This window comes from Mustela nivalis (genome assembly GCF_964662115.1).
Source record: "Mustela nivalis genome assembly, chromosome: 6".
Lineage (NCBI taxonomy): Eukaryota > Metazoa > Chordata > Mammalia > Carnivora > Mustelidae > Mustela > Mustela nivalis.
The window spans coordinates 155761239-155823105 of record NC_139025.1 but is presented as its reverse complement, the minus strand read 5'-3'; the positions used below and the strand labels follow the sequence as shown (position 1 = coordinate 155823105).

The window sequence follows — 61867 nt, the reverse complement described above, 5'->3', positions numbered from 1 at the left end:
CAACCTGGCCTCCTGGTCAGGTCAGCGTAGTTCTTCTCTGCTGGGCTCTCATCTCCAAGGAGCAGGGCTGTATTTTCAGGTCCTGGGGGTTTTCTTGTCTGGAAATCCCTTCAGGGTGTCAAAAGCAAATTTCATTCCCATTTCCCACAATCCAAATCTGACTCCTACTGGCCTCTTAAGGCCTTCAGTTTACTGTAGCCCGGAGGGCTCCTGACTTCACTCCAAGGTGGGTTTCTTTACTCCCTGCTCTTCTCCCACTGAGAGCGGTGGGGGGGGGGGGGGGATGTAGACTGAGCCTGGAAATGGTGAGATGAAGAGGCAGGGTTAGGAGGTCCATAGCCCCCTTTCCGCCCACAGTGCCTTCTTCACACAGACTGTTAGGTAACCTGCCCTTTCATTTTTAAGTAATCTCTCCCCCCGGCATGAAGCTGAAACTTAGAGGGGCTGGAGATGGGAGAGGCAGGAAAACAAGGAGGCACAGGTGAGGGGGCTACAGCCATGCACCCTGTCCCCATCCACAGCCGCCCCTCTGCTGGGGTCCCCATGGGAGAGTCCAAAGCAGGGGTGCATGGGTCAGGGGGCAGCAGCCCCAGCCACCGGCCCCAGCCACGGCCGCCCCTCCCCAGGGGAATACTGTGCTTCTAGGACTGAGCCAGCCTTTCATTTTCTATGCTCAACTCGGTCTTCAATAATATCCTCACAAATACATCTTTTGAGTTTTTCTAATTATGTCCTTAAGAGACACTGCTCAGTCACAGGACTGAGTCCAAGAGAATGAACTTTTCTAAGGCTTGTAGCACACGCTGAATTATGTTTCTCCTCAAAACACCAATACTGGAGATCCTAATGAAAAAAGCACCAATCTGGTAAGAAAGGTCATACCACGGTGGGATTAAGGGTTGTTTCCCGCCCCCACCTGGCCACCTGGGACACACCGCTGGCTCTCAGAGCTCAGTGATGCACCCCTGTAGGAAAAGGAGCCGGACCCCTTGCAGCTGAGCCGGTGAGCTCACCTGCGACACGGGACGGCCCATCTGCGCGCTCCTGCAACTCCTGCAGGCTGCTTAGAAGGCTCAAAACTCAGTGATGACGTCATTGTCCCCATACACGCAAATTCTGTAGGGACCAGACAGGTGTAAGAGCTGTTTCAATTTCGAAATCACACTAAACACAAGCTTTTTTAGTCTGGTGTTTTGGAAAATGGATCAGACAACTCACAGCAGATCAAAACAAATAGGCTGTGGCCCACCTCATTCATAACTAAAACCCCGAACTGGCCTCAAGTGAGAGCTGGAACCACACGTCAGGACGGAGGGTACTTCCTGGACGCCGGTGTTCTCCTAGCCCTGCCAGCACGAGCCTCTGGAACTCACACTTCACAGAACACGAAACTGCAATATTCAGACAATTCTTAATACTGTACCAGCCTTGGTTTATGAATAGCAGATTTTCTTCAAGTTGATTACCTAATCTCTACCCTGAATGCGGGATGTGAACTCACGACCCTGCGGTCCAGGCGCCTCCTATTCCAACTGAGCCAGCCAGGCGCCCCCATGATCACCATAATTTCGCAACTTTCACTGCTCGCTCGGGTTGCTGTTAAGAGTGGTACAAAGGGCAGCTCCTTCTCCATCACACAACACCGCTCCAGAATGGAGGACCCCGGCCCGACTGCCAGCTCTGGCTGACTAAAGAGCGGCCAGTAGAAGGAGGCGGCAGCTGATCCCAACGTTAAGAGACTCAGGAAAACAGCGTCTCCATCCTGCCTCCTCAAGAAAAAGCCACTTCCTCCTGTAACACACAGCTGACACACGAGGCCAGTTCAGTCCTAGACGCTGACTGGAACGTACATGGCCCGCACACGGAGACCGTGGAACGGACGTTACATGCAGCGCGGCTGTGGAAGGACCGGCTCCCTCACTAAACCGGAATGCAATGTGTGGGTGCACGAGGGTGCTTCGAGACTCACAAATGAGGGGGAACCACGACAAGGAGGTAACTGTAGAAGTGACATTTCACGACGTGAAGTCTATTTAACCATCCAAACGCAGCTAAGGACATAATGCCTGGCTCAGAAGACTGTCCCCATCTAAAGAATGTTCAGGTAAAGGCAGCCCAGCTGGCTAGTGTCTGGACCAGGGATCCTCCTTTGGGTGAGACGATAGTCTTTTCAACTGTAAAATGGGATTCCACGGACCTGAGAACCTGCTGGGACACACTGCTTACGTGGAGTTCGACTTTGCCCACCCTTCCACCGGGACTGCCCCACCTGGGACGAAGGGCCCACAATCACCCTGGTTTCCATTCCCACTGGCCCCAGACTAGCAAGGGGGACGGGGATGACCACAGCTCTTTCTGGCAGTCATGTTGGGAATGACTAACCTCTCAACACTTGTGTAAGTGTCCTTGAAGAGAAATTTCTGGATGCCGTCCTATCTCTTTTTAAGTTACGGTGTTTTATTTTCAATCCACCACAAAGTATTTTATAGCAAGAGATATGTGATAATACAATTTTCTTTATTAAAAATAATTTACAGCATCAATAACATATACACAATTGTCATCAACTGAACTTTGCCTCCAATAGATTTTTATACAATACTTAACATTATTGAACTTAAAACTGTTACACTGTTTTGTTGGCTTTAAATAATAGACAATGATTTATAGTTACTTGAGATACATGGTTTCGTAGTCATATATTATTTGTAAAATTGATAGAAACATCGGCACTATCACACTTCAGGGGAAAAAGCCCAAGTCCGCCGGCTCCCGCCTTTATTCCTCAAGTCAACATCCAGTATCTGAGCACCTCTCCTACACCTAAAGGCAAAGACCGGTGTCTTTTACTGCCGCCACATACAACGGTCAGTCCCATGGCGTCTCCACGTCCTACCGCCCACCACCAAGAAGGCGGACGCACTCCTCCTGTGGAACAACCGCGGCGACGGGGATGCCCTCATGGTCAGAAACTCACGACCACTGTCACCATGGACACTCCCAGCTGTAATGCTGCAACTCCACAGGGGGACGGAAGCCCCGGTCGTCTCCTTATGCAGGGACAATGATGCTGAAGGCAACAAACATGGCCACAATGGGCGGCATCATTTTCTTAAGATGAGAAGAATGCTACTGTTGGGGTCACCTCTGAAGTTGTACCCTAAATTACAAAACCCACTTGCTTCGCTCATGTGCCTGATATACTTCCTTTCCACAATACTGTGCATCTTTTTCAACACCCAATGACCCGGACAGAGTCAACGAAATGAAAGCCAGAGACGTTCCGTCTCTGCACACAGAGCGCTTGGCCCGAGGTGGGAGTGGACGGCACCCACTAGGGTGCACAGCCTGACTCCTTCTCTGACGCCGGCCGTGGCTGAGTGCTCTGCTCCACTGTCTCTGTTGTGCAGGAGCCAGAGGCCGGCATGTCCTGGTGCTGGACCAGGGACAGGGACCGCACGGGCCCAGCCTCCTGGCCTGGCTATTTGGAGCCGACGCCCACAGCCACGGATGACACAGACGTGTCCCCAGGGACACGGTGTGGAGCCACCACCTCTGCCAAGCATGCAACAGGGATGTTACCATTCAACTCGCGACTCTCCTAATTCATGTTTTCATGTGAATTAAACATACGCAGGACAGATACACGGGCGTAACACCACATCAAAAACACAGCGTGAAAGTACCACAGAAAAGAGTCCAAAAAATTTGAAAGAAGAAGAGAAATCATGTTCTCAGACTCCAGTCCACGTGATTGTCTGAACACAGATTTGCAGACAACTTCCAGAAGACAGAGCCCAGGTGCGCGCTTCTGGGCGAAGCTCTCAGCGATCCTACACCCCCGGCGCCCGCGACTCCGGCTGCGATCCAGCAGCACAGTCCTCCCCCTCCTGTGCCACGTGGGCTGGCCAAGCCGCCGCAGACCGGCTGGGTCAGAGGAAGCTATCCACATGGACGGAAATCTCGATAACTAACCTTCTGGCTGCTAAGTTTAATTTCTTAATTTAGAAAAAAAGGCATGGGACATTCTGGAATTAATTTCCCAACCTTCTTCTTAACATTTGCCAAACATCTTGTTGACAGAACACTTGCTGCGGTGAACGGACATGTGTGTGGAGAAAGTAGGGTTTCCAGACAGCGACAATCTCAGTGTTTTATCCTGACAGTCAGCTTTGGTTAAAACAAAAACATAATTAATAGAATCATGCATCCCAGGTAAAATAAGGATTCAAAATGACAGAAAACCAATTTTAAATAATTAAGAAATAACTAACATTTAAAAAATGCTTTGAGTTGAGCAGCAACCACATAATTTAGGATGGATTTAAAAGTCTAGAGTAAATCATTTTAGCATTTAATGATTCAGTTCTCTTTAGCAACTTGAAAAGAGTGGAATTTTGGTTAATGATACCTAAAATAATAGGTTATAGGAAGCAACAGTGTCACATCAAGTGAGCAAAATGATCAAATCCACAGCCAGGACACCATCTGAGGCTGACGGGAGCAAATTACTGCACACGATGGGACACGTGTGTTCACACACCCAAGCCCCGTGTCCACGTGTGGAGGGACCTGGGCCCAACGGGACACGAGGACTGTTAGACGGCCACTAGGATCACCCCAGCTTCTATTATGATCTGTGAACGTCGACCATGTCCAGCTCAGGTCTGAAAGTCCATTTGTAAATCAGATTCCAACTTCCACAATTTTAGAGTCTAATCTGGCTTCTCGATTCCAACCTGCTAGTCTTAAACCAACAAACAGTAGTACACAGTTTACAGGTGCGAAACTAAACAACTTCAGGAAGGTTATTCATGTAAGAATCTTCAACACAAGTTCAAATTCTGCCTTTATTTACAAAATGGTCTGATAAAATGCCCCCGTACTTAGGGGCCTCTCCCACAGCACACCTCACACGTTGATTTGAGCATTGTTAATAGCACCATTCGTATATTATTTAAAATCAGAAAGATTTCATTTCAGTCCCTACATTGATTCATAACCATTTACACCCGTGGTGGGATCAGTGAGCACACGGGACCGTCTGCAGCGGCAGGCGGGGAGCCCCGGGTCCAGCACGAAAGGCTTTACTCGCAGTTACCAGTTCTGAAAGGGTGTCCGTGTGGAGTAGAGACTATGAGAATTTTCGTGCCACAAAGTTTAACAGTCCTCCGTGTTTGTACAACGCCACCTCCACGTCATTGTCAAACGAAGCAATCACGCTGAATACTTTCCCAGTGCTCGTCTTGAAACAAACAGAAACATCTCACGTGAGCGGGAGCATCTCCTCAGTGTACCCCGTGTTCGGAGCCTCTCTCCAAGCCCCACGCCGCCCCCTGCAGACTCTGCGAGGCCCTCCTCCCACCAGATCTAAGCACCGCCACCTCTCGTCCAGCCTCCACCTCCAGCGCAGAGCCCAATGCAGGGCTCGAGCTCACAACCCTGAGATCACGACCCGAGTGGAGATCAAGAGCCGGACGCCCCTCCCTCCCCCTTTCTAAATGATAAGTCCCGGATCACCTACGACACTCAGCCAAGTGCAGCCGACTCTGACCAGGTAGGGGAGTTCCACCCAGTGCTCTTGTCCACTGTGTACCAACTGGTCAGTATGTGGACATCGGCTACCCTTCCCTGCGCTCCTCCCAGGCCTCCCCTGCAAACGTGTGCGGGCTGCATTCAAATCCCATCAGCCTGGAAGCAGCGGGCAGCCAGGGAAAGGCCGCGGCCGCACGAGTGGGGAGCCCGCGTGTTGTCTCGCTCCCAGGACCGAGTTTCGCGCGCTCTGCGTCTCCTCAGGCTCCCAGCAGCATTAACACGGCTTCACGGGAATCAGACCACAACACACGTGCACTAACTCGTGCAGGGGTGCCGCGGACGAGGACCCTTTCTCCTCGGTTTACACCTAGCTGAGCACATGGGACACACCCACAGACAAGAATCCAAGAGATACCTTCATGGTTAACGTGACTCCAGGAGACAGCTCTTTGGGAAATGCTAGAGAATACGTTTCTCTGCCGGTGAGGCCCAAGGAATCTGCATTCTCTCCCGGAAGGAACTGCAGTGGAGCTATGCCAATTCCAATCAAATGATCTTTGTGAATTTTTTCGTAACTTTCAGCCAAAACAGCTTTCACACCCTGTAACAAATGTGTATTTTATTTCTTCCAGTCAGCTCTTCAAAGTTGCTTTATCAGACCATTTTCAAGGGAAAAAATTCTACTTGTGGCCCCTTCTATAAAACTCTTAACCTAAGGAAGAGCTTATGGCCCGTGCTGTATCAGAGTACTACGAACGATTTCCCTGTTTTCAGGCAGCTCCCCAGCTGCTTCTACCTGCCCCTGCGCTCTGCAGGGCTGAGGCCAGCAACACCTGGCTCCAACAGGGCTCGGGAGTGTCTGGGATGCTGGCAGACCCACACACACGTTCAGCAGCCCTCTCCCTTGCCCTTCCACACGCACACAGAGAAGTGCGTCCCACGGCAGTGGGAGGAAGTAGGAGACGTGGGTTCTACACAGATTGAGAAGCTAAGCAACCCTGAGCAGACATCCAACAACAGAAACCATTGGGTGAATGTAGAGTGACACCAGAGCAACAGCAAATCCTTGTTCTCTGGAGAAAATAAGCCAGAGAGGCTCCAGACCCACGTTTCTCGACTGTCCCTACGGTCCTCCTACGGCAGCCCCTGCTGCCCGCCCTGCCGTTTTCACGCCACATAGACCGTGCACCTGCTCAAGTACCCCATGTGCATCTGTACTCTGCATGGAAAGAGAGGGACGCGCTGTAGGCACCCAGCAATCAGTCCTCAGCCCTGTGAGTGCCACAGCCCGTCGTGAATGGAGAGAATGGATGCCCTGGACCGAGGAGGTGCCCGGCACAGGGGAGGCGGCAGGGGAGGACATCATCGGGAACCAGCATGAAGTGCAGGTCTGCATCGCGCGAAGTTCGTGCAGACACAGACCCGTGGGGCGCTCCCAGACAGACAGGAGGGCTCCCGTCCACGCGACCACATAAGGCCCATCGATGGACAAAACGCAGCCGACACCCCCAGCCTGCAACAGTGCTTCAGTGTCTAACTAGACAGACGACTTAGGACCAAAGCCTCATACTTGTCTGTTTTAGACAAAATTCAAGAAAAAAGGGAAGCTGTACCTGTAATTAATATTCCGGAGATAATTACTATCTCAGAAGACGAGAGAATCTGGCTTGTTCCTGCAGCTCCTCTGAGCACTCAGTTCTAGGGGGTGACCAGAGACTCAAGGAGCGCGGAGTGTGCACGATCACCACAGCCAGGAGGGGTGCTGGCCGCCCGCTCCGAGCACTCCTGAGCGAGCGCAGGCAGAGGGCACACAGCGAGAGTCCTGACGACCCTCCCCAGTAGCACCTGCCCCCACGACAGCAAGGACGCGGGTGCGAGATGTGCCTTCCCAGCAGGTGGCCAGGAACCATTACCTCCATCCCTCGGCCCACCTCTGAGTTCATGAACCCCCAAGAGAGAAAGTGAAGGGCGGAGGCGGGGCAAGTAAAACTCTCAGTGGGCAGCGAATCAGCATTCCAGAGGGTCGTTTAAGACTGCGGCCTCCTTTCCCTCCACTGTACGGATTTCCTCAAGTGGGACCGACAGAAATCAAATCTAACCCAGAGTACTAGAACGCAACTAGATCAGTACAAAACATTATACGTGATCCCCTAAAAAAAAAGACCCACCAATATGAGTTCCAATTCAGCATAAAAAATCCGAACAAGCAACATAAACTCTGACAGAATGTTACCGACAAAAGGAAACACTTAAACATCCATTTTAAGAAGATAAAATTGAAGCATCAGTACCAGCAGATACGGCCCTTTGGCAGCCCAGTCTCTGGAATTTCCGGAACCGTATTTCTTCCCTGCCAGGATGATCAGCGGGACACCTTCCTTCTGGTACAGCTCGGCCGCCTCGAACACGTCAAGCTGTGGAGCGGAAGCAAACAGGAGCGTCTTCAGCACAAACCCGAGTCCAGGCAGCGACTGCCCAAACGCTCTGTGCACAGCCTTACCGTCTGTCCCGACGGGAAATGAATTGTTTTGGGAGCAGGTTTCCCGAGGAACTTATTAAACAGCTTGATATTTGCGAACGTGCCTCTTGTCATCACAGCGTCGTTGCCTCTGCGGGCCCCATAGGAGTTGAACTCGCGAGGAGTAAGGCTGCGACCAAGTCATGAAGTTGGTTTCATTTCAGATAGAAAACCTCCACGTGGTTCTGGACCCTAAAACTCACTCAAAAATACTCTCTTTATAACGGGAAATTCCACACACATACAAACGTGGGGAAAACAGGGAATGCCCAGCTGCCTGTTTTCTTCTGGAATTATCCCCAGGAGACAATTCTGAAACAAACTCAGGTAACATATTTTAACGTATTTCTCTAAAACTTACGAACTCAAAAAATACTACCTAGATAGGGAAAAAAAAAATCACAGTTTCTTCCCATCAGACAGCCAGTCAATAACGGAATCAATCATTCCTCCAAGAAGCACTGGTTGTCTGTACAGGCTTCCCTGACGCCTGAGGACAGAGCGCCCCTAGGCAACCTTTCCTCAGTCGAAACAGCATAAAGGGAAGAGTTTCCACTCCTTTCCAGAAATTCACATTGGGCCCCTTGGCTTTTACCAAAACCCTATGCAACACCAGGACCCTCCTTCGATTTCTTTCAGTCAGCGCGACCATGAAAGCGCAGCGCGAGGTGACTTGGCCCCCAGGAGTCCCCGTGCCAGGAACGGCGGCTGACACCGTAAGCTGGACGGGAGGGTGCTCGTCACCACCAGCCTGGTCACAACACACGCGACCTCTGAGGGCCCAACAAGCGAGCACAAGCGACAACCAGGAACCAACGCCGACCAGTCTCTCCTGTGGTCTTTTCCGCAAAGGCAGTAAGTGCTCTAAACCTGTGTGTTTAAGCGGCTTGAGGACAAGCCTGAAGAGGGGTTCTAAGGACCCAAAACACATCCTGACTGATGAGAACTAAGAGATCCGTCCTCACACCTCAGAACCCGTAGGGCAATTCCTGTTTGAGAAGCGCAGGGACTGTTTCTGGTGGGTGCTAGGTCACGGTTAGGTGACCTAGCACCCTAACCACCACGGTTAGGTTACGACCACGATGAAAACCATGACCAGAAAGACTTTCTCACCACTACAAATAAAAGCCTTGTGTGTGTGACAGATTTATGCTCATCAAGTTATGAGACAAGGAACTGCTATTAGCAACTTCTACCAAAAAGGGTTTTAAATTCATACCAGACTACAGTTAACCAGAGAAAAAAATTCAAACACGAATTCCACAATAGCACTGACGCGATGGTGAGCAGAGCCTGGCGGCACTGTCACATGTGCGACCAGGCCGCTGGGCTCTGAGTGATCTCGGTGGGAAGGCATCACTTGGAAAACGCCCCAAGTCCGTCTCTGCTGTCCACGCAGCTCTGTAACAGAGCAACTGCACACTACCAATCATGCAGGAACAAGGTCAGAGCTTTCTAGGTTTTGGAGTTCTAACTCCCACATCAATCATGTTTACATCATGTTCTAAGTTTTAGGCTCAACAGGCGGAAATTATCATCTTCTGATGGACACAGACCAAGCTTGGTGTCACGCACGTGCGCTGTAGTCCACAAAACACACATTTAAATTCTGCCCTCTGACGACAGCAGGAACCATCAGGCTTCACCTGGTAGGTCAAACAAAGCTGACTTTTCAATAAAGTTGCATTGAAAAAGAAAAGAAAAATCTTGTTTCCAATCTACGAAGGGCTCAATTTAAAACAGCAATTTCCATTTCTAAAGTTATAGGCAAAAGCAGGGACTACAAGTACCCTAGTCACCGCCTACGGCAGATTCAGCCGTGACCAGACCTCCCGTGACAGCAGCCCATACAGCCGAACCCCAACCGACACAGGGTACGGGTGGCCAACCCGGCACACCGTTGGCAATCTGGGTGGAACTTCGGACTCCGCAGAAGTGAATGCCCTTGTGCTTACCCAGTCAACGAACACCTGTTCTGTGTCCTACACGTGACCTCCTCTATTCTGACAAGTCAGCCAGAGAAAAGAAAATGCTGAGAATGTCACAAGAAGAAAAAATACACTTACAGCCCTAGCCCATGTTTATCAGAACGAATCTAAGCGTAGGTGGGTCCAAGCCGATCACATTCATGCTGCTCAAGGGTCAAACAGTTCACCGGGCAGGGAGCGTGACCAGGGGCCCCGTGCACCTACCCTCTGTTCGTCAAGTACTTGGCGGCGGCGCTGCTCCTGGCGATGCTCCCCGCGGGCGATATGTGGTCTGTGGTGACCGCGTCCCCCAGAAAGAGGAGGACGTGTGCGTTTTCAATGGGCTGCAGGGCACCTGGCTCTTTGGTCTACAAGGTAGAAACCGTGAAAGGCTTTCACCCTCCCTGAAGTTTTTTTTAGTTCCTAACAACCTCGAAAAGATCAAAGAGGGAAACCACACTTACAAGCTTATCAAAAAATGAAGGACATCGGATGTACGTGGACTTCAAGTCCCAAGGAAACAGCACTGAGTCCGGCGCTTCCAGGGAATTCCAACGCTTGTTTCCCATCTGCGAACGGGGGTTTGGTTGATGAACAGAAGAAAAAGATAAAATGGAGTCAGAAAAAAGAGGCTTGTGAAAACGTTCAAGGGAATTAAAAAGTCCTCACATTAGAAGGACCCCAAAACAGACCTTCTTCATTGGGAAAGGAAGACAGCGCATTCTAGAACACTAGGACATTGTTGGGACAAAATAAATCAAGATTTGCTCATCCAACTCCAGCACACTAGATTTTCATGAATATACTGAGATTAAGTTTTAATATAAACCGAACATAAAAGACTTAAAAATCCAATGAAAGGGTCAAGGGCTTAGAAGAGCAATCCAGGGACGCCTGGGTGGCTCAGTTGGTTAAGCAGCTGCCTTCGGCTCAGGTCATGATCCCAGCGTCCTGGGATCGAGTCCCACATCGGGCTCCTTGCTCTGCAGGGAGCCTGCTTCTCCCTCTGACTCTGCCTGCCACTCTGTCTGCCTGTGCTCGCTCTCACTCGCTCTCTCTGACAAATAAATAAAATCTTTAAAAAAAAAAAAAAAAAAAAAAGAAGAGCAATCCACGTGGCTACAAAGAGGTCGTGCTGTGGGCCGCACTGCTCACTTTCAGGAGCGCGGCTGAGAGAAAACCCTCTGCTGAGGTCAGTGTGTGCGTCCCTACACGGTCCTCCCTCACACTCCACGCTGAGTCTCACCCTGGTTCCACACCGCCACCAAGACCCGAAGTCCACGCCACCACCACCTCGCACACAGAACGGCTCAAACCAACTGGCCCGACTCTGTGTGTCCTCCTTTTATTTGAATTTAATTTTTCAAATTTTATTTTATTTTTTAATTTATTTTATTTATTTATTTTTTTAAGATCTCATTCATCTACGTGACAGAGAGAGATCATAAGCAGGCAGAGAGGCAGGCAGAGAGAGAGGAGGAAGCAGGCTCCCTGCCAAGCAGAGAGCCCGATGCGGGACTCGATCCCAGGACCCTGAGATCACAACCCGAGCCGAAGGCAGTGGCTTAACCCACTGAGCCACCCAGGCACCCTCAAATTTTATTTTAAATAAATTCCACGCTCAGCGTGGGAGTGAAACTCACGACCCTGAGACGAAGACTCCCACACACAACCGACCCCGCGGGCCGGGCGCCCCTGCTTCCGTCCTTCCCGCCCAGGCTCCCCCCACTCCCCACGTGGAGACAGAGCCTAGCACACCTCTGTGTGCGGCCTCGAGGAGGCTCCTTGTCTCTTCCTTCAGGACTCTATGTACTCACGGCCTAAACCTCCTCTGTGACGTCAATCCCCACGTCTCCCCAACACTGGCTCCCGGCACGGCCCCCACTCCCCGTGCGCCAGCCACCCCGGTGCCCTCATCAAGGGTCCCTGCGTGAGGTCTTCATACGTTCGCTCTGCCCGGAAAGCCCTGCTCTTGGTCTAGATGTACGGAAACTTCTTTACCTCCTGCAAAACCGAGCTCGCCACACATCCTGCTTCCGACAGCCTCTGTAAATCTCCTCCTCAGACTGTGCTCATCGGCTCTCTCGACCCGCTCTGTAGTTCTCCACAGCACCTACCACTTCTCAGCGTGTCGTGTAATTTACGTCACAACTCTGTCTACAGTTCACTGCCTGCCTCTCCCCATCAGGGTTTGGTTTTTGTTCACGGATATATCCCAAAACATCGAGCAGAGCGCCCCGCACGTAGCAGGCGCCCGACAAACACTTGCTCAGTGAGTGCCTCTGCTACCCTCATACTATGTTCTCAGTTTTGTTTCAGGAACTGCAAATAAATGCATTTGCTCCTAGGTGCACAGAACCTCTCTGGAAAGATGCGTAAGCAAGGGATGTGCCCGACGGCCTCTGGGGACGTAAGGTAGGGAGACGGGGGCAGGAGGGTCACGCCACGCTCTCTCTTACTTCTGGACTTTCACCATCTCAGTGGGAATAACAAACAAAGGCTGTTTCTATGAATTCTGCCCGCATTCCGGATGCTCGCTACATATTTCTAATAAGTCATCAAGATCATTTTTTTTTCCCTAAAGATTTTATCTGAGCGAAGGAGCGAGCGAGAGAGCACAAGCAGGGGGAGGGGCAGAGGGAGAAGCAGATTCCCGCTGAGTAGAGAGCCTGATGCGGGACTCGATCCCAGGACCCCGAGGATCATGACCTGGGCTGAAGGTAGACGCTTTACCAGCTGAGCCACCCAGGTGCTCCTAAGATTGGTTTTAAATACTCTAAGCTATTCTCCTAGATCATTACAAATTCCAAATACAACATGATTATCATTTATTATACACTGTATCAAAATAATGTGATTTTAATTTTTATTAAGTTCACAGAAAGACATAGGAGATCAACAGTGCCCTTTATTTAAGTACCTCAGATACAAGTGAGCCTCTTACCTCCATTTTCTCTTTCAGTGCTTTAAACATGGACGGTGTGACGCGCTCTTCCTCCATCTGCTGGACCTCCTCTCTGGTGGGCCAGATGTCCTGCAGGTAAATACTCTTGCCAGTAGCGTCAGTGCCTGGAGAGAACATTGTGACATCAAAGTTAGTATAAAAAGTAATTCCTTCCAGGGTCCCCTGGGTGGCTCAGGGTGTTGATCATGGAGTCCTGGGATCGAACCCTGCATTGGCCTCCCCGCTCGGTGGGGAGTCTGCTTGTCCCCCTGCCTCTGCCCCTGCTGGTGCTCTCTCTCAGATAAATAAAATCTTTAAAAAAAAAAAAAAAAGTAATTCCCTCATGGTATTCACATCTTTTGAAAAACCTGTCCCAAAAACCAAGGAAACCAACACCAGACTGCGGCAGGCATAAGCAGCTAAAAAAACAAAGCCCTTGTACATCTATATTCTTCACATGAATACAGAGATGAATAACTAAAGGATAAGGTTTCTTGAAATAATTCAAAGAATAGACGGTCTAAGAAGCATTTCAGAAATACAACAAGTTCTGGAGTGCAGAGCGTGTGTGGGTTTGCCTGTGTAATGACAGAAAGATACCTAGAGGCTCCGTCTGGAAGTCTATGTTCACCGTGCCCGCTATGGCGTAAGCCACCACCAAGGGTGGGGAGGCAAGGTAATTGGCACGAACACAATCACAGAGACGACCTTCAAAATTCTTGTTACCGGATAAAACTCCGCAAGTAACCAAATCACCCTGAAAAAAAAAAAAATACACAAATACGCATTCAAGAAATGGTACAAATTTGGATAATCATATACACGCAGCCTCAGATATTCCACACCTGAGGGCAAGACAACTGAAAAGCAGACCACCAGTTATTAGACACAGAACCACCAAATCCTGTGAACAAATCAGTTCACTACCTTATTCAGGGGTTATTTCAAGGATCTAAAAATGATTCTTCCAATCGTTTTAAGATTCACTCTTCCCAAGAGGGGCAAGGACTACAGAAATATGGATGTGCCCACATTTAGCAACAGAATACACGGTTAAGGAAATCTGTTTAGACGTCCTGCTGGTGCGCACGTCTTTACCTGTTTGACAGCACTGAGAACTGCTTCCGACAACGGCGCCGTGTTCCCCACACACGTTGAGCATCCGTAGCCAACGACTTCGAATCTGCATTTGGAAAAACACATGTGATTGAGCAGAACGTCGTAATGCTTGTCAAGGAAGGGCCGGCCTGGTCTTTGGCTGCCATCCCTGGGACGAGCTGCCGGAGCGCACATGGGACGCGCGGGTTAACCCTCACTGGTCTGTCTGGCTGGACGTCAGGCGTGTCGTCAGGACTCAACACGAGAACTCTGACAGGGCATCCCTGAGGGGGATAGGGTTGCCTAAACCGGACACACAAAACCTGCAGGTGGCACAGGACATCTCCCCAAACACAGCCGAGACGACCTTTACGGACACGGAGCTTCCCCCAGGGTTTAACACAACAGTGACAGTGACGCCAAGGCCTCAGAAGGGGCCCTGCAGCTGGGGTTGCCAATGCGAGCAGAGCTCTCCGTTCCCAACCAACCAAAACCCCAGAGGAAGCCCCTGACAGAAGCCCCAGACAGCAGATCTAAGAAATTACAGGCATGACTCTCAAAATTACTTGCTGCCACTCTTCTAAAAGCAAAAAGTTTTTTGTAATATATCAGTCTTGCAAAGGAACTGAGGTTAACAGGTTCCAGCATACGCAGCCACCAACGGCTACTTCTTCTGAGTCCGTGAGAAATGGGAAAGTCAGTTTCTGCAAAATTTGGGGACAAATGAACCCGTGTTTGACAAACCCGGTAACCTCACAAAGTGTTGATTAAGACACTTTAATCTGTTAATGACACAGCCTGTCACATTTTGATCCTTCTGACAAGTGACCTCCACAACGAAATCACCACTGCCCGGAGCCACGCCTTCTGTGCATCTGTCCTCACATCTGTCTGTATATCTGTACACGAGAGGCCACACCTCGACCTCCCAGGGGCCAAGATGCTGCCCTGCTCCTTGGATCTGCCCAGCCAACGGCTGCAGCGGGGGAGGGCTGAGGCCTCAGGCCGTGTGGCTGTGGAGAGGTGACAAGTACAACAAAGCCAACCTTCCCGCCTTCTCTTGGCACAGGAGAGCCTCCGACAGGAGCTTCCATCACTGCTGAACCCCAGCGCGCACAGCACAGCAGCGCCCCTCACTTACCCGAGCTTACTGAGGTACGGTAACACGCCACTGGAGCTGAGGTAATGTGTGACCATCCCGCTGCCTGGAGACAGGCTCGTCCTTATATACGGTTTAACCTGCAGGCCGGCGTCCACGGCTTTCTTAGCCAGGAGACCTGCGTGGTCAACAGGAATGCATTAGGGCGGCGCTTGGAGCTCAGTCTCCAACTTGTGCAAGGGTTAAAGTCCAAACGTGTCACTTCACACTCACTATTTTGTCCATTTTACTCTGCGGATGTGTTTCATTTAAAACACACACAGGATCACACTGACACACTAGCCTTTACACTGAGAAGTCGGTGCAGCCTCGTCACGGTCTCACGCCGTGTTGCTAGTTTGCACACGCACAGTACGTCTCACTACCCTTCCCAGCGCCTTCCTAACAGCAATTCCACACAGCAGACGGGACCTGGTACGATGGACAGTGTCACGTCTGTACAACACAACAGCCCTGTCACAACCCTTCTGTCCTTGTATTCTCGGTGGGCTCTAGCGCACTGCTGGGCTCAGCCATCAAGAGGGCTGCTCAGGAACTACTTCTCGATTTACGGAAACAGGTAACCTAAAACGGATGCGTACACTGTAGTATTTACCTTCTGTGGAATGAAAACAAGTAACCTCAATCAAACTTGGGCTCCTTGAGACCCCATTAAACCCTCAGAATGTCTCTCAATATCAAACACAGACCCCAGTCTCCACGCACGATCCAAGAAATAAGAGAAGTGTGGCAGGAGCGTACACGTCACCCAGGACGGGAAGGAAAGGCCGTGAGGGACAGCCTACCTGCGGCGAGCATGACGGACGGGTTACAGTTGTTGGTGCAGCTGGTGACCGCGGCCATAACCACAGAGCCGTGAGACAGGGTGTACTCACTTCCTTCATAACGAATAGAGACGTTATCCTTCTGCTTCTCCGCTGCAATCTGGAAGCCTTTGAATCCCACCTATACAAACATGCACACAAATACGAACATTCTGGGTATGTGCAGAGAAACAGATTTGGAGTTCTGCCTACGTGTGAGCAGTGCTGAAGGTCGCGACATGCGGTCATCCTAAGTCGGCTAGCGCAGGTATGTGCACAGTAACGACACAAGCCTGCTGGTGTTCTGAACTCCCCAGGACCCGGATCTTACGGACTCTGTGGCTGTCTGTTCGATCCTACGGACCGGGACTCTCAACAGAGGACACAATCCTGGCCCTGCTCCGGGGACAGGGAGTGGACTGGGGTGCGGAAGGCAGGGGGCAGGGAGCGAGCCGGGAGCACCGTGCTCATCACACTGCTTTCCTCCTGCACAGCAGGACGGCAGCAGCAACAGCAAATAAATTCCAGAGAGAGGCTCTGGAAAGAGCGCAGACCCCAGTTCTCAAGAGGGCAAGTGTTCCGATTTGAGCCATGATTCTCGGAAAACACAGACCCTGAAAGTCGAAGAGGCTGCGCGTTGTTTAGGTACATGCAGCAACCAGGGTGTGAGGGCAGAGCGGTCTCTTCATCGGGGCGGCCGGGGGTGGGGGGTCAGACGTTGACCACAGTGCAGCCTAGCAGACCCCTCCGCGACCAAGCGCCTGAAACCGGGCGACTGCGACTCCAGGCATGACACACATCTGACCCTCCCAGTGGCCTGGGGACAGCACCAAACGACTGCCGGCTTCAGATAGGAAGGGGTGCAGGGGCCAGTGGGGTGTGCCCCACATGCGAGAACACAGCAGCAGCCTGAGTCTAGGCCCATGCTGGCCTCCGCCACTCAGCACAAGAAGTACTTGCCCCTCTATCACTCAGCATAAGAAGTACTCGCCCTCTATCACTCATCACGAGAAGTACTCGCCCTCTATCACTCAGCACGAGAAGTACTCGCCCTCTGCCCCCCAGCACAAGAAGTACTCGCCCACTATCACTCCACACAATAATTACTGACAAAGGTGATGGTGCTTAGGTAACCTGCCTTTTCATTCAAGCAAGCTTGGAAATCACGTTTCATGTCCGTCACAGCAACTCTATCCTGAGGTCTCTTTGGACCACTGACAGATGCAACTATTGAATTCAGATGAATCCGGATCACCTAGGAAATGAGAAGGCAGAGGAAGGCAAAGAACGAGAATTTGTTAGGTACAGACTGTAATTTAGCACTACTTCCTGAAGCAAAATAAATACATCCACATTTGTTGTAATGGTGATCTACACCCTGGAAACAATCCCAATTAATCTGTGAAACAAAACATACAAACATTCGCTAATCTGAGAGCAGCAGATCAGCATGCAAACTGCCTCAACACCAGCCATCCAGTCCACAGAGCATTTTGTTCCCCTGATTTCTCTTCTCCGATGTCACAGATGCTGCTGATAAAGCAGATGCCTGTGTGGGCCGTCAGTCTACTGCCCCTGTGCTCCAAAGTCACCCGTGCCTCCTCTGTGGCAACTGAGGTGGGCTCAGGAAACCCTGCTCCTTCTTCCACGTGTGTGGCACTAAGTCTGGCTACACAGGGTGCTGGAGGGACACAGCAGAAGGACCCTGCTCTTCCTGGTTCCAACGTATCTAGCTGGCCAGCCTCCAGCAAGGCCTGGGCTTTTTATTCCTTAGTTTTTAAAAAACCATCTTAAAATCCAACCTCCCAGCTAGGTTTCTGTGCGTTTCTTCTGGCACTGCCACCATTTTCCTCTGTCCATTTTATGTGGGTATAAACAGGTCAGATGAAGTTTCTCTCCGCTACGGGCTTCCCGATACTTCAGTCCTGTCGACTCTGACTCTGACTGCAGATGCCCACCAGGCTGCCGCTTCACTTTATGGATCCGTCAACCCCCATCATTACATCTTAATGAGTGTGTCTTGGAATCAACGTCCTGGTAGATTGCAGTTTTATTTCTTTAATCTGGTCAGGCCTTCAATAAGCAAATTTATTCCTTATTATACAATGTGAGAGTTTTCAATTTTCTTCTTCTTTCCCCATCTTTACAAAGTGGACAAAGCACTAAACTAAAGAGCTGGAAGGGACCAGAAAACGAGGAGTCAAGTCAGAGATGCGCCCGAAGGCTACACGGACTCTGGTCCTGTGGGCGCTACACTGGTCTGCACTACACCCGTGCGGCCTCGCTTGCCTGCCCATCCTGTGTGCCGCGGGCCGGGCACAGCTCCAGGGGCCAGAGCTACAGACCACAACCAGCTCCTCCCCCGGGAGCCTCCTTGCCTTCTTGGAGGGAGGACAGGCAAGCGAGCACAGAAATACAGTTCCGGCAGGGATGCACACTGTGAGGACAGACAGCTGGGGCAGAGAATGACTCCCCAAGAAAACAGCTAACAGTTAACCAGACCTTTGACAATACCCAGTGGCTGAAGATACTTGACACACTCCTAGAAAAGGAAGATCATAAAAATTCAAACTTCCCTGAAAATACAAATTTCCAACAGGTAAATACTGGCCTAGATCACAGAGTATCTTACATAACCGTAAATTCCTCTCATGACACATCTCTGCGACACGCAGACACTAACCAGCTGCCGGCTCCCCCAGGACAGAAAGGCACGTCCTGGTGCTCTTATCACAACGCAGGAAAAGGTCAGGGAGAGAAAGAGTCAACTTTGTGTTCTGAATATTAAAAACTGAGACTTAATAAAATGTTGTAAAATTCACTAACGGAAATCACGAGAACTGAATTAATAAAACCTCAGCAGAGTCACACGTAATACTGACTGGTTAGATGATAATGACATTCACAGAGCACTTTCTGCGTGCCCAGAGCCACTCTAACACCTTGTGCTTAACGTATGTCTGCCCTTCAGAACAGCCTCCCCCTCCAGAGCTGAGCCAACGGGGGAGGAGTCGGGGGCGGGGGGCGGGGGGGTCGGCGGAGGTGCAGGCCCGGAGCTGGTGTCCACACCCAGGCGGCCGGGCCACGGGGGAGCTCTTCCACACACACCTGGGAGTACGCGGGTTCTCCTGAACTATCCTGGTCGTGTCGAAACAGTTTCACAGCTTTAAGGTATGTTTCCATTGACTCGAGTTTGGCCTTGTCAAAACCTAGAAAGAATTAACAAGGACAAGAATACAGTAAGAAATTTTGAACTCTGTGAGGGTAAGGGTGCTGAATTCCAATGCGTAAGAAACAGACCCGACGCACTAAGTATTCAGAGTATGTTCTTTACAAATTACTGATATTACTCTCCAGAGTAGTAAAAATTCTGTCCGTCATGAAAACTTGTACCCCCCTTTAAAAGTTAATCAGAGACAAGTTGAGAAATACTAAGTCAGTTCTATAAAACTCAAAAAACCTATTACGTTTGCAGAACATAAATCACTAACATTGAATATAATTTTCACCCACCACGAAGGACACTCATTACTTTCCAATATGAATATAAAGGTCAAAATGAGAACATGAATGAAGCTTAAGAAGTCTCATGAGCAGAAAACCAGAGGCCTAACGAGACCTTCCAGGAGAGTAAAGAATCTAGATGTTAGCAACGGGCAGCTCTCTGCAAGCCTCACGGGAACACACAGTGGTGGCAGATGGTATTCTCCAGCAAATGACCTGACAGTACACACCCGAGCTGTATGTGCTTACAGCGTGACAAGACATCCCTCCATCAAGGGGCAGAATCGACCCCATGGACTCAGCTATCGGACCCCTGGCTGTCTGGCTGGCGCTCGCTCTCCCCGGTCACTCCGCCCTGGAGAAGCCACTGAGTAAGAAAGGACACATGCAGACATGGCGGACAGTCCCAGCTAAGCATCCACTGACGGGTGAGCGACCTACAGGGCCCTGGGGCCTAGCGCAAGGTCTCACGGTTGAGGCCACGGACATCACGGAGCAGAGACGAGCTATGCAATGGTGCCGCCTACATCATCGCCACGGATACCATGCAGCCACAGCTGATTATTGCTGTTTTAAGCCATGAAGTTTCAGGAAAGTCTGTTACACGAAGAGATCACTAATACACAAGCCAGAGTGACATGCAAGGGAGGAGGCACCTCTGCCATCTCTCCCTCAATGCTCTAACAACCAAATCCCCTTGAAAGGAAGCTCCGCACTTGATGAGAACCGTTCCTACCAACATTCCCAATGACCAACGGTCCATTTTGCCAAATGACCCTTTAACTTACAAAATCTGGCCCCCAAATAAAGACTACTGGACTACATCCCCCAAATGCACTTACGATCAGAGACTAGCAGCTTGGCCCAGCTTGGCTCTGAGACTAGTCGCTCGCCAAAGGGCAGTGGGCAGTGCCAGGGGTACCGGAGCGCGTCTGAGGCTTGCAGCTACTTTCTACACTGAGCCGTCGCTATAGGAAGGTCCACCCTCCTGCCAATCAGGCTACAGAAAAGATATGGAACCTGGAACCCTATGCCGCTTTTCACAAAACTGTGTTCCTCTTCAGACAGAGCACGGTCCCCAGACACTTCTGTCTGGTGGCTCCTCTGCTCCTGTTACAGGAACACCGTGAGCCGTGAGGATGCACACGTCCGCCTCCCGCCAACCCGCGGTTCCGACCGCCGCAAAGGCTGTGACAGCTGTCCTCCCTGCAGAATGAGGCCCTGACAGGTGGCGGGAGTCCTCCCTCTCATCACTGTAAATGGGTCACACGGGAGGGACGGGGTTTTGAGAGCACAACACTCTTTAAAGACATTTGAGGCAGTTTATTTGAAAGCCACTATTTCAAGATAAGGTAATTTCCTGAATATTAAATACCAAGCATGGGTAGCTATTCATTAGGAAAAATTTCAGACAGACACACTGGACGTACAAACACATTGACCCTACTGATCTTTCATCTTCTTACCTGTGTGTTCTAAATGTCTTAATGTCACATTGTCAACAGGGAAAAAGCTGAGGACAGCACCATATTCCGGACACATGTTTGCTATTGTGGTCCGATCCACTATAGATAACTGCGAAACTCCACTTCCAAAAAACTCAACAAACTTTCCAGCCACTCCTACTTGCCTGAGGTGCTAAATAAAGGGAAACACAGAAACGCACACAAAGTTAGTAAGACCGGCGTGGATTCTCGGAAAAGCACAAGACCTAGTTTTTAACCCCTACCAGTGACACTGCATGAAAGAGGGTCTCTTGTTCTTATCAAACGTCAACTCCCTCTGGGTTTGCAGGTATTTTAAGATAAAGGATCCACAGAAGACTGACCCATTGTCACCACTGGACAGGGGAGAAAGCGCCTAAGGGCTGGAAATGGCTAGATCCACACACGAATGTCTCTGAAATTGAGGAGACGTCAGACACAACGTGTGTGTCAGCGGGCAGCCCTTCTTCTTTCTGGGCGTGAAACAGCACTAACCGCTGATGGCACCTTAGAGTAAAGAACACTAACAAGCTGATGAAACTGCATTTAAATAAAATACATACTGGCTACAAAAATTCTTCGAATACCAACCCTGATCCAAGTGTTTACAGCATCATTTGTTCTGGGTAAACGTCATGTTGACAGGATCTCACATGTCCTCATAAAGTCACGTTTCTGAGTTATTACTAAGTAACCCCATCAGCGGCTCACCTAATGACACCGCACCGCGGCTCAGTCTGGGGCAGGAGAGGCCTAGCGAGGTAACCTGGAGCAAAGCCACGTTCAACCCAAGAGTCCCATTTAGCCCTGACAGTGCAGAGGGGCGAGGGGCCATTGAAGCCATGCTTGTATAAAAGGCTAAGACGTTTCTCTGTGTTCATGATTGTCGCTCTGAGGACCAGAGCAGCACACGTGAGACACACTCGGCTAAGACTGTTTCAACAAATTCAGGAGGTGCCACAATACACATTCAGAAAAATAATATGGGATTAATCCAAAAGGATCATGAATAGAACAGAATCTCAAGAGAGAAAATAATAAATGTGAACATACGTGACAGACATAAGTTCTATATTAACACGCCAAAATTTAAAAATAGACATGTAGGGGAACCTGGGTGGCTCACTGGGTTAAGCCTCTGCCTTGGGCTGTCATGATCCCAGGGTCTTGGGATTGAGCCCTGCATCGGGCTGTCTGCTTGGGAGGGAGCCTGCTTCCCACCCCACCCCCTGCCTGTCTCTCTGCCTACCTGTGATCTCTGTCAAATAAACAAATAAAATCTTTAAAAAAAAAACTTGACATGTAATCTTGTTACAAAAAAACATAGCCAGAGAAGTCTAAAAAGTGACATTACTTCTCAGGTTACCCTAAGGAAAGTACAGATTTCTCCAAAAGCGTTCTGAGATACTCATTTTCCTTTAGGAATAATCCTGCAATTATCAACTTATCTTTCGGTCCCATACGCTGCACCCATGACTTCTGCATGGTGCCACCACGTTCTCAGGGCAGAAGGCTCTGTGCGAAATGTCTGCAGGGCAGCTGGACCCTTTCTTTCCCTGCGGAGAATCCTGAAAGCCTTCAGACCAATAACCTAACCAGAAAAGTGCAGACTCCAGGACGCAAGCTGGCACTGTATGTAGGACAGCTCCTACACTCGTTTATTTAATAAAATGGACTTAATCATTAAAGCAACTGAAAATCAGAAATTTAGGACGGAGACTTACAAATGACTGTTCACTAGGAAACTCCAAAGTACATGTGTTAAATAGCATGTACCAATATTTTAAAAGTCCAGGTTACGTTTTTCTATAATCCTTTACAAGTGTTAGAACAGCCGACAGGCAATCTTTTTTTTTTTTTTTTTAAAGATTTTATTTATTTATTTGAAAGACGGAGATCACAAGTAGGCAGAGAGGCAGGCAGAGAGAGAGAGAGAGAGGGAAGCAGGCTTCCTGCGGAGCAGGGAGCCCGATGCGGGGCTCGATCCCAGGACCCTGAGATCATGACCCGAGCCAAAGGCAGCAGCCCAAACCACTGAGCCACCCAGGCGCCCCAGCCGACAGGCAATCTTGATAGCGGCCCACTTCTACAGTCCGTGTTCTCCAGGGGAGAAATAGTTTCTAACGGGCAAATGATTCAGTTAGGTATTAAAGAGATGCGATTATTTCTCCTCAACAGGATTCTCTAACCCACGTGGCCAACAAGCCTGACGGCTGGGAGCCCGGACGTGTCCTGTTCCAGCAGTCACGGCTCAGCCCGGTGACCCTCTGCCAAGTCATTCAACCTGAGGGCGTCTCTGTTTTCTCAGAACTGAAATGGGGACGGACACTAGCACCCTTCCAGGCTCGTGGTGAGGAATGAAAGAGGCAACAGGTCAAGTGAACAATGGCACAGCCAGCATTTCTGTACTTAGCAGCGCCAAGGAAGGGTTCTGTGTTTGCGGCTACTCCTGTGACGGTCACTATGAGGCAAGGACCAAGACGGCCAGAGCACGGAGGAGGCAGTGCAGAGCCCAACCCTGCCCTCACAGGGCCCCACACGTAATGTCCCCCACATCACGCGGTTGGCGCAATTACCTTTGTGATGCCAAGCACGACATCTATGGACGTGACGAAAGGGTTTGATGAGCCGATCAACTCGCACCCGACCACCTCCGGCAGAGTAAGAGAAACAGGCAGACCCAGCATGACTGCTTCGGTCTCAATGCCTCCGACCCCTGGAGCAATACAGAAGACGGTGAGCACAGCACGCGAAGAGCGCGGGTGTTCTTGGTGTAACGTCTGCTCTTGGACGCCCTGGGCGCCTGTCTGCCTCACCCTTCAGAGCCGCCAGGACTCTGGACTGTGGTCGGTACTCAGTCTCCCCAAAAGAAGGACTCCAGTCACAGGGCTGAAGCAAACTGGTGTCAACTTTCTATTAAAGGCAGGGAACATGTGGCATCTGTGATGCTGGTCCCTGGAACACCATCTGACGTCTGGACTCTGCTCCACACTCAAAACAGAACCCAGCACCTGAGAACCTCAGGAAGCAGCTCCGTCTGACAGCGGAGACCAAAGAAGTCAGCAGACCTGACACCGTGTAAGAGACCAGGCACATTCCGCCGGAGGTAACAGCCCGGGCCGGGCCAGGAGGCAGGAACGCACATCCCACTCGGGGGAGTCAACGACTCGTCTTCAGACGCGTGCGTGGGAGCAGCCAGAGGCAGCAGGTTGTAAGAATCCGGAGTCCTCAGGAAGGCCAGGAGAAGGCCAGGAGAAGCCCCGCGGGACTCGGACCAGGGAGTAACCACAACGTCCGCCACGGCCACTCCGCGACAGCAGTGCTGCGCGGGGCACACTGTCCACCCATCCTTGGGTCCAGAGTCGTTCTGCCACCACTACTGCAGATGAGGAAACGGCCTCAAAGAGCCTGTAAAGACCGGCTACCTACACTCCTGCATACTGTTCCTGACACCGTCTCCCCCGAGAATTAAACGTAGTGAGTGGATTACTTACCCCAGCCCAGAATCCCCAAGCCGTTCACCATGGTTATATGAGAATCTGTGCCCACCACGCTGTCTGGGAAGAGGAGGTCGTCTTCCTCAAACACCACTCTCGACAAATACTCTAAGTTGACTTGATGGGCCATTCCAGTTCCAGGAGGGATCACAGCCACGTTCTTAAAAACTCTTGAACTCCACTATATCATGTTTAAATTTAAAAAATCCAAGTGTCAGTGTATCAGTTTGTGCTGACAGTCAAAATATGAGTTAGTACTGACACTAAGAACACTTTACCAATGTTCAACATGGTCCAAGATCACAGGAGACACATGAACACAAATGCAGACACTGACCCTATATACACTCGTCGTGCAGATTAAAGCTAAATTAAGTCAAAGGGAAATGTTCGACTAGTCCAGATAAATGGTGGTTTTGAGCTGTGCCCCAAGAACTCTCGGAGTGGGGGACAAGCACAAAGCCTCCCCACACCTCAAATTACAGCCACCTGCTTTCATTCTGTTTTATATACTGGGGTTTCTGAGATTTTATCTGAAGGAAGAAAAGGTCCTACTGCCCCAAAGCATTTAAAATCTACTCATTTAGGGGTGCCTGGGTGGCTTAGTCGTTAAGTATCTGCTTTCAGCTCCGGTCACGATCCCAAGCTCCTGGGATCGAGCCCCACAACAGGTTCCCTACTCAGTGGGGAGTCTGCTTCTCCTCTCTCTCTCCCTGCTTTTGCTCGCTCTGTCAAATAAATCAAATAAAATCTTTTAAAAAAAACCCATTACCTTAAAGGACATAAATATCACACATCAATATTCTGTGAATTTCAATATAAAATACAAAAAATATAAAAATTCCCCCCAAATCATGTGTACCTTGAAAAATTGAAGTCTCTCCCGATTTCTGCCAAATTCTACTTCTTGGTTTTTTAACACTGTTTCAGGTCTAAAAGGAAGAAGATCCAGCATTAAATGTATGGATCACAGAAAAGACTTGCCTTGTTTCTAAGTATTTGTTCTTAAGCACACAAACACGTTTTAAAAATTCTTAGAACAGCAATTTACTAGACTTCTCGGCATCGGTGGTTTCCTTTCAACAAGGAAGCTCTGTTCTTAGGAGCACCCAGGGCAGCTACTTCCAGGGCTCTGCCTTCCCCAGCCGCCAAACCGTACTGTCCTGCGTTGCTGTGCGAGCTGACTGCAACCATCAGTAACACAGCAGCCGCCCTCGGGGCCCCCTCTGCAAGGAGGAGGAGGAGGAGGCGGGCAGCAGCGAGTGTGTCAGCGAGCACACACCTGGTGTGTGGCGTTACAGCCATACTGCGCACGTGCAGAAAGCTCCGAGCAAAAATGCATTCATCTCACCCAAGGTGGGAAGTTCTATTTGTTGTGTAAGTGGCAGTTTACTTTGCATGGATCATAAACATATTTTACATGCATTATTTAAACTAAGAGATAAAAACAATCCACTACCAAGCAGTAAACTATGCCACTTTAGGGACGCTACTTTTATCTAACGGACATTTAAAAAATGATCTCTAGGGATGCCTGGGGGGCTAAGTGGGTTCAGCCTCTGCCTTCGGCTCAGGTCATGATCTCAGGGTCCTGGGACTGAGCCCCACATGGGGCTCTGCTCAGCAGGGAGGCTGCTTCTCCCTCTGCCCCTCCCCCTGCTGTTCTCTCTCTCAAAGAAATAAGATCTTTAAAAATAAACAAAAATGAAAATAAAGAATGATTTAGCAGTTTTAAGCTGTTTCCTTCCAGCTGGTAATCAAGTGTTGACTAGGATATCAATACAACTTAAATTGTACCTGTCCTCTAGGGTCCAGACCATTACAGATGTTCACTCGTCAACTTTTTTTTAAAAACGCAAAGATTATGTGACCGATTCACAGCTCAGTGATTCCAAGGCCCCATCACATCTTGACTGAGATTTTCCCGAGGACTCTGGGAGCTGCTCTGATGACTGTACATCCCACAGCCTGTACCGCTACGTAGTGTCCCTCGTTCATAAGCTCAGAACCCGACTTTCAACTCGGCAATGATTTCCGGTGCCCACTTCCTCCCCATCCATTCCTCGTCTGGGTCTGTACCCGATGCTGCACCAAGGCCCTGTGGCACCACAGAGACCCACTGTCTCCCTACAGAGACCACAGGCCAACCCATCCAAATTCTTTGTAATCTGGAGTCAAAACTAAGGGAAAATGTTATACCAGATTGTATTTTTAATTAAAAATACACCATCTTCGCATTTCACACCCTGCCGGTCATGAGAAGGCAACCAAAAAATCCCTCAAGGGTGTTTGAATCAGTAAGACCTTTCCAGGAAGTTAGTTTCTGCGTAAGAAGGGATGCTCATCTCAAACATCCACACGCACCTAACAACAGGACAGCTAGGCACAGGAACAAGGGCTGCTTACATAAAACTGTCCTCATCTGATGCCGAGGAACCCACACATTATACTGAGTTCCCAGAAAGGAAGAGCGTGTGAGGTCACTACAACCGGAGGCCTCCCAGAAACACCGAGCCCCCAACTGTACAACCACAGAGAATCTGAAAGAACCAGTTTACAGACACATGAATTAATGTATCATGGGCTCTCAGGATAAGATATGCATGGGTATTATTCTTAGCTATCCTAAATTTCACATGTGTTACATTTTTTTAATTTGAAGAAGTAGGTCATTTTCTTACTTAATTTAAAAAACTTTTGCCAGTCTACAGATAGCGGGGTAAACAACATAATTCTTAAAAATAACAGAATCTGGAAACTTTATAGCATACAAAAATTCAAGTATAGAATTTTTTTTTTTTTTAAACTACTTATTGGCAAATTTTACCAACTCCCAAGAAGAAAATTCTTTCCTGGGCAGGTTCACTGCTTCCCATAGCACCATACAGGCAATGGTAAGCGGCTTTTTACCATTATAATATTCTTAACATCAAGCTCTCCACGCAACTGGAAAAAAACAAGAATTCTAGTAGGAGAAAAAAGCTAAAACTATAAATAGTTTTATAGGGAATTCATAAAAGCAATATGAATGAATAAAGAACATGTGAATGGTACAGATTCACTAAAACAAAAACTTCAGAGTTTAAGATGAGATCCCATTTTTCTGCCTACATTAGTCATAAAAATGAAATATATCACAGAGAAATCTTAAGAAATTTCTTCCTATGGAACAGAAATCGGTGTGGGATTCAGACACTACCATCTCAACCAGCCTCATTGGGGATGGGAGAAGCCTACATCAGAGCAACCAGGAGGGGAAGGGAAAAAAGGTGGGGCTTCTGTAATTGAAAAATAACCCAGCACTAGTCAGTTATTTTTTAAAAATCCCATACTCAGGCACTGGTTGCAAATGAAAAGGACAGAGAATGGGTGTGTTCTCAATCTGCGAAGAAAATCTTCCTGAGTTTCGGCCCGGCTCTCCAGACTCGCACGGTCCCCGGCAGGTGGTCTGGCCTCTACAGGGAAGCTTCTTGGGTTGCGCTCGGAGTGGAGACAGCTTTCCTGCTTTCTGTAGGTCGCCACCTCCAGGATTCGGAGCATTCTGTATTGCACTAGCATTCCAGAAAAGGAAACAGAATACGACCATTTAAAAGTGACACAATGTTAGCTTCTCAAAAAACACACACATGGCAATGTTATCTGGAACTAAGTAAATGTTGTTCAAACATTAATATAGCATTTAACTCAGGTTTCAAAAGCGAGTCCCAGATTACAAAAAAAAAAACCAAAACAGAAATAGGTGACTTAAATTTGCGGAGAAGAAAACACAATTCTACATGCCTAAGAAAATAATTTTCATGTACTTCCAGGACAATTTAAATGACGCTTAGCAAGCACCCAAGTGGGTTTTTCCCCATATAACAACTTAAAAGCAGCACAGAGCCACAGGGCTAACTAATCTGGAGGGCAAAAGCACGCAGGCTGGGACAATCGTCGTGGTCTGTGCCAAAGATCATAGGAGAATTAGGTCTTCTCTAGTCTGAACTTGGTCACAGGGACCTTTTAAATAGAAGATGTGGAAAAACAGTTTTAGTAAGCACTGTGATTTTTACCACCGAATAAAGACATTCATGGCTCCCTCCTATCTTCAGATTCTCTCTTGACGACACGTAGGTTAAAAAACAAAAGATAATGAACAAGAATTCACTCCACAAAGCAGGTTCTAGGCTCACTCATTTTTACCAAAAATGCAGCAGAAATCTACAAACATGAATACCATTCTAAATTGAGGCTCCATTAAACTCATAAGTACATAAACTTCACCGGCTCTTTTTCTAGATCAGTGTGCACTGACTGAAACAGCCTTCACTCAGGCACAAACTGGCTCTAAGCCCTTTCCCCTAACCAGGGGGCTGGCTGCTGGCTACCCCGCACAGCTGACTCCACAAAGATCTGTGCTCACTCACCATTTACTGAAGTCGATCTGTAAAGAATGGTCAACTGTGAGATCCGTCGGACGGGCAGGGTGAACTTTTCTCGGGTCACCTCCAAGAATTTTTACTGCCTCCCTCATAGCAGCAAAATCCACCATTGCTGGTATTCCACTAATAAATAAAAAATGATGAAAATTATGGTCTAAATGGTACTTTCATAGGCTCAAATAATTAACATACACTGATCCATTTTTATATCTAAATGTATCCCTTTCTAGTTCGAACTTGTGTTAGATTACGCACTTGTTATCCAAAGTTCACATATCCTGGTTTCATGAGAATCAGCATCAATGTTTCTGAGAACTTGAGTACCACAAATAACACAAGAGAGGACTTTTAGAGGCAAAAGAAAACTTCCAGAGACCTGTCTTTGGAATTCTTTCCCTGTCTTAAACTTCATGAGATCCCCGCTCCCTCCCAGAGCCTTCTCAGGACCCGGGGCTCCTGACTAGATGTACCCGCCTCCAGACACCTGTGGCCCCACCGGACACACAGGAGTGAGCAGGCAAGCTGCAGCCCTGAATGCTATCTTAAGCGCTCTCACAGTACACACACGGGGTGTAAAGAGAGTGGCATACAAACCAGATTTGAGGGGTTGAGGGGAGGCTCTTATTTATCTAGCTAACTCTGGGTTTTATTCTAAGTGTGATGGACGTCCACTGGCGTACGGGGAAATGACAGGACCCTGGTTAACATTTTTAATTAAGTCACATGATCTACTGTGAAAAGACAACCACAGACAGTAAGAGTGCAAGCAGGGGAACTGGCTGGAGCCACTAACAGTTGAGCGACAGTCCCGGGAGGGCACCGGGGCCAGCACTGGGACAGAGGCAGAAAACTCTAAGAGGCCTGTGGGCTCAGCACACATCGCAGAGGTAGAGTCCACAGAGCTTGCGGACAGAATGGATTAGGAAGGAGGGATAGAGAGGAGTCGGGCATCTCCTGTGATGGGGGAGACGAGAGGGACAGTACAGCAGCTGCGCAGTAAGGGTCTGCCTAAGTCTGAGAAACCCACTCACTCACTGGAGACAACAAGGAGGGAGAGTTCGCAAAAGCAGGTTTTCAATAAAGAGTGCAAGAAACAAGCACCTCACTTGTACTGAATTGCTTTAGTTTAGAAAGAGCTGTTGTTGTTACATTCTATCAGTAAGCGTACAGCACATCACTGGTTTCTGATGCAGTGTTCCAAGATTCACTGTCCGCATATTATACCCAATGCTCCAAGCAATCCGTGCCCTCCTTAAACCCAACACCCGCCTCACCCAGCCCCCACCCCCCACCTCTAAAACCCTCAGTTTGTTTCTCAGGACAATTCTTTAAATTTATAGACTAATCTTCAGGATTACAAATGGAGCCAACCACCAGGGACTCTGAATTTTATGAAGGAAACACTCTACCACTCACGTAAAATCTTGAAGAAGAACACGGGCAGGAAAAAAGGGCACTTCGACATTGCTTTGTTTGGTTTTCCAGTCTAAAATGTTCATGACATCTTCCTTTTTCATTAAAAAACCATCACAGTTCCGCACAGCAGCTTCCAACAGGACCCGTATTGAGTAAGGCAGAACATCTGAGTCAGAGAGAGTATTACTATTAATAGGGGAATAGTCTTAACTGCATACTATAAAAATCTTAACAGCAAACACTTAGATAAATACAGGGATGCTCCGTTTACTCATTTGCAGTAAACACAGAGGAAAACACCGTTTATGTTAATACCGGGCTCACTTTAAATCTGAATTTCCCATATATCAGTCAAGGTGCTAAAAAAGCAGATTAAACATTTGTGAAAGAGCTGCACATTTCTGAAATAGGCACGTGAGACTGACCAATACTCAATATTCAGGGAAGACACAGAAAATCCGAATTAAATATAAAAATGAAAACATTCCTGAACTGTACAGAAGTCTGTAATAAATTTTAATAAATTTTAAAGATTGCCATCGAAAGTGGTTAGTTTAAATCAGGGTGCTTATTGGAGTCAAAATCACTTCATGCTAATTGTCACTCACCCTGGAGTTCTCGTTTAAGTATATCAGAGACACTGACTCCAAGGCCCTCAAGCTTTCAATCACACCCAAGTCTCACACCAGATTTGAGACTGACTGAGTCAGTGTGGGCCCGGCTGCATGAGCCCTTGCGGTCCACACAGCCGACCTGGCGCTGCTGTCTAAAGGGACAAAGATGTCTGCATGTCGGTTAGGAATGATCTCCAGAACATACCATTCTGAGAAAACACAGTGCAAAACAATGTTCACAGCGCCCTACCATTTCAGTAAGAAAAGGCATTTTAAAAAGTGTAAAAACACACATATGGTATAACAATTATAAAGTTTTAAATTATATTACTAAATACATATTTTAATTTTACTATCTTTTAAAATATTACTTGAAAATACTACCAGAAGCTTTTAAAAATATTAGAAATATATTAAATGAAAAATAACATATGTCTTGTCTCCAGAAAGAACAATGAAAGGACAAACTGAAGTCAGTATCTACTCCCACAACATTTTGGCTGATATCTCCCGAGCAAGACATGTAAAAAGGACAAAAAGTACCACAAAGAAAACTACGTTCAGGTATCAGCACAGAGAGTGCAGCCTGAAGTTGCCCACACGAGGGAAGGCAGGCAAAAAGCACTTGTGTTACTATGGCTAGAAACCAGGATTTTTTTTTTTTTAAGATTTTATTTATTTGACAGAGAGAGATCACAAGCAGGCAGAGAGGCAGGCAGAGAGAGGAAGGGAAGCAGGCTCCCTGCTGAGCAGAGAGCCCGATGTGGGGCTCGATCCCAGGACCCTGGGATCATGACCTGAGCCGAAGGCAGAGCTTTAACCCACTGAGCCACCCAGGCGCCCCGGAAACACCCAGGGCTTTTAAGGGTAATGATAAAGAAGTGTAAAATCAGAGCAGCTAACTTAAAAACAACCAAAAAAACCCTCCATTTCAATTGGAATCATAGGTACAAACTCGTGATTTATTTTCTCCTTTTAAATAACGTGTTTCCAGCTCTGTTCAGTGAAAAGGCCCCGAAGATGACAATCGCCAGTAAGGCCGGCCGGCCTCTCCAGCTGCTGTGACACTAACTACTGTTTTCCCACGGGGAGGAAAACGCCTGAGTTCTTCCCACAGTTCCTCCCTCATCTGGGACATCCCGTGTCAGAACCCCACGGGCACGCTGAGGGGTCCGCGTGAACATCGGAGTCACTGACGCATCAAACACAGCAACAGCCCTTAGTTCGTGAGGACGCTGGAAAAAAACCCTTCAGTGAGGCCATGCAAGTTGCTCCAGCAAGTCCGGCCCCTGAAAACTCACGCAGGGGAAACACATCAATCCTTAACTTCGTCCTTCCTCATTTCAAGGACCCAAAGGGCGAAGAGCAAGTTCTCCCTCAGAGAGGAGCGGAAGCCGGCAACAGAAGAGGGAGGGTGTCACTCGCGTCTCCCACATGCAGGACATGACGAAAAGGGCCTTGGACGGCGCTGGAACATTCGGTGAGACGTGATCACGCCGACTCAGAGCGCACGGAGCCCGCGGACGCCCGCCACACAGCCAGCGCCGCCGGACGCGGGACGGGAGAGACGTCATCTGCTCTGAGGAACGTGAAGAGCCAAGCCCGCCACCAGGGTCCTCGCAGACACACGCACCTCCGGACGCTGAGGCAGCCGGCCGCCCCCGCCGCCCCCCAAACCCCCCACCAGGGCAGCGCGGCCGGAAGAGGACCCCGCCAAGGAGCAACCCGAGCGATGCGCGTGGCTGCGTGGACACCAGAGCGGCACCGAGAAAGCGGCGAGGGGGCGCGCGCCGGCCGCCAGGGACGCGGAGCTGGAGTCGCCACCGGCCTGTGCGAGCCCGTTCGAGGCGACAGGAAGTGTGACCACGGACCACGTTCCACATCACAGGAGGGAGTCGCCGTTCATTGTCGCAGCGGCGATAAAGGCGCCGCGATACTTTCCAGTCCCGTCACACACCAGCCACGTGTGCCGAAGCGCGTCTCCAGGTTCCGGAACCGGTGGAAGTGTTTCCAGCGAAGGTCGGCAACGCCGACACCCGCCGACGAACACAAAGCGGGTCGTGACTCCGTCCCTACGGCCGGGACTGACGTTTACCTCACAGAAGTTAAGGATGAACGAAGTTCCAGGTGAGGAGACAAAAGACCACGCGGCCAGACACACGCCTGTACCCGCCACGCACCACAGGCGCCACCCGAGAGCGGCCTCCCGCCGAGTCGTGCTCCGGCCCGCAACAGGAGCCGCAGGCGCCGACCCGGCCGCGAGTCTCCAGGACCGTAAGAGCCGCGCACAGGCGCGAGCTCTCGGCCTCCCTCGGTCAGCACCGCGGCCCCGGCCGCAGACGCAGCGATCCGCGGGCGGACACGTTTGCGTGAAACACCCCGCAACACTGAGGAGGGAACCACTGTCCCAGACGCGCACACACGGGCCGGTTTTCTAGTAGCTAACCGCTCTGGAAAAACGACGGCAGGAATGGTTTTTGTTTAAAGATCCTCCCAAAAAGCATTTACTTAAATTTCTAATAAAACACGGCAAACTGGGCAATTATGTCCGCTCGCTCCTGAAATCCACGGAGAAGAGTAAAGAACTAAAGTCATGAACCCACAAGAACGAGAGAGACCAACACAACGCAAGAGGCTCTGGCCGACAGCACAGGCCCGACCGCGCCCACGGGGAGGAGCGGCGACCGGCGGCGCAGACCGGGACGCGGGCCAGCCCGGCCTGCTGGCGGGCGGCGCGGAGCCAAGCGGCCACGGAGCGAAGCCTTCCGAGCTCCAGGCGAAACCGTTTCCAGCCGAGAGAGCTCTGGCCACGGGCAACCCGAGTCGCTGAGGCAAGGCCTCCGACACCGCGCTCCCAGCGCGGGCGCCACGGGAGGGAGGCGGGAGGAGACACGCGTGTGGGATGCGGGACGGAAGAAGCACCGCAGCACCCGATTCTGCCGGGCCTTGCGGCCTTCTTCGGGGCTGGGGCTACTGCGTCCGTCATCACCTTAGTGGTCTCGCCGGCTTTTAGCTCCGTCACCCGGAAGTTCAGTACCGCAGCAAGAGCACGAGCAAACACGCACGCTCCGAGCCGTCAGTCCCCGAGACGCGCCCGGCCGCACGTGTGGCTCGCTCAGCCATAACCACCCGCGGCCAAATGCGAGGAGCGAGGCCGACGTGCCGGCCTCCACACCGTCCCTCCGCCCCTCACACCACCCGTCCGCCCGCCCCTCACACCGTACCCCGTTTCGCGCATGCGCTCATTCTCTCGCTCGCTCGCTCGCGGGTCTGGACGCCAGGCCCTGGGCTCACGACAGGACACGAGGCGGAGGCAGACACTTCACCGAGGAGCCAACCCCGCGGCGGTCCCCCTCCAGGACGCTAAGGATAGCAAGGGACCTGCGAGGGGGCAGCGATCTGGGCGCTCTGCCCGCACCGCGGCCCGTCCCCCGGGGGGCATTCAGAGCGTGGGCTCGCAGCGCTCCGCGTCCGCCTCCACCGCTGGCAGCCGCCTGCGGTCTCCGGCTGGGGGGCCCGGGGGCGTCCGGCTACCCTCCCCGAGCGCGCTCCCGAGCGCGTCCACGGCGCGGCGAGGGCCCGCGCTCAGGCCCTGTTCCTGAGGGAGAGCAGTGCAGCGCACACCCCCACCCTGCCCACCCTCCCCCCGCGGAGGCCGGGGGGCCGCACCGCGGGCATCACTCCTCCGGAGTCTGTGCACGAGTGTTGGGCGGCTGCTCCGACGGACCCCCCGGGTCACACGGCGAGCTCCCGGGCAGCGTCTGAGCCAAGCGCGCGCCCACCTTCCCCAGCGGCCGCCCCACTCGGCTCCCCACGGCGGCGCGGGAGGCTCTCAGTCGGCTGCCGGCCCGCGGCTGTGACAGTCACTGCGGTTTCCCCGGCGCTGACCCGTGGAGGAGGAGGGAGGAAAAGGAACCCACGACCCCGAGACACCGGGGCCGCCTCAGCAGGGCCTCTCTCTGCCTTCCCCCGCGCTCCTCACACCGCAGCGCCTCCCTCCCGGGACCCCCGCCCGACCTCCTGCTCCCCCGCCGGCGCCCAGGAGCCCAGCCGCCGGGGAGCCTCTCCTTCCCCATCTGAGAAGGCAGCGGTGGCCCTAGCGAGTGCCCACCTCGGGAGACACTCCGCGTCCCCCCCGCTGCTGGCACCTGGCAGGACGCGGAGTCGCCCGCCAGCCTCTCTCTCGCCCGCCACAGCCCTCCGCCCCGCTCCCCCCAGGCGGCGGCCTCCAGCCCCAGTGAGGGGCGCAGGGCCGCGACTTCTGAAGCTCTGGACAAGGTTTTCCGAGAATCACCCTGTTCTCCAAGTCCGTTTCTCCAGACTTCCACTCACTGTTCTGTCCACACTCACCTGATCTCTAGCCTTAAAACACCACTGACACCCCCCTCAGCACGGGCCAAGAGAGCCAGCCATTCCCGCCCTGGTCAGGCTCTCCTCCCAGCTCCCTCACCGCCCCCCACTTCAGATGGGCTGTGGGAAGACCATGTTCCCTGTCCCCCACCTCACAGTTCAGCATGACTTGCAAGCACAGTAACTGCCTTTGTTCCAGAATATTCTTCAAAGTTAATACAGTGAATGGCCTTGAAGATACGGACAGCATCTCCTTCTCGAGAAAAGGCAAGCATACCTACTGTCCATTATGAAAGATTTGGGTCCCATTAATCTGAGCTCCTTTCCTGTAACACAACCACTGTGCGTGTGACACGCATTATCTGGCCCTCTTCAAACTCACCAGGAGAAACGGGGGCCTGGGAAACCGGCAGAAATGTCAGTACTGCTTTGCTGTGGGTAATAAACCATCCACTGTCTCTGATCGAGTCTCCCGGCTACTGCCCACACCTATGAAACTAAGTCAGGCTACTTTGTTAACTTGCAAGGAGAGGAAAATTCAAGATCCTTTACGCCCGTCTGCCTCCAGTTTGCTGGAGTCCTTAATATTTTCTGGCAGCCCTGTTTTGGCTTCCTAGCCAGCCTCTACTCCTTTGCCTATCTTGATTTTTGTGATTTTTAAAGTAAGCTCTATGCCCCACATGGAGCTTGAACTCACAACCCTGAGATCAAGAGTCACATGCTCTACCGACTGAGCCAGCCAGGCCTCCTCCCCGCAGTACTCTGCCCGCTCCTCGATCTTCAGAGTTCCTGAGACTTCACAGCTAGCTCACTTCTTTTCTCACCATACTGCCCCCCTCAAGAGTGTTCATCATTCCTGTAGCCTCAAAAGACTACACCAATGATCTCAAAACCGTCCTCTACAGTCTGGGTCTTCTGGGCTCCAGAACCACAGTCTTTGAATACAGCTGTGTTCCCAAACTCACCAGTACCTAAACAGATACCTGTGACATCCCCCACCTACCCCACATACCGCCTGCTCTGGTGTCCCCTAGCTCAGTGAACAGCAGCAGCGCCCCCACAAGGCACACGCCATCACAACTAGGCAGCGTCCTTGACACCACTCACACATCTTTTGAATCTGTCCACTTCTATCGCTACCCCCAAATCTTGCCCATCCACCACAGCATTTCTCACCCAGATCCTCTTGCTTGCCTTCCGCCTCCATGCTTACCCCATGCCAGTGGTCCCCGGACTCCAGAAGGCCCCTAAAATTCTTTTCGGAACCTGCAAAGTCAACTTAGACATTACGTGCTTTGTCACTACTTTGACACACGCACTGATGGCACCAGAACAACAGTGGGCACACAGCGGGTGTCCCAGCAGAGCTCAAGGCAGTGGGACTGACCTGTCCTCATGCTCATCGCCTGCTCGTTTTCGCACAAAATACCTGCTTCACTTAAGAACGTCTGTGATGAAGCAGAAAAGATGTTCATTTTAATTAAGTCTCAACTACTGAGATCAAACCTTCATTTTCTGTGTGACGACAAGATGGACAGTATGTGCAACAGCCCATCTCTCAAAACCAGAGTATGAATGCCTAGGGAAAACACTTGTGTGATGGTTTGGACTGGAAGCTAAATTAGCCACTCTCCCAAAGAACACCATTTCCACTGGAAAGAAATGACAGACCACATTTACTCAACCAGAGGTACTTGGCAGATATTTGCTAAAAAACAAAATAGGCCTGTCTATTCGTGACCTCATCCCACCATCATCTGCTCATTACATTCACTGAAGGTCGTTGAAGAATAAAGGTTCGCTGAGTTACTCAGATCTTCCGATGTAGACACACTTTATGATGCAACACATAAAAAGTACGCACACACGTTAGTGTCACAACAGCCCACCCAACCTGAGAACCAGCCTCCATGCAATGAGCCGCACACTCAGAAGGACTTCCACCTATGCTTGTACATGGACCAAGACACTCCTGCGCAGAATGCCGTGTCCTGCCAGCTTCTGGACTTCCTCTGCAAGCCTCCATGTGGCCTGGGCATCCTGAAGGGTGACTGCCCGGCCAGCTCAATCTCAGTGCTGGCTGCTGCTTCCCTAAGTCCCTTGCCTGCACTCCAGGGGGGGGCCTCCTGCCTGCCCCAGCAACCCCCAGGCCCACTCCAGCACGGCCACACAGCAAACTTCTGGGTATCCTGGGGGCTGAACCACCTGCCCTTCTCCAATGAGGTCTGCACCCCTTTTAAGCTGGTCCCTCCTTGGGTGCTCTCCATCAGCCCTATAGTACCATATGCAAGTGCTCTTCTATCACAGTTCATAATGATGTACATTAAAGTCCCCCATCTCGTCTCCTGATTGGCCCAGACTGCTGTGTCGTAACAAAGCGCTGTACTTGCGTAGTCGCCACCATGTCCGCACTACTACGCTGTGTGCTTTCTCGAGCACAGAGCTGCTCTCATGAGTACCCAGTATGTGTCAGCTGAACAAATTAAACAGTGTTGTTGAGAGACCTGTGCACCAAATAGAGAAGCAGACTAGGTAATTCTGCCTCTTCTAACCAGAAGTTCCTAGAATTCCATCCTCAAAGGACAGGTAACGAACAACACATGGGAACCAAGACAAATGGGTAATTTAGACTAGCAAAAGTAGGTAATTTGTGTTATCACACTTCTGAAATGAGATAACAAATGATATCCTTGTGATCGATTAGGGGAAGATCCCACAGGTGGCTCAGACTCAGAAAAGAGGCTGAGGTCTACTATGTGACACAGCACAACCAGGCCCCAGGGACCGCAGAGCCGCCCATTCAAGGCTAACCGGCTGCTGCTGCAATCAGGTGGTACAGCTCACCTCCTAGTGTGGGGATCACACTGCTGGTCTGCAGACAGACTATGCTTGTCCCCTAGCGTTTTAACATTTTAATTTCCAACATGGAAAAACCATAACTTTTTCATATAAAAATCCAAATTTCTGGCTTCTTAAAATAAGTTTGAAAAAATTTTTACAACACCAGCCTCCCACTTCTGCCCCTTCATACATGCCACCATCCCCACCAGGATGGCCCACTTGTCGCGGTGGCGCTGTCCATGGTCCCTGCAAGCATGGGCACACAGCCTCCACCAACGGTCCACAAGCACCCCCTTAAGGATCAGTGGGACGTTTGAAATCCTCCTCCACCACGGAGACGGTTAAGGTACAGGTAGCGGGACCTTGTTCAAGCAGACAGTGACAGAACTCGTTACAGCACAGACACAGTCAGTACTCCACGCCAGCACCTCTCTGACTCCCGCTCTCAAGCTGGGAAACAATGGTGTGGAGTAGGGAAATCCAGCACTGGTCTGCAAGCAGAAGACAGAGGGGTCTAAGACCAAATTTCATTTACAGTAATGTGATGCTGGGCTAGTTACTTAATTGTTAGACTCATTTTTCCCATGTGTAAAAAGGGGAGATAAAACCATCTTTTCTGCCCACCACAAAGCAATATTATGAAGATGAGCAGACCATGTAAAAGGGTTTTGTTCATTTTGCACACGTGAAAATTCCAGGTTTAAACAGGTGCAGAAATTACCCAAAGGAGACAGCAACATGAACTGGCTGAGAGCTGGGCCCGGAGACACTAAGTGGGATGGAAGACACACCAGGGTAAGGAAGGGGTAAAAGTCACGAACACTCAAGGCTTGCCTAAAGCCCCAAGGAGGGTAGCTCTGGAGTCCAGACTGAGAGGGCAGGACCGTGGGCAAGCACCTGCTGGAGGAGCTACAGAGTGAACCTAGAAACCCTGGTCAAGGCCAGGGGCCTGAAGAAAAGATTAACAAAGTGTTCCAGAAGGTCTCGTAACCCCCTCAGATCTGGCCACAGGATTAACTCACGCCCACATCAGATCAGAGTCCAGGTTTCGTTTCTGTCTCTAAATTTCTGTCTCTTAACTAGTACCAAGCCAGATAGAATAGATTTCCAATAAAGAACTGACCTGTTTTAAAAAAAAAAAAAAATACTGCCACAAATAGAATGTAAAAAGGCAGAAAAAAAGAAAACCAATTCCTGCTTCTTTCAGATTTTTTCCCCCACTGACAAAGGCAGAGAAGATAAGAACCGTACCGTTACTGATGAGAGTGCAGAAACACCCACTCTCCCCACTCTCTCCCAGTGGGCTTGTCATATGGCAGCAGCTGCTAACCAGGAGACGCACCTCTGTGAAGCCTGTGCAAACAGCCACCCATGGAACGGACAGTCCTCTGTGTCCCATTACCTCCCTGGCTACAGCACAGAAGCCAGAGCCAATCCTGGGCAGGTCGGTGACCAACAGCCTCACGAGGGAAAATACAGGAGGACAATTACATTCCTCTCCCAGGAATTTGCAATCAGTAAGTATGCAGACTTAACCAGCAAGGTGTTCAGAGCTAAGCCAGGGGCTGAGGCTGCCATCAGGGGACCCCGTACAGTCAGCAGGCAGGAGGCTGAGCTACAGTGCAGTGGAGGGCACAGAAAATCTGAAGCCTCGAGAGAGAAAATACAGAGCTTCCTCAATTCTGGCCCTTTTTCTGGAGATCTAGCCACATTTTACCAGCCTGGGAGCTCAGCAGCATGACAATCTTACTTTGTTTGAGGTAGCGGGTGTCTCTTCTTGGCCACCCAAAGGGCCGAATCTAGAACGGAAAACGTCAACAAAAGCAGAGATAAAATCAACAGAACCTTGGAACAAAATGTGAAGGGTCAGTGAGTCTATGGTCATACCTGGAATAGTAGAATCATATTAGGTAAACGTAATCCTTGGAAAGGTATGCACTGTGTCAACACACCAAGCGAACTATTTCATTGCTAACCCACCTCACAGCCCACCTCCAGAGTCCAGGGCAGAGACACAATTAGAAAACATAGACTTCTGTCCCTCCTAGCAAGGTAACTGCTCCAGCAACAGACCACATTACAAGCCCAGCCAAACTAGGCTAAAGAAATAGACAAAAAAGTCAGTTTTGGCCACAACCAGTCTTAAGTGACAATGTAAGACAATGGTAAGAGCATACCCAACAGTGGCTACTCTGGGCCTTACACAAAATGAGTAAGCAGGCTGCAGAAACAGATGACTGCGGGCAAAGGGACAGACACCAGGCAGCCTTCAAGTGAAAAAAGGAACAGCCTCTGGCTTAGAAACCCCGTCCCCACGAGCGCTGACTGTGCTTTCTGCCTGCATCTTCGGATGTCTGGAAATTGCAACATTTTTCTCCAAGTTTCTGTTCCTTATGTCAAGGGTGAAGACTGAACACACAGTATACAGTAAAAGTAGAAAAGACAAACGTTGATGAGGGCAGGGAGAACGGCACACGTCCAACCTACTAACCCTACAGAATGACAAGCCCGCATTGAAATTGCAAGGTCACACATACAGAACCGCAGTGTGTCAACAGGGACGAGGCCATGGTGCACCCACATGGGCCGTGCGGCCGTCAGAGGCTGCCATGAAGTCGAGGTATCCCACTACCTGAACTCACGCTCCCTGACTCAGGAACCAAGTGGACTCCAGACAGCACAGGACGCCAGCATTCCAGGACACGGAAAGATGTTCACAAGACAGCAAGTGCACAAACAAGCAAAGGTTATGAACCAACACACATCATGTGCGTTTCTGTTCAAAGTAGCACATTTACGTATAGTTGTACTTACACAACGAGACTGTTTCTGCACTGCCTGTAATAGGGTCTTTTTGCAATTCTCAACCCCCCTCTAATTCCTTATAAACAATAAAAACACCTCTAAATATGTAAGACTTTTTTTCAGAGCCTTCAAGTTAGGATTTGGAAAACCCAGCCTTGGCTCTGCTGGTCAGGGAGGGAGAAGACGGGGTGGCTGGGCGGAACTGAAGGACAGACGGCAGGGGCCCCACTGCTCAGGGACAGCTAGTCTCCACAACAGGCCTCCTGACGGCAGCCCTCCACGGCCTCCCCCGCCCTCCTCACCTTCCCTTCCACCTGTTCGAGGCCTGCCCTGCACCTAACTCCCCAAGTGTGGACTGTCCTCTGTGAGTCCCCTGGTCCCCGGCAGCTTGGGGCCTCACTCCTACAGAAAGCAGCCTCTGACTCTCCGGGACAATGACTGCCCCCCCTCGGAAACAGGTCTATTTTCACAGGAACAGTTACTCAACATCTGCAAGGCCGCAGTCTGTGCACTCCAAGGCCACACAGGCAGCTCTGGATCCCTAAAAAGGCGGTTTGCTGGAAGTGAAGTTGTATAAGACCAAAATGGAATCGATGTGCACAATGTGTCCACTTCTGTAAATATCTCATGAGGGCAAGCCTGGGAAGCAAAAAGATAAAACAGCAATAAAAAAGCAGCAATCAAATGATTTGTGCTGTGCCCCATGGACAGACAGAGGAAGAGGAGGCATCCGGGGAAGGAGTCCAGACTGGTTTGTTCCCCAACTGTGCAAGTGCTTCTCTCTGCGCCATCCCCCCTAAATGCCAGAAGGCTACCCCCTCTGTCCTCCGGCCTCCGGACACTCTGGCTGCGGACATGCAGGGCCCCTGAGGGGCTCTTCTCCCCCTGCTCCCCTTCCAGTGGCCTAGAGCTTGGGCAGGGCCTGCAGGTGCACCAGGATCTGCCACCAAAAGCACGAGACCAAAACAGAAAACAAGAAGCCTGGCTCCTGGTCCTTGCCGACCCTGTTGCACCACAGCCCCAGTCTGCCAACTCCGGATTCCTGCTCCATTTGTTAACGTCATCATTCGGAAGCGTTTCAGGTCCCTGTGCCGCAAGCATTCCTGACACGCGAGCAGGGGGCTGCCAGGAGCTCATCCCGTCTGTCTGTCCTCCCCGGGACAGGAGAGGACGGAGCACACTCTCCCCCGCTAGCAGGGAGCACACCACAGCGGGCTCCCCACCCGGCCGGCACCGGCACAGGGGCCCAAAGCCCAGCCCCAAGCGACACCCCCTGAGCGCAGGACCCCCTGAGCGCAGGTCGGCGAGGACACTCGATGTGGTCTCTCCAGAAGGGGACACACACGCTCTGCTCTAATGATAAACAAGCAAAACAACCTGCTGCTCCAGTTACTCCTCTCTCCAAGTCAGTTCTGCTTTCAAACTTTATTCCCTCAAGTAATTACTAAAAAATTGCTCTCGTAATTATTAATAAGCCTTTCATAATAACCACTCCATGAATAAAACAGGGCTTTAATCCCAGGGAAATAAAAACCAAATCTCTGTTTTGAAATCATTTCTATTTACAGCTGTGTTATTACTGTATTTTCCATGGTTATAAAAACCCTGGATACTCTGAAACTCAGTTATCTCTAGATGCCTATGAAAACTTATTTTCCAGAGAAAATTTAGCTTTTACATCATGAACCATTCTGTTGTAGTGCATTTTAATTATTTTTGAAAGTTTCCTACTGATTTTCTGCATTTCAGAAATATAGGCCACCTTCAAGTGGGTACATCTCCACAAATGATCCACCGAAAAACTTACACCCAATTTCTAAACTATCTGCACATATGTTCTTCTATTATTTATTAAGCTATAAAATATGGATTAAGAATCTTCCGGGACAGCATCACTAGGTGTTACAAGGAAGTAAAGCGAAATAAAAAATCTTTCTTATGTATAAGCAACTGAGGTGTTCCCTTTTCAAAACTAACAGGAACTCATCGTTGGTGAAAAGGATGGCATCCCTGTGAATTAAAGACATGTGGCACTTACAGAAACAACCTACCTCTCTCAATATAAATGCTGGCACCTAAACATGGAAGGTAAAAACGACCTCTTATTTATAAAAGCAACCTATTTCTAACACAGCTTTCTTCTACAAAATATTGAAATTTTCTCACAATGTACAAGAAAAACTGCTAGTGGCAGTCTAGAATACTTAAATACATCAAAATCTACAGAAAAATTACAGAAGTAACCTCGATTAAATAGTACAAGAAAAAAGATTAAAAGAAAAGTTCCCTCTAAAATACACTGCAATAGATTTGGCATTTATTTTCCTAGTAGTTTTCCCGGAAAATCCACAGAAACAAAAACCACTCTTGCAAAGAGGTGTTCCCTTCATTGGCTGGTTCAGGTGCTCAAATGTCAATAAAGTCAAGACTTCAATCCAATTCCCTAGGGTTGAGCCAAGATCACTCTCCTGAGATCTCAGTGAAAGGGCTGCCCAAAGGGCACACAGGCCAGGACACAGCATGCCCAGCCCCAGAACACCACTCCCATCAGGGGCCCGCTGCCGATTCCTACCCACGTAGGACAGGTAAAGAATCCTGGGCTCTGCTCTCTTGAAAAGGTAAAGCATGCATGTAAGAGGTGTAGAATAGCATCAGCAGATTTTTTTTTTTGTTGTTTTTAAATTGCACTAGTTTCTCCATGGAAAAAAATCATGGCTAAATTAACTTACATTTTTAAATGAGAAGTAAAGGGATGGACGTGCACCCTCAAACAAAAGTTGTCCTGAGGGGAGATTTTAAACTGTTAGAGGTTACTGTAGGTTTGCCTGTTACAACATGGTGAGAGTAATTTAACATTTCCTCAGTTCAGCTTAACAAATGCATTTTTATTATTACAAACTAAACAACCCCCCCCCAAATTAAGCAACATTACCATACTTGGTGCCTCCAAGTCTAGGTACATTGAAGAACTTCTTACGTGAACTGTCATTCAATGTTTCAATAAGGTATTCAAAAGCATATCCTGAAAAAAAAAATTACAATTTCATTAAAAACAGCTACAAAGTACTTTAATTTAAAATGAAAATAACTGGAAAACCCACTTTGTCCAAAAGAATTCTTTGCAGTGCTGCAAATGCTCTCTACTTGCACTGTCCAGTAGGGCAGCCACAGGCCACACATGGCTACTGAACACTTGAAATGTGGCTATAGCCACGGAAGAAGTGAATTTTAAAATTTAATTTTTATTAATTTAAATTGAATCACACGTGGCCAGGATCCATGGTATTGGACAACACAGCTCAAATTATGACTCCTGTCAAACAAAAATAGGTAAGATAACTAATTCCTGAAATGTGGTAACAAAGAATACCAGGGAAGGAAAAACAAGAATGATTTAAATGATGTACAGACTTTAGGAAGACAAGTCCTTAAATAACGCTAAGTACAGACAGAACAAGCTGAAAACCTGACAACTGTCAGAAGGATTGATTTTTTAAAAATAACCGAAAGACAGATTTTTACACAGCGTTCAACAAGGTGGACAAAATCAAAAGGACACCAAAACACAAAACTTAGCAGGGAAGACTACTAGTCTTAGACTGAAGCTAGAAATGAAAGAGAAAATATTTGGGTAAATCAAGATTCTCGCCAAGGGACCACGTCTTTCTGGTTTTGCACAACATGAAACTGGGGGTCTCACTGGAGGGCTCCCCAGCTCCCAACGTCCTGGGGGCGGGGGGGGGGGGGCAGGTGGAGAAGAACCTTCAGATCAGGTCTTTTGTGCAGACTCATGGCTGTGGGTGGGCAAGACCCTCCGTGAGGGCAGCGCCCTGAGCCCAGGGGAGAAGACAGGAGCACAGCCCCCTCACACAGGACGAGTGTTCCCTCTCATGTTGGGGGTGGGGGGAAGGGGGCCGAGGGACAGAGGAACAAGGGGCAGGAAGCGCAGGGGGGAGGGAAGCAGGGGCAGGAGGGGGGCGGCAGAGGGCAGGGAGCCGACAGCAGAGGCAGGCGGTAGGAAGGGCAGGAGCGGCAAGAGAGTCAGGGGGCGGGGGGAGGCGGCGTGGGGAGGGGGCCAGGGGCCGGAGGCAAAGGACCGGGAGCAGCGGGCAGGAGGTGCAAGGGGGCAGAGGAGCAGGAGGGCCGGGGGGTGGGGGGGGGAGCAGGAGGGCCGGGGGGGGGGCAGGGGGACAGGAAAAGCAGGGGGCCGGGGGCAGGGGAGGCGGGGGCCAGAGGGGCAAGGAGGCAGGGGGCAGGAAGAACAGAGGACCGGGAGCCGGGGGCAGAGGGAGCAGGAGGGGCAGGGACCCTGGTCAGGAGGGTGGGGAGACCCACCGCCGCACGCACCGCCGGGAGCCCGCTGCCCGGAGCCCGGCCTTGACCGCCCCCACCCGGCCCGCAGCCCGCAGCAGAGGGAGGGGCTCGCGCCGGGCGGCGAGGCCCAGCAGGGGCCCGCGGGACCCCCGCCAGGACTGCCGAGCAGCGGCGGGCCCCGCGCAGGCCCCAGGCCCGGGCGAGGGCGGCGGGGGGGCCCCCAGGGAGCGCGGCCCGAGCTCGCCAGCCCCGGTCGAGCGACCCCCGGCGAGGGGAGCGAGCCGCGCGGCGCCGGGCGGGCACTGACCTGCACCGGGGGCGTCCATCTTCGGAGAGCATAGTATCCCTGCGCGGAGGGGGCCCGCGGGGGAAGGCGGGGGAGGCCGGGCGGGGAGAGGGGAGGAAGGCGGGCGGGCCGGCGGGGGAGCAGGAAGGGGCCGTCTCGCGCAAACACCGCGAGAGCCGTGGAGCCCGGGCGGCTGCGCTCGCGAGAGTTGCCGCGCGGCTATCGCGAGATATCCGGACGAGGAAACAAAGAAAGACGTGGGGCGGTGCTCGGGGGTGGGCGGGGCGCTCGGGGAGGGGGCGGCGCTCGGGCTGGGGGCGGCGCTCGGGCGGCGAGTTCCGCCCCCGGACCCTCGGCGCGGCTTCTCCGCGTTGCTCCGCCGCAGCCCCGGCCCCCGCGATCTCCCACAGCCCGGCCGCCGAGGGTCCGGGGGCGCGGGCCGAAATGATTCCCAGGCCTTGCCTCCCGGCAGCTTCCGCGGCCTCGGCCGATGGCCCGGTTCTTCCCTTCCCGCCCCGGAGGCTGCGCTTGCTGTGCGGGCCGCTCGGCGTCGGGGTGTCGGGAGACACTAGGGCCCCGCGCTGCGCCCCGAGCCCCGAGCCCCGGCCCGGCCCGCCCCGCCTGGGTCTCCGGCCACGCTCGTGCCGCTCCCCAGCCTGCGGCGCCGGAGCCGGGAGACGAGCGTGTCCTCCGGCGCCACGTCCACAGACACCCCGGACCCAGCGTCTCCCCAGGACACTCCCGTGTCCCCCCAGGCCCAGGAGTCCTTCCCAGATGCCTGCCTGGGCGGGCGGCAGCGCGGTGCACCCGCGGCCGGAGCCCGAAACCCGCGCGTCGTCCTGGGATCCGTGCGGACCCGGTCTGCGTCCCGCCCCGTCCAGCCGGACCGCCTGCTCCCGCCGCGCTGCAGGGCTGAGACGAGCTCGCCGAGGGCGCCCGGCACCGCCGACTGCAGCCTTCGCTTCCCCGCGGTGAACAGACTCACCCAGCCGCACCCAGCCACTCGGGCCTCGCGCTCGGTTCCCGTGCACGAGCAAGCCCACAGGTTCCGCGAGTCCTTCGAGGTCGGCTGCCTCACACCTCTGGCTGCCCCCTTCTCCGGAGAACCTCTCTGGACAGAATCATCTCGCTCACTGTGAAAACTTCTGCCCTCTCCGGCCAACCCCGGCTCCTCCTCAGGCCCTAGTCCGGATAGTGTTTCCTACCCCAAGTCTTTGGGAAAGTGAAGATACGTTTCCCTCTCGCGCCCCTGGGTGGCTCAGTAGGTTAAGTGTCTGCCTTTGGCTCAGGTCTTGATCTCAAGGTCCTGGGACTGAGCACCCCCACCCCCACCCCATCAGGCTCCTTCCTTGGCAAGAAGCCTCCTCCTCCGTCTGTCTCTTACCCTGCTCCTATTCTCTCTCAAATAAATAAAATCTAAATTAAAAAAAAAAATGCTTCCCTATCCTATATTGTAGATAACGCACTTCATTACACTTGATTGCAATTGCAGATTTACGGTATTTCCCACATTCTGGTTAGGTGTATGGGAGAGTACCCAAGGAGCAGTGGCTTAAACAATACAGACCTGTAATTACCTCCCGTGACAAAACCCACAAGAGCTGTCCCCGGGCCGCTGCTGCCGTTCGGTCACACCATCAAGGATCCTGTCACCTCGTGGTTGTAGAATGACCCTGTCATGCAGAAACATAATGGTGTCCTACAACTTCCCAAAGCAGGGGGGAGCTGGTGCAGACCACCTCTCTCTTCTTAGTACTGTTTCTTAGTGTAGTCTCCATGCCCAACTTGGGACTTAAATTCACAACCTCAAGATGAAGAGTCCCACGCGCCCTGGAGCCGGCTGGGCGCCCCAGAGCATCTCTCTCCTTTGACCAACATGATTTCCGAAGATCCTCTCCAGACCTCTCTTTGACCAGAAATCCAATCAGTCCTTCTCCACCCCCATCAAACCCAACACCCATTCAAGGCATATAATTTTGGAGTGTCTCCTTTACTACCCTGGCATGAAATTCACGGATAACTTGCACAAAACAGTAAAATAATCTACATGATGCCCTAACTGTAATATAAAGGAAAGGCAAAAGTAACTGATTAGAAAATACTGTTAAAATATATGGGACACAGGCATGTCTGTACTACATGATGTAATGATGTCTCAGATGCTAGCGTCTACTTACAGTGGCTTTACAGAACACAATATTAAATGCTTTTTCATTTACATTTGACATTTCAAAATAAGGATAAATACATAGTGCATAAATATATATCATGAAGGCATATATATGATAAGTGCACATACATGATATAATACAGGCCATGGTGGGGGAGAGTAATAAATGTATTGATGACTCCAATGCTGGAAGTGTTGTCACTTTTGATTTTCTGAAATAGTGAACAATTCTTGGTAAAGTGCCAAACAAAGTAAATTTCAAGCTTTCCTCTTTCTACGTGATATTTGCATACCTGGAAAATTCAATGTACATTAAAACCATACCCAAAGTACTTTTATTCGTAAATGGCGTTAAGTTTTAGGCGCAGATAATTGTAAACAAATCTGTTGTTACTGCTTTTCTATTTGTGAGTGTGTTATGCACCCAAACACCTGGCAGCGTGTTCAGTGGGGGCGCTTGTCTGCTTCTTTCCTGTGTAGCTGTGCGCTGTGGAAAGCAGGCAGTCTGACGTTTGTTAACTCTGCCGAAAGTGCTCCCACACTACAGCAACAACCAAAAACACCCTCCTGTTTTCTGAATGTCTTGATTCCACTGAGAAGCACTAACTTAGATCAATCACCATGTGTCCTGGGGCTGGACTCATTATTGCCTTTAAAAAAAATAAAATAAAAAAGCTAGGAACTTTAGCCGCCTGGGTGGCTCAGTGGGTGAAACGGCAAATGTGGTACAAGCATGTGGTTAAACGAACTGTGGCCCATCCTCAGGGTGGAGGATACTCAGCGATAAAAAGAAAGAAACCAATAGTACAACAACCGGATGGACCTCCAGGGAAGGACATTGAAGGGAAAAAAGCCAATTCTAAAAGGTTCTATACAGTATGGTTCTATTAGCACAACATTCTGGAAAATGTGGAAATTACAGAAATGGAGAACAGGTGAGCCGCTGGCCAGAGGCTCAGGGAGGGCGGAGCACAGCCTAGAAGGGGAGTGGGTGGGATCATAAAGGGGCAGCACGAGGGACCATTGGAAATGGTCTGTATCTTCACTGTGGTCATGGTCGCATGAGTGGTAAAATCACATAGAACTACACACACACACACACACACACACACACACACACACACACACACACAGGCCTGGCAAAAGAGCAGCAATCTGAAAGGTGAAAAGATTGTATCAATGTCTATATCCTTACTTTGCTACTGTGCTTTGTTACATCAGGGAAGACTGGGTGAAGAGTTATACAGCCTCTCTATTACTTCTTACAACAGCATTTAAATCTACAAAGATCACAAAATAAAAAGGTTTAAAATGGGTGAATTAGAGCTGTGTGAACTTGTTTATTTTTTAAAGATTTTATTTATTTTATCTGTCAGAGAGAGAAAGCATGAGCAGGAGGCAGAGGGAGAAGTCTCCCCGCAGAGCAGAGCTCCCGATGCGGGGCTCTATCCCAGGACCTCAGGATCACCACCTGAGCCAAAGGCAGATGCTTAATCCACTGAGCCACCAGGCGCCTCCAAAATTGGAGTTTTTATTAGCAAGGAAGACGAGGGAACATCGGCGAGGTTGTCAACCCCCAGTGTCTGCCACATACCAGCAGACTATACACTCTGGGAGGACCCATACTGTCTCCAGCATCGAATACAGCACTGGGCGCAGAGTAGGTACCAATTTAAAGCCTGTCCAGTGAACCCAATGAACTGTTCGAGGGTGTCCATCTGGCTACACCAGAGTAAACACAAAGGCTAATCGTTTCGTTCTCCTTTTAACACTTAGAAAATGTGCATTTGGTTTTTATTTAGAAGAGAGATGAGGAAGTTCAAGAAGAGCAGAGGAGGACCTTCCCCCAAAGGCCACACACGGACCGCAATCTCCTGTTGATCCTATAGGTCACCCTTAGGAACTCCATCTCTCTGCTTAGGTCCCAGCAATTTTCCCCAACCACATCCGCATTCTTCCAAGAGATGATCTCACAATACATTTGTCTCAGGTCCCCTTCCTGCTGGGATTTTTCACCCTCGTGATACTCTGGTGCTCTTAGACGGGTGCCCTAGGCGGGCCCGTCTCTTTTTCTTCAATTAAACTTTTTATTTTGGGAAAAAAGTTCAAGGGTACAAAAATTGTGGGAAAATTACAATATGCTTTCTCATACCTGCCACCTAGATTTATTTAGTGTTGACATTTTGCCACATTTGCTTTATCTTTCTCTCTGTTTACACACTGCATAATGAGACCCTCAATATTTGGGGACATTTGTTAGTTTGTTTTTCAGCTTGAGGTATAATTGGCCATAACGCTGTGGAAGTTGAAAGTGGACAACGTGATGTTGGGAAAACATGCGTATTTGGAAATGATTACTACAATAAAGTTCATTAAGATGTCTGTCACTTCACATAGTTATGTTTTTTGTGTGAGAACTTTTAAGATCTACTGTCTCAGCAACCTTCAAGTGACAGTACAGCACCGCTGAGCGCAGTCACCCATCCTCATTATTTCTTATTCTAGCTCTTCCTGAACGATTCGAGAGTAAATTACAGAAGTTACAACGCTTCAGCCCCAAACACTACACCACGTGTCTCCCGAGAACAAGGAAAATCTCCTACACAACCAGAGCGTCGTGATCAAATTCAGGAAATTTAACCTGGCTACAGCACTATTACCTAACTTAAAACATATATTCAAATTTTGCCAATTGTTCTTTCTAGAAACTTCTTTTCAACAATCCAGAATCCAACCCAGGATCAGGCATTGCACTTAGATGCTGGCATCTTTTGTCTCCCGTAATCTGGAACTGTCCTTCACCTTTTCATTTTCCTTTATGGTGCCGACTGCCTTGAAGAATGCGGGTGCACTGTTTGCAGCGTGTGCTTAAGTTTCGGTTTGCCCGACTATTTCTTGGGATGAAATTTAGACGACACAGCTTTCGCAGGAATGCCGCACAAGTGATGGTGTGTCCCCTTCACGGCGTCACACCAGGAGGCACCTGACTTCATTTAGTTCCCTTTTGGTAACCAAGCCATGTCTTTCCAAAAATGAGGTTGGGGGTTAAGTTCGAGTCCGTGGGACTCTGGGGTCCAACTGCTATCCCATCCATAGCTTTGTGGGTTGCCCTAGGTTCACTTAGTACGAGGGGTGGGGCGGAGGCCCCCATGCCTCTCTGAATCTTCTCCAGATGGGCTCTTAGTGTCTAAGCCCTGAGTCCTGCCATGTTCTTCCAAGCTACTGTCAGCGCAGCGGGGCGGGGTGCGCTATTTGGTTGCTGATAGTTTCACAATAAATGCTGTATCTTCAAAAAATCAAGAACACGGGACGCCTGGGTGGCTCAGTTGGTTGGACGACTGCCTTCGGCTCAGGTCATGATCCTGGAGTTCCGGGATTGAGTCCCGCATCAGGCTCCCAGCTCCATGGAGAGTCTGCTTCTCCCTCTGACCTTCTCCTCGCTCATGCTCTTTCTCACTGTCTCTCTCTTAATAAATAAATAAAATCTTTAAAAAAAAATCAAGAACACCTTGGAAGACGGCTGAGTCTCATCGCAGGTAAGGTAGGTGCTGCTGGCCTCCACCTGGAGTATGAAATCAAAGGGGACTATTGTATCCTGAAGCAAGTAACTCTTTTCGTTTAGCTGTTAGGATTAGAGCACATGTTAGATTTTTTTTTAGAAACTCACTAAAATCCTACCTATTGCCAGCAAGTGGTTACAAAGTCAGTGAAGGCTTACAGAACAGTGTCCTTGGAACTGTGATAAGATAGGAAATCAGTAGGAAAGGCTACTATTCCTCAAATCATTAGATCTTTTTTCTAGGGGAAAACTCAGAATTACCATCGATAAAATGACAGAAGAACATAAATTTCAAAAAAGGCGATTATGGGCTAAATTGCGTCCCTCCAAATTTCATGTGTTGAGGTCCTAAGCCCCGGTACCTCAGAATGTGACCTTGTGTGGAAATAGGGTCATTGCAGGTGTAATTAGCTAAGAGGAGATCATACCAGAGTATGGTGGGTCCCAATCCAGGGACCAGAGTCCTTAGAAGAGAGAACAGGAATGTGGACGCACAAAGGAACAGAAGCCACATGAAGAAACAGAGCCTCACACAGGGAGCATGCGAGATGGGGGGTGATGCAGCTACGAGTTAGGGGAGTGGAGGCGGGAGCAGGAGCAGGTTGTCCCTCCCGGCCCCTGAAGAAAGCAGCCCCCTCCACACCTGGGTGTCAGCCGTCCAGCCTCTAGAACTGTGAGATGGTGAGTGTCTGCTGGGGAGACCCCCGACTTTTATGTGGTTTAACTTCATAGTCATTTCCTAACGGGTCCCCCTGCCTACCCCTCCCCATGGTCCCGACCCCCCGTTATAGTCCCAGGATATTCTTCCTCCCATCTGCTTAAAATCCTTCAGAGTCCCCCCATTTCCTTCAAGGTGAAAATCTGAATTTCCCCGCCCAGCAGCCGAGGCTCTTTCGGACCTGATCCTCCCCTACTGTCCGGTCCTACCTCCCAACACAAGCCCCATCCTTCCCAACACAGTTCCTATGTGGAACGGAGGCTGCCTGGGTCTCCCCGGACACAAGCTAGCCATGACCTGGGTCCTGGGCACACTCAGCAGCTGATGCCCGGCCGGCCTCGGAGTGGTGGAGAGTCCTCTCTGCAGTGTCCTGCTCCCTGGCCTCAGGCTCCATCTTTCTTGCCCTCCTGGCTGCCTGGGCCCCCCCCTCCCCCGCACGTGGCTACCTGGGCTTTCACTCTTGGTGTCTCGTCTGTTCATTCCCTGAACTCAAGGGGCAGGTGTTTACCCTCCGTCCCTCTCTCCCAGCGCAGGGCCCGGCACGTGGCAGCGGCTCCAAAACGTCTCATCGGATGTGTGCATGGGTGAGTGAGGGAATGCGAGAAACCGGCCGTGCCTCTAAGAACCCCCAAATTTGTATAATGGGCACGTTAGGCATAAATGATTCGAATTATGAAGAAGTTCATCCTTTAAAAGATAATTTTCTGCAGGAATTCAATAAATGGGAAGCTGCCCCAGTGAATCTGAAAACATGACTCGGATTCAAAAATCCCATGATAGACGCTTGACTCTTGGACGCTTGGTACTTGGACACTTTAATTTGGTTCCACAACTGTTGAGCTGAGACCTGTCGCCTTCCCGAATACTGAAGAGGAAAGTGCACGTCACTCTAGGTGTTAAGGAAATTCGTAACCACTAACAGCTCTCCAAACCTCTTCCATGCGAGACACCTTTTCTCATGGAAACCCTCGCAGCTTCATGGAAACCCATGAAGCTCCAGTTCAGGAATTTCTGGCTGCAGGAACGCTCCCTTCAAATTCAAGCCACTTCTTATCCCGGCTGAAGTCCTTCTGTTTTCTCAGAAGCATGGGGTCGGGCCAGCTCCCTCACCAAGCCCGAGGCAGGGGCAGCTGAGCGGCTAGCCTCCTGGGAAGAACAGCCCAAGCACAGCTCCCGTTTCTCTGAAGGCTGACCTCAGCCTGGCCCCGCTCTGGGGCTGGGGACTTATCTCTGAGCCCAGGCAGGACACAAGCTCTCAGACGATGTGTCCACAGAACCAGAAAACAATGTTACCAGAAGGCAGTAGCATTTGAACTCAGAAACTTTGTGGTCCGGATCTTTCTCAGCCGGCACTGTGTATGTTTGATACCCATTTTCTCCTTCTTCTGCCCAAACGACTAAGACTTTCCTTTGGTCAATTCGACCCTTCCCCATTCCCCACGCACAGATCCACCAATGGACTTGGAATTTGGCTCCAGAATTGGAAATAAGCATCATCTGAAGCAACAAAGCACAACACTTTTGCTGAGAAAAGGAAACTTTCCTTTCTCCTACAGAAGCTGTGGGAATGAGGTGGTGATGTCTGGTGCTACTGCAGCCACTTCACCACCACCATGGTGGGCCCAGAGCTGTGACATCCACTGTGGGGAAACTGAGAAGAAAACAAAGAGTGTGGAAAACAGAAAGGAGACACAGAGGAAAACGGGGTCCTTGGATTGTGGATCAAACCTTTCCTGTTCTCCACAAGTACTTCTAAAAAATTTTTTTCAGTTCTGTGAGCCAATAAACCCCTTTGTAGCTCCAGTCAATTTGTGCTTTTGTTCATTTTTGGTAATTTGCCTCAAAAGACCTGATAGCACTTACTAGCTGTGCAATTTTGGGCAAATTACCTAACTTCTCTGACCTGTGGTTTCCTCAGTCATAAAGTTAGGACAATAACAGTGACAACGATGACAGACCATCAAATGTACGTTGGATTGGCTTGGATTGGTTTTCTTTCTTTCTTTCTTTCTTTTTTTTTTTTAAAGATTTTTTTTATTTATTTGACAGACAGAGATCACAAGTAGGCAGAGAGGCAGGCAGAGAGAGAGGAGGAAGCAGGCTCCCCGCTGAGCAGAGAGCCTGATGCGGGGCTCGATCCCAGGACCCCGGGATCATGACCCGAACTGAAGGCAGAGGATTTAACCCACTGAGCCACCCAGGCATCCCTCGGATTGGTTTTCAATAGTGACTGGAACAAACCCAGTGGCTTAAGACAACACAGTTGTATTATCTCATCGCTGTGAGGTCAGAATTCTGATGTAAGGCTCAGGGCTAGAATTGACGTGTCCACGGGGCTGCGTTTCTCTCTGGGGGCAGGAGGGGAGAATCATTTCCTTGACTTTTCCAGTTTGCACAGGCTGCTCTAACTCCTCGGCTTGGGCTGCGAGTATCTGCGAGTATCTGGCAGTGCTGACCTCTGGTTCTCCGACCTCCCTCTTTTACTTATAAGGGGATTTGTGATTACCGGACCAGCTGAATGATCCGGGATAATCTCCTTTTCCCAGGGCTGGACGATTAGCAGCCTTCATTCCTTCTGCAGCCTTAATCCCCCCTGGCTGTACTGTTCGCACAGGGTCCTGGGATTAGGACGGACATCTATGCGGGGGAGGCCCGCCGGCCTTATTTTGCCTCACGGGGTCCAGCCTGGGGTGGACACCCCTGCCGTGCTCGCTGAAGCACAGAGGAACACTGAGGCAGCTGGGGGGACGAGAAAGTCTCTCGGGGAAAATGACGTCTATGCCAAGCCCACCGTGACATCTGGGGTTGACCCAATAGCTCAGGCATGGGGCCAGGCACTTCGCTGTGACCGTTAGTGGTCTTCACGCAATTCAAACTGAACTGCAGATAAATAACCTTAGTTCCGTGTCACAGACTGAGAACCGGAGGTCCAGAGATGTGGTACTACGGCCCCTCGTGCGCTGGCAGGACTAGAGAGGTTTCCTCCAGCGAAGAAGACACAAAGGTGGGCAGATTCGGGTGTGGGAACCGGCGGGCCCCACGGGAGGCAGCAGCACAGGGTACGGGCTGCCAGGACACCACACTGCGCTGGCTGGGGGGCTTCACGAGCTCTCAAGGGTCAGAGAAAGGCGAAGCTGGCCCGTCTCAGGGTTTCTCCGCAGGCTGGGTCACCTTCCACGGCGCGCCGTCCGGCCCGATGCGGGGTGCTGGCCAGCCACGGGGGGGCCTCGACCGCGGGTCCCTGTGGGCTCCTGCTGGGGGCTCTGCCCGCCCCGCCGTGCTTGGTGCCCAGAAACCCCTGGGGGGGGCGGTTTGGAGGGAAAACTTGGGCGAGACAGACCACATGGCTTCAGGGGCAGCCACGGGCTCTGGCCCTCCAGTGACGATGGCGGAGAAGCCGAGGACCCAGCTCTGGACCAGCTGACTTTAGAACCTCACCCCATGTAGGCAGCCACTGCTGGGTATGGTTCCCGAGATCCTCAGGGATTAGGACTTGTTTGGACAGGGCCGGAGCTCCACTTCGTAGAGAACTTTGCAGGCCACCTCCCGAGAACCAGATGTCTTCCCCAGTAGGCGGCGAGCCCACCCTAAGCCTCAGTATCCCAGTCTGAGCCCCCTGGGAGGGAGGGGAGCTGGCTGGCTTCTGCCCCTCCTGTTGGATAAAGCAGCTGAGGCCCAGAGAGAGGGAAGGGTATAGGAGAGCCCCAGCTTCCCAGGGATTCCTGGGGCCGAACGCTTTCCTTGGAGCCCCACCACCTGTCGCCCTTGAAAGAATAAGGGGGAACACAGCATGCAGAACTCCTGCCCCCACAGGAAGCCTCAGAACGGTGGGCTGCTTGAGGTGGGCTGGAGACCACACCCCTCACACGCCTCCTGCAACAGGTCCCGCCGGGCCTCCTCCTGCTTCTTCACGGAGAGAGCCCACATGCTGGAGGGACTCGCTCAGACTTGGCTGATCTGAGACATCTGGCTGGAAGGCGGCTGCGGTGAGAAGGGCCTTGGGACGTGTGTGAGCTTCTGCGCAGCTCTGGGTGGTGTTCCGAGCAAACATGCACGTGCCTCACATCCTCTTGCTCTTTTAGGAAACACGACCTTCATATGGCACAGAAATATCGCCGCCTGCCGTCTGCCGAAGCGTCGAGGAAGACAGGGCGTGACCTGCGGAATGCCCACTCCGCGCTAAGCCCTTCGGACTCCTCGCTCCCTACGAAAACCCCTTGGGCAGGCATTATGATTCCCACGTTCGCACAGGAGGAAATTGCAGCTCAGAGAGGGTGAACGACTCGCCCAAGGCCACACAGATCATGGGTGGCAGACTAGGACTTGAACCCTGGTTAGCTGAACTCAAAGGAAGGACGTTTTCCAAATCCCGAGATGCCTTCCTTTCAGGGAAGCATCAGACCCCCTGTGCGGTCTGAGCTCCTGGCAAGTGCAGGGATTCCTTCCGTGGAGTCTGTCAGGCCCACAGGCTCCAGCCAGAAGTCTGTACGCCTGGGGTTTGCCTCTAACCAGCTGTGATCTGGGCTCTGACTTGAACAAGCCAAGTTCATCCAACGTTGAAGGCTGAACTAGTCCACACTCTCATATCTCCCTGACCTGAAAGTCAGCGATTCTGTGGTAAACCCCGTGGCCTGGCTCCCGTGGTACCTTCCTGGACCACAGAGGCTGCCCCACGATGACCACATTCGCACGACTCCCTGGCAGGTCAGGATTTGGCTGTGATTTGAGTCTGAAGCTCTGACTCAGAACTGGATTCTGTGGAGAAATGGGCGTGTGTTTTGCTGGAACAGAATGGAGTGGGGGCTATGCGGCGAGGACAGCCTCCTGGGGGTCACGCGCCTCCAGCTCCCCTGGTGGCCCGGTTCTGTGAGCTGATTCTCGAGGGTCTCTGTGCCCCTCCCGACCAGCCAGGGAGGTTCCAGTGGAAGCAGGAATGACTGTCCGAGACCCAGCGGAGCTGCCACAGCTGTAACACCACACCAAGGCTGCTAACCTCTGGAAGCTTCTATGATGGTCCAAGTCTCACGATCAGGATGCCACCACAGTCAGAAGATGCAACCGCAGCTACACCCAGAGCCGTGCTGGGCCTGCTGCCATCCACCCCAGCGACTGTCATGTGCTCACTTCCTAACACGCACGAAGGTGGAGGTTGGACACCGGCATTTCTGCAAGATCAGCAGACCGGGCTCCTCCTCACCTCCGACCGGAGGGACGCCCATCTGAGCCCTGCTAAGCTGGCTCCAGCGCCCCATCCTCAACCGTCGAGGAAGAGGGGGAACCGAGGCGAAGCCCCATCTGCCACCACCAGCAGACGGGGTCTGTAAGCCAAGAACCCAGACCGACACCTGCTGTCTCTGCTGGCAGGGCGTTCTGCTTGGGAAGACGCCTGCCCAGCCCATGGCCGCCCGACCACGGCACGTCCACCCGACCACGGGCCCGTCTACCTGTTCAGCACGTGGCCATCCGACCGTGGACGGGCACGTCCACTTGTCCATTGAGCTGAAACCTGTGCTCGTCTGGCTCTCGCCCCTCCACGCTCTGCTTTCTAGAGGCAAGCACAATGAGCCAGCTCCTGCGTGCGTACGTCAGAGATCTTAGGATGGTGACCGACTTGGCTTTCAGACGGTCACCCCCGAGGACCGCCTGGCCCCAAAGTCCAGCCACAGAAGCCGGGGCAGAGGGAGTGGCAGGGACCACCCGTCACCTCCCACGGGAGAAGAGTATAGCCACTCTTCTCCTGGGTCTTAGTATAGACCCAGTCCCTTGGAACCCACCGTAAACAGTGCTTGAATCTGGTCACCAGAGGGCGTCGAGGTAAGCGGGTCTCGGTCTTGGTGAGGACAGGCAGCATCTGGAGGGCTTCCTCCTCCAGGCACTGGGCCGCCGCCCACCGCCGTCTCATTAAGGAGCCAGCGGCTCAGGGAGCTAGCAGGTGGCCGCTCATTACCCCACCTTTCAGAGAAGGGCACCTGCAGGTCAAGTGACTTTTCTCACATCATGCTAATTAAAACCTTCTGTAGCTGTTATTTGTTAAGTTCATGGGCTCCTTAAAAGCTCTGTCCGTGATTTTAAAAGCTCAATTCACTCACCAACCACTTTGACGCTGCCATGAAGAAGAGGAGTCAAACAGAAAAGAAGAGGCAGGTCCCCCTCATTCTGGTTTTGTGTGACTGTCAGAGAGTTCGGTGAAATAAATTAACTGCCTTTGGCCCCAGAATTTGTTTATCCATAATACTTCTCGGTCTCCTACACTGAGTAAATATTATGAACTATACAGACACCGAGAGCTTGACCCCGAGAAACAGACCGTCCGGTGGGGCATGGCCACGTGTGTTGGCCAGAGGGCGAGGAGCCGCTCCCGCCGGGGCAACAGGCTAACGCTTGCAAGACGAGGGGAGAGACAGGAAAAGAAGGCACGAGCATCCCGTCCTTACCGTGGGAAACTCCTGAGGGGCCGGCCGGGGGTCTGGGCGCCCCGGTCCTCGTCCTGGCTCTTCTGTCCAGCCTTCCTGTGGACGCGGGCACAGCCAGGATCTTCCTGGTAAAGTCCACCTTGACTGGAGCTCACCTGGGTCGCGGCTGGTGAAGGGCACTTTACGGACCGTGACCGGAGAAGAGAAGACCAGGCCTTTCGGGCAGATTGAGCAGATTTGCAAGGACAAGTGTGACCCTCTAAACATCCCTTTCTTACCAGGTCCTCGCCCTGAGGGTCACACACTGGAAGAGTCCTGCCATGGTGCCACGCAGCCCCTAGGAAGAAGCTGGGTGGCGGGGACACAGTCTCCCTGTGTTGTTTTTCCCAACCTTCTGCGCATCTGTAATTCTCTTGAAACAGAGTTTTTGGTTGGGGTTTGTTTGGGGCTTTTTTCGTTTTGTTTGTTAGAAGCTCATTGCCGTTGATACTCCTAGAGGAGGTAGCGAGTGATTTACCCCCTGCTCTCCGGAGGCGACAGGGGAGGGCGGGTGGTGGGGGCATCCCCAGCAGGGAAAAGAAGCCAACACCAGGGCTGTGAGTTAAACCCAAGCCATACTGAGGGGGTTGGCGGGGGGCCGTGGAGGGAAGTGGGGGAAATCCAGGAGCCAAAGGCAAGAATCAAGGCAGCCCCGCAGGCCCCGGGAGGCAGGGAGGGAGGGAGGCGGGGCTGGGGGCCGGGCAGGCAGGAGCTTCCGGTGGAGATGTGAGCAAGGCCTCCGGTCCTGTGTCTGAGGTTTGCTCTTACCAGCGCGGGGCGTGACAGCCAGCGTGCGGCACCCACGACGACAAGCGGGGAGGGCTGAAGGGACACGGGCAGGGAGAGCGAGTCACAGAGAAATGCGAGAAGAGGAAAGCTTGGCTGCTCACAGGCCGTGCTCTCTAGCCGGGCACCAGACAAGGAGCCGGGTGCCTCCCGGGACCTCATGGCCCCTCTCACCGGTGCTTCAGGGCGGGAGGCCTCCTCTGCAGTGAACTCCAGAGAACGGCAGCTCAAAGAAGCAACATGACTCGTGTCCACGCAGCTAGTCGGTGGCACAGCTGGGATGGACATGGGGGTCTGCCGGATCCGGAGCCTGAGCCTGGACCACACTGGCTGCCACCCCCCGGCCCCCGCAGGCTTCGGGGTACAGAAGTGGTTATGAGGTCGCCTCACCCACACCCCACCCTCGGGGGCACACGGCAGGTTTTGTAGCGTAGGACCCGCCCTCCCGGCCCAGGGTGGCTACCACGCTTGGAGGCCCCAGTGCACCGCCAGCCACTGCTGGGGCGATGGCCCGACCCAGGGGCAGCTGCATCACTAAGTTTCATGACTCGTCCAAACTGCCCTCCGCACAGCGTGCTGCGGCCCCAGCTTCCCTCACAGCGTGAGGCCCGTCTGTCAGCAGGAATCTCCAACCTGGCCCATCTCAGGGCGTCTTTAGGAAAGCAGCTTTCTTGAGTGTAATTTACACAGGATACTCAGGTTGGTTTGACTCGAACATCTGCCTTTGACCAGGGAGCCTCTACTTAAGATGTTTAAATGATGGGACAATCTTAAGGTCCCTCAGACAGAAGGAGTCGCATTCTGCATTTGTGGGGGCCTGACATTGTCCCCACTGACAGCGCGAGCTTCACGTAGTCATCGTGTCGGGCGCCCATAGCCCCTGACGCGGTTGTAACGATGCCCGTTTCCGTGGGTAAGGAAGCAGAAGACAGTGAGCCGGGGGCAACACTGGGTTTTAATCCCGGCCGTTGGAGCCCATACACAGCCCCTCATCTCCTGATTCCCCGCCCTGGGCTTTCCGGACGTGGGGGCACCCCAGCTGCCATCAGTCACTGCAAGACTCCGAGAACACCCCTTGCCCTCCCTGGGCCTCTGTGCACGGAGGGTTGGAGTTGCTCCCCTCCATGGCCTGGCTGGGGAAACAGGGCAGGAGGTAACAGACAGGCCCAGACCCCAGCCTTTTCATCGCCATCGGAGTGAGTGGGAAGCAACGCTTGGGCAAAGCAAGACACACCCCGCCCCCGCCCCCAAGGCACACCCCCGCCCCCCCACCCCCTGAGCACCCTCCCCCCAGCTCTGAGCACCACCACACCACCCTCCCCCCCCACCCCGGCTCTGAGACAACCCCCAGCCTTGGAGGCTGGGGGTAAGGGAGGCAGGGGGGAAGGCGGGGACGGGGAGGAGGCCCATATTTCAAGCAGCCATTCAACACATGCAAGGCAGCCCAGCCCGGTCAAGAGGTCCCCCTTGTCCCAGGAGCGAGTCATACGAGCAGGTGGAAGTGGTTATCCTTGTTCAGAGAAACTGGGGTGCCGGAGCTCACCAGAGGCCCTGAAGGAGGACCAGAATGAAAACCAGACCCTGCAGGGCGGCGGCCACCAAGGAGGAGGGTGGGGGAGGAGGGCATTTTAAAGCTGGGAGAAGGAGGTGTCACCCCTGCAGCCAGCCGCCAGCCCGCAGGGCAGGGAGCCCTGGGAACGCCCTGTGTGGATCTCCGTCTTGCTGCCGCCTCGGCCGGGCTCCGGCTGGGCTTTGTTTCCGTCCTTGCAGAGCGAAGACGCTGCTGCGAACGTGACGACTGTTTTGCTCCACAATTTGCTGGAATCTGCAGACAGAGAACTTCACTACAAAAGGGATACACGGAACATTCCACAGACGAGGCTCCCCTCCAGAACGCATGGGTCTTGCCCAAAGCTCACGGACACGCCGTTGTCTTGAGCCCCCACAGCTGCGGCAGCCCATGCCTTCTGCCTGCTCAGGGAAGGGGAGACCCGCAGGCGCTCAGCTCCAGCGCTCCTTGCTGCTCACAGATCCAGCCGTGCTCACCCCGGGGCCGGGGGACCAGGCGGGGGACTCCAAGACACAGGGAGGGTGGCGGCCCCCGGGCTCAGCCACGTCGTGCCTTTGCTAACCTGGGGAAGAGGGTGTAGGCTGCCACCGAACCAGGACACAGAGGCTGCATCCCACGGCTTTGGGTCCACAGAGAATGAGCGGGGGCTGGGCCCGGCTCCGCGCACCAGCTGGGGTCCTCAGGCAGATCCCTTCGGAGTCTCAGCCGGTTTGCGCGTTAACAAAACACGAACCGTGCGCATGCACTTCCAGAGCTGCTGAGAATATTGACCAAGAACCACAGAGTCACGTACCAAGTCACGTACCAAGAACCCAGCAGGTCACGTACCTCCGTGGATGGCGTGGGACCATTGCTCACATTTGTCCCATCGGTGACGTGACGGTTGCAAGACGCATCATTACCTCCCGCCCGGATGCAAAAGGAAGAAACACTGCCGGGCGCCTGGGTGGCTCAGTGGGTTAAGCCTCTGCCTTCGGCTCAGGTCATGATCTCAGGGTCCTGGGATGGAGCCCCGCATCGGGCTCTTTGCTCAGCGGGGAGCCTGGTCCCCCCCCC

The 61867-nt window shown here is 51.6% G+C and overlaps 1 protein-coding gene across 1 annotated transcript; it reads right to left on the bottom strand.

Annotated features, from left to right (window-relative positions):
* Positions 1–2498: 2498 nt before the first annotated feature.
* Positions 2499–45775, bottom strand: IREB2 (iron responsive element binding protein 2). The gene is made up of 22 exons (XM_082736525.1): positions 45578–45775; positions 43889–43978; positions 30347–30512; positions 28916–29053; positions 27842–28060; positions 25372–25441; positions 24507–24690; positions 23589–23728; positions 20995–21166; positions 19133–19233; positions 17163–17279; positions 16007–16166; positions 15204–15339; positions 14063–14147; positions 13565–13721; positions 12965–13089; positions 10485–10589; positions 10246–10388; positions 8036–8183; positions 7827–7949; positions 5951–6136; positions 2499–5245 (listed from the first exon to the last, which is right to left on the bottom strand). Exons 1-22 carry the CDS (start codon positions 45594–45596, stop codon positions 5135–5137), a joined length of 2895 nt encoding a protein of 964 aa, XP_082592651.1. The 5' UTR covers positions 45597–45775; the 3' UTR covers positions 2499–5134.
* Positions 45776–61867: the final 16092 nt, after the last annotated feature.

Bases quoted from the DNA above. Each gene is read 5' to 3' on its own strand.
- IREB2 (XM_082736525.1), bottom strand. The intron at 30,513-43,888 runs GTAATGTTGCTT...TCTCTGACTCAG, and splicing joins ACTTGGAGGCACCAAGTATG to ATGTTCTGCCTTACTCAATA. The intron at 23,729-24,506 runs GTAAGTAATCCA...GTATTGCTCCAG, and splicing joins CTTGGGGATTCTGGGCTGGG to GGGTCGGAGGCATTGAGACC.